The 70,119-nt window shown below is 49.3% G+C and overlaps 2 protein-coding genes across 4 annotated transcripts; one reads left to right on the top strand and one right to left on the bottom strand.

The window, feature by feature from the left end:
* Window positions 1-30,739: 30,739 nt before the first annotated feature.
* On the bottom strand, window positions 30,740-47,576 carry ZIC4 (Zic family member 4). 3 transcript variants are annotated; one of them, XM_032193705.1, is made up of 5 exons: window positions 47,527-47,576; window positions 43,811-43,895; window positions 37,822-38,442; window positions 33,191-33,515; window positions 30,740-30,969 (listed from the first exon to the last, which is right to left on the bottom strand). In XM_032193705.1, coding segments are annotated over exons 1-5 (1,071 nt in total). In that variant the 5' UTR covers window positions 47,566-47,576; the 3' UTR covers window positions 30,740-30,968. The 3 variants fall into 3 exon arrangements, with proteins under 3 accessions (XP_032049596.1, XP_032049595.1, XP_032049593.1); XM_032193704.1 differs by lacking the exons at window positions 43,811-43,895; window positions 47,527-47,576 and adding an exon at window positions 38,551-39,016; XM_032193702.1 differs by lacking the exons at window positions 43,811-43,895; window positions 47,527-47,576 and having other exon boundaries at window positions 37,822-39,016.
* Window positions 47,577-50,876: 3,300 nt separating this feature from the next.
* On the top strand, window positions 50,877-54,040 carry ZIC1 (Zic family member 1). The gene is made up of 3 exons (XM_032193706.1): window positions 50,877-51,852; window positions 53,004-53,167; window positions 53,662-54,040. Exons 1-3 carry the CDS (start codon window positions 50,877-50,879, stop codon window positions 53,857-53,859), a joined length of 1,338 nt encoding a protein of 445 aa, XP_032049597.1. The 3' UTR covers window positions 53,860-54,040.
* Window positions 54,041-70,119: the final 16,079 nt, after the last annotated feature.

The following is a 70,119-nucleotide window of genomic DNA, read 5'->3' as shown; positions in this document are numbered from 1 at the left end:
GTCAGAGCCGGGGGGGGCTGCTTGGGAAGGACCGCGCTGGGCGAGGATGAAACACGAGGAAAAGTGCGTCTTTCTCCTGGCTTAGGAAAAGTTGACATCAACTCAGTTGAAAAGTAGGTTAATTAGTAGTGTCTGACAGAGCTCCCCAGCAGTGACTTACTTCAGGTTCCCGCGCATTACTGCTACGCTGCTGAAAAAGGCTTTGTTTTCACCTAGCTTTGTAGCCTCGAGTGTCTGAATATTGATTAACTCTGGGTATTTGGTTTCTTTGAAATAAACTCGCATTATTCCAATAAACCTCATCCTTTAATGCGGTTATATTTTTAATATGTAATTAAAATATTAACAGCCCTTTGCTACCAGAAGTGTGACCCCTGGCAATGAATTTGGTTCCCCGTTTACAGTCAGGGCTTGCCGATGTCCCTCAGCAAGGGGATGTGACTGGCCGTGGCCAGCAAATTCCCTCTCGGGGACCTACCCCAGGCAGGGGGTGTTTTTCTCATAGGAAAAACTGAAATATTTACATTCCTCAGAGGGTCTTGGCGAGCTCGGCCGAGCCCCAGCCATAGGAAGCCCGAAAACCTTCCCACTTCCGAAGATGTCTGGGAAATCGCCCCGGAGCGCAGCAGCCTCCAGCCTCCCCCTTGGCCCCGCGGGTTGTTGTCGCGCTGATGGGGCCCGACTCATGTCGCGACAGGCATAGTGTCGCGACAGAGTGGCGCGGGGAGCTCTGCGCTGCCCTTCCGCGGGCGCGCACGGCCGCGGCCAGCCCCCAGCCGGGCGAGCAACGTGACACCTTTTGCCTAACGCCAAGCCCGGGATGCGCTCAGCTTTCCAAAGGCCTCTGGTACGGTTTTCTTCCTTACTTTTTTTTTTTTATTAACTGAATGAGGACACGCAGGGGAAGGCATGCAGGGGTAATGGTAATCATGGGATTAAAGGGGGGGAAATAAAGAAGGAGTTGCTGCGCGGTCGTTCCTGCTGCTCAGGCGTCGCTGCCCACAGCTGCCCAACACCGGTGTCCCGCGCAACAAGTTTCCACTTCCTCCTCTGCTTTCTCGGAAAGTCTGCGGACAGCTTTGTGATCCCCAGCAGCCAGATAACCACTGCCCCTCGCCCGTGTTTAGCCTGTCATTTTCTCCCTGAAGGGCTGTGCCAAAGCGTGCTGATTGCTCTCCCCGCGTAACGATCCCTGGCGAGGCGCAGCTCCTCTCGGAGGAAGAAACCTGGCGGCGAGAGCCCCCCGCAGAAGACGGGCTGGCTAGCTCGGGGGCCGGGCGGCCCCGACCCCATACGACAACCCCTGAAGCTCCGCGGGAGAGGCAGGAACAAGGGTCGGGCCCCAGGGGCCAGCCGGGGCCCCAAGGATGAGTTTTTCCTGTGGGTGCGTGGCCCTCTCTCAGCAAGGAGATTCAAAACCCGCCCGGAGATGTCCTCCTCCTGCAGGGCTCAGCCGTACCTGCCTTGCTGCCTGGCGCAAGGCACCGCTCAGGGTGGGGAGAGGGGCGCCTCAGCTGCTCCTTTCTGAAGCCCTGGGCCCCACCTTGTTGCGGTTTTCTCTTCCCAGTAGAAGCAAGCAAAATCAAACCCAGTTGTCTTGATCTGATCCAAAAGATATATCAGATCAACTCCAATCTCAGCAGAATTGTTCTTGTTTCAATTTCCTCCTAAGTCTATTGCTTTTTCTTCTCAGGCAGGCAGCCACGCAGCCACTGTTTTAATGTGCGGGGTGAAATGTAAGGTCATCGGGGTTTTCCTGTGCTCTAGGAAACTTTTTATTTTTTGTTTGCAAGTGGTGAACGAGAGAAGTCCCCGGCCAAGCCCTCTCCCCTTAGAGCATTTGTAATTTAGACGCTGCCTGTTGACTTTACCTAGCTGTGTCTGGGCGGGGTTACGGGAAAGTGCCTCTCAAATATTATAATAACAATAAAAGAAACACAGAAAAACAACAGTTTAAGAAAAGCTCCAGCCCCCAATTCCCACTCCCCCCCTATGAAATCCAAGAACTCCAAGTGGCCAGACTGGGAGGGCTGGGGTCTGCTCTGCTGGAATCACAGGCTTGTCCGCGCTATTTATACTGTACTCTCCAAAGCTTGCAGGCTTCATGGATAAGAAGCAGAGTGTTCCTGGAATCGGTTCAGAACGTGTTCTGATGCACAGATAAACTTCTGGAAAGTATCTGATGACTGTGCCCAAGTGCTCTGACCCACCTCCCCTCGATGGGAATAAAGCGATAGCGTTCGACTTAAAGAAAGCCACAGAACTTAATTATTTCGATGATTTAATGGTTATAGAATCTGCAAAACACTAGTATTAATTTAGACGCTGGCATCTGGTTTCACTGAAATCCATGTCGAAAGCGCACACTACCCCTGCCTTCCCGGCTGCTCCCCGCGCACGAGGGGGGCGCGGGCGCAGCGCCAGGGAAGGTGCCGCGCTCGGAAGTGCAGGAGGTCAGGGCAAGCCCAGGTTGGGTGAGAGCTCGCCCCGGCTCCGTACCCCAAGGACCTGTCACACCTGGGCCTGCCTTTGTCCCCCCGTGGGTTTTCAGCACCATGCGCGCACGCCCCCGGCGCCGTTTCTACGCGCTTCTGAAATCATGCAGCGGCGTGACTCGAGTCAGTTTTTTTTATTATTATTTTTTCCAGTTGTGAAACCTTTGCTTTAAGACAAAGAGTCCCCTTAAATCACGACAATCACAGACTAAATCGCAGAGAAAATTGATAATGTTAATAAATTGAGTTTACTGGGAAGATGGCATTTAGAAAGGGGTGAGCCATCCCAGATTTAATTTTCGCTGGTGAAACAAAACAATTCTAAAAGGCCACATATGAGACGATTTTTATTAAACATTTGTACTATTTTGGAAGCTCAGCCATAACTCATCTGCACTAAAATTTAACGACTTCGATTCATCAGAAAAGTTTGCGCTTGGACTCCACTTCAAAGGCAGAACAACAACTCCAATGACAGGCTATAACGATTTTCCCCTTATGGTTTGCAGTGGGTTGGTGTGTTGTTGTGCCCAGACCGAAGATTCATATTCAAATCGCGAAGTCATAAAATTTAGGCTTTCCCATTTGTCTTTTCCAAACCGAAACTTGACTAAACCAGAGTCCAGGATCAAAAGCGCGCAAGAGCTATCAATTTCTCGGGGGACTGCAGCAGCCACTTACCGCATAGCTACTCTGACAATGTTGCAGGCAATATGGGCAACATTGGGCAACACGTGTTGTCCCTGGGAGCCGCGATGGATTGTTTCTCCTGAGGTCTCACTGTCAGCTCCGGTTTGACAAAAGTTGTGTTTCAAGACTGTTTCTTGGGAAAGGCAAGAGATGCTTAACTTTTGACATCCTTTGCCTACCTTGGGGAGGGGTAGGAGATGAGCAGACTTTGGTCTGCGTTTGGTGTGCGTTTGCTCGACTTGGGGCTTTGGTGCTGCTTCCACCTTGACTTTGTTTTCCCCTTATTTTTTTTTTTTTTACTACGGACTTTCTGAAGTGACCCGGGCAAGGAGGGAGGCGTGCAGAGGGTTCCAGGTGGCGGTGACGGGGCTTTGCTCGAGGTCGAGGGGCGGTATCGCTCCCTCCAGGTGCCTCAGGAAGAGGTGCCCGGGGAAGCGGTGGCTTTTTGCGAGGGGCGCAAACCAGCTGTGAGCCAACGGGGCCGTCCTGGTGCAAGCCCCCAGCCGCAGCCCGGTTGAGTTTTCCCTGACCTGGCACATCACCTCTCCTGCCAGAAGAAAAAGAAAAAAAAAAAAAAAAAAAAAAAAGGCCCTTTTGTGTGCTCTTCCTTCTCTTGCCGTTGCCGGACCCATCCCGTGCCATCGTGCCATTTGCGCCAAGCACGGCTTTGCGCAGAGGGACGGGACCGGCGGCGAACAGCCCGGCCTGGGGCTGGTCTCGGGACTTTAAACGAAAAGACAGCGGCTGATTGCTTCTTGATCTTTTCATTTCCTTTCCCTGACCTGGGAGGAATCCCCCTGCCCGCCTTGCACGCTTTAAGCCATGTCTGCGGGACTCTGACTAACCCTATATCTGTTTTTTAAAACGTATTTAAGCTGCAGAATTTGCTGACACATAAATAAGCCATCAATGCTCTCGGAAGCTCATGAATCTTTGAAGTACGTGTGGGGACTTACACACTTGTTCCACGTCGTGATACTTTAAAAACTTTCACAAAGACGACTCTGGACAAAAAGCACCCCTGTTTAACAAGATAATTCTTGCTTTCAGTTTTATTTCTATTTTCAACTTCCTATTCTTTTGTCCCGTGACATGGCGCTTTTTTCCCCCTCGGGGACTCCTTTCTCTTCTTTCTCCCCTTCTATTCTGAACTGTTTTACAGCCCTGCTTTGTTACTGTCAGGAAAAAAATGTCTGGAGAGCCCTGTCTCCTAAAGAAGGAACAGAAAAGGGAGGACTGGAGCTGCAATGTTGCCTATGCATGCAGAACATCCCAATCTGTTTTTGTGCATTGAGTTGGGGAGAGGGCAGCAGGGAGTGTGCACCCAGCCTCAGCCCGGACAAAAGGAGGCCGGACAGCTGCGCACCCGCCACAAAAGATTCACTCTTCTGTCAACTCTGTTTACTTAGTGTTGTTTCTGACCTCTGTGCTACACTTGTTGCTAATACATATGCTTATCAAACCATTTTAATTGGCTTTCTTCATAACATTAGTCCCAGCACTTTTTTCTGCATGTGTTTCCAAACAACTTAATTGACTTCTCCAATATTCATCTTCTTGAGCTCCAAACAACGGTGCTCTTCCCCCCGCGCTTCCCAGTCCCCGGGAAAAGAAAGAAAATAAGATTTAAAAAAAAAAAAAAAAAGGCGTCTGGGCGGAAAGAGCTGCACCTTTCTGCAGGGGTGGCTTGGCAGGGAGGCGAGCAGGCGGGGGTGACCCTCTCCCCGAGGGGACAGCCGTGTCGCCGCTGTCGCAGCGGATCGGGGCCGTGCGTGGTGCAGTGGCAGAGAGATGCGCGCAGATGAGTGAGCTGGCTCGTCCCACCGGGGGCTCCCTTTTGTTTTTCACCGCTCGGAGGGCCGCTGCCGGCCCGAGGAGACACGGCCTCCCCCCTGTGAGCTGCCTCGCAGCGCCCTGTCTGCCAGCGCCGGGCTCAGCAGGCGCGCAAGGTCCGTGGTCTCGCCCCGTACGCGCACGGAGCCTCCGCGCCCGGCGCAGGTACTGCGCGAAGGTCGCGCTCCCTCCCCGAACCCAAAATGCGGGGCAGGGCTGAGGGTCCTGGGCCCCGCCGAGCTGGGGGGGAGACCTGCTCCCCCAAATTATATCACTCTGAACCCTCCGCCCCCGCAGCCTGCATCATCTGGATCAATCGCTTCGCCTGAGCCTTCCTCCCCACCACCCCCCTTCTTTTGTTTTTACGGTTGGTTTGGTTTTTGGTTTTGGTTTTGGTTTGGTTTGGTTTGTTGTTTTTTTACAATTTCGTAATTAATTATTGCACTCGGGTTTGTAATGGAAACAATCCTGCAAGGCCGGATGGTTGTTATGATTTGCTTTCTTTAGCGTTTCTCCCCCTTCGCGAGCATTGTTTGCGGTGACTGTCTGGGCTCAGATATGATGTTGGGACAGCGCCTCCCTTGAAATGGAAACAGAGGCCTGAATAAAGAAGGGTGGAAAAAAAGTACTTTGTAGTCTGCATCGTCCATCTTTAATTCAGAGACGCATCTATACTCCTGGGAGCGCCGCCTTTGATCTCTTTGATTTTTACACCAGATCTGTTATGGACTAAAATTCCTAGGTTTTCCATAGAAACATCTCCATTCCTTCGGGATATTGATGTTTTCTTCTTCCTAGGGGTTATGATATGGTAAATCAGATTCAGAAAAGCATGGACAATGCCAGCATTCATGGGTCGGGGGGCGGGGTGGGGGGGCGGGAGCCTCTCTCTCTTCTCCCAATGAATCAAAATATTGTTTATTCTGTTGCTCTTTAAGCCCAGTCACTTCAGCTGCTTTTCAGTGCCTTCAGCTCTGGAAGAGGGGCAGCAGCAGCAGCAGCAGCAGGTTGCGTTGCCATGGGGACCCTACTGTATGGCAGCAGCGCCAGCCCCAAAGACAATGCCTCGCAAAGGGGCTTGAAAAGTGAGGTTTCTCCCTTTGCCACGCAGCCACTTCCGATGGAACAAGCATTCTCCTTTCAGGACCCTCGTCTTGTCACTAGAACAATGTCTATCTTCGCCTGCCAATTTTTTTTCTCTATCCTGCCTTTGATCTATAAAAAATCAAAAGAACAAAGTCAGTGAAGAATAGGGGGCTTTTTTTGTTATTGATGCACAGAACAGGCTTTTATAATTTGGGTCTACTTTTGTGCCTGAGGATTGCAGGGGCAGGGAAGGAGGGCAGTTGATTTGTGTGCTGGGTTCTCTCCAGCCCCACTGACCCCAGGCATGGCGTGTGCCAAAGTCCCCCTCCCTCTCTACACCTCCTCCTCAAAGCAGCCAGGAGGATGGATGGGTGCTGCCCAGCATGGCTGTCCCTTGGCCTTCGCACTAAGGGCTCTGCTGCAGCCTGGGACCTTGCCACCTGCCGGGCCCAGGCCACCATTGACCCTGCCCAGGGCCAAATTAGGATAGCTTGAGCCTACTAATTAATGCTGATATCAAGAACAGAGGTCAGTGCAAATAACAGCAAGCCCATCATATATTGTAATGCATGATGCAAAATGAGGCTTTTTTCCAAGTCATTATTTTGTGTGAATATTAGAGGAATCAATGTGACATTAATGTCCTTTTCTTAGAAATCAGACAAATGCGGATAGTGTGAGGCCCTGAAATGCTGAAATCTTTGCTTTACATGCCAGTAAAGCAAAGCAACTGGAGTGTCCATGCAAACATGCAAGTACGTGTTTAACTTCTCTGTTTGTAAGTGGCAACGGGCACTGTCATGTATGTGTAAAACAGGCTGTAAATAATCCTGGAGAAAAAAAATGGACTCAGTCCTGGTTCCATCTATGAGGACAAGTGGCTGGTTGGGCTTACACGTGACACTACACAAGTAACCCTCCTGGAATTAACCCTAATCACATGGCTTGGTTCCTTGCCTAGCTTTGAGCAGTGGGAAGTGTTGATTTCTCCAGAAGGATTGCATTACAGCTACTTCCTCTTCTTTAAAATGCCAGCTAAGGAAACAACAGAAATGACCAGTCTGTGCTGTATCAGTTACGTTTGCCTTGGTGCCCATACATGTTCCCATACGATTCGGTGATTAACTCCAACACAGACTGGTTTCCTACTTTCTTGGAGTCAATTTCTGGGCAATACAATACAACACAACAGGTTGGGGAGGGAGCAGGAATTAGAGGAAGGTTTGTTAAATTCCAGCATCCTTAGTGAGAGCTTGTTCAATCTCTAGCTTCCTTTTATTATTTGTTTTCAAAAGGAACTCCTCAGTTTCCAGACTTCCAGCTAAAGGCAATGTAAAAGTGCTTCTGCCCACACATCTGGCTGTGTGCTCCTGGAGAATGCTCACTCCAGTCTGCAAGTGGAATCAGAGGCAGCCTGGCTGGAGAGCTGGGAGCAGGGTGGGTGCTGGGCTGGCTGAAGAGGGCTCAGATGCCTCACTACTGCCTTTTTGCCAGACAGACATGAAAAAAGGACAACTCTCAGCCTCTTCCCAGCATGGGAGACTCTTGGGTGAGCACAAGGGTCACAACCTGGTTGCTCTTGGCACACCAACCAGCTAAGTCTCCACTGCTGCACCTGCTTGGCATCACCTCACAGTTCCAGGTGTCCCAGCACCTTCCTTAGGCCTGCATGGGGCTTCTGGTCCCCTGGTCCCATGTCCAGCCCACAACACCCCCAGCTCTGAGCCAAGGATCAGACCCTTCATCGTCTGGTCTGTGCCCAGGGAGTGCAGAGAGCACCCAGTTGTAAACACAGTTCCCAAGACAGCAGGTTTATATGGCACTGGGAGGACTCAGGGACCACAGCACCCACTTGCAGGTAATATCTGGGCCTTGGAGAAGGAGAAGAGAAGGGGGTTGGGCTGCTTTTCACCTGTCTGAAGGATAAGCATTGGGAGAAGATGTAGCAGGCCTGGAGCCCAAGATCAGCCCCCCTTTCCTCCTTCTTTTCCCCCCACTTCCACAGGGAACTGTCTCCCACCCTATCTGGTCACATTCTCTTCCCAAGATTAATTGTTGAGTCAGGGCAGATCCACCATTGTGTCTGCCTGCAAGTGCCTTTCTCTTCAGGCTTTTTTTTAAGAGCACCTCAGTCAAACTTCAGGCCCCCTCTCTTCCCTCCTCCCTCCTCATCTTATGGGGCAGGGGCTGCTACCCCGCTCCGACCTTCTGGGCTGCGAGACATCAGCCATGCCTTTTAACTGTACAATTATGCACACTCCCTAAATGTTGTTTTAATAACAGCGTTTGAAAAACGCCGCAGCGGGTTGGTGTTCAGAAAAGCAGGGAGATGCCTGGGGCAGCTCGCTCCCTCCCTCACACACTCACAGACACACCCCGAGCAGCTTTTTTTTGCGGGGAGGGGGCACAGTGGGACCCCCTCCATGTCTCCCTCCAGGTGATGCCGCGGCCAACCGGACCCGGCAGCTGCCCAGGGGAGGGAAAGGGGCGAGGGAGGGGTGTGGGGGGAGAGGGTGCCGGCAGCGGCTGGGCTCGGGGACAAAACCGGTGGGGGTCGGCGGGGGGGAGTCGACATAGAGAGGTGCTGCCCCGGCCGAGCCGAGGGAGAGGGGATGTTGGATCTCCACGCCTGCTGTACTGCAGGGGACGGGACCGCAGCAAAGCACCGGGGCCGGCCGGGCTGGGGGTTCACCTAGCGCTGGGCTCGACCCCTCGAAACTGGAGGAGAGGAAGGAGAAGCGGAAGCAGCCCCCAGTGCCCACCCTGCGGACAGCGCACCTGGGGGCACCCCCCCATCCCCGACACTCTTCCCCGCCCGGCTCCCGCTCCCGCCGTTTTCCTCCCAAAGCCGCCGTGTAAAAGTGTGTTGCGAAGGACATCCAGACACCTTCGTATCTCTATTTTTCTTCTTTGGACAGGAAATGTGTGTGTGGAAGGGGGACGTGGGTCGGGATCGTAAATTTCATTGATTACTTGCAGATTGTACAGAGTATATTCAAGCTTTCATGACAGCTTGTGGAGACATAACGACTGGACAATATTGCCCGAACAGTACAAAGTCTCTTTAACTACTACAAAGAAATCAGCAGGTAATTATAGACTCGACTGTATAAATAATAGGCATCGGAAATCGGAGAATAACTGTATGCAACGATTATCAACCAGAAGAGGAACTGTTGTGCTTCAAACACCCATACAATAGCTCCTCATTGTGCGGGGTGTCTTATTCTAATTAGAGATACCTGCACAGCATAGCAAACATAGGAGACACACACACATCCTTGATCTTCCTGCCAGTAGAACTCATCCTTTAAAAACTGAAGGTATAAAGACAAAGAAAGCCATCCCTGAAACGGACGGTGATGCTGAGCTCTGCCCTGTGCCTCCGGAAAGAGCGCTTTTCTGGGCAGAACGAGCACGCCTCGTTTGGGGGGATTTCTGGCAGCAATGAGGCTGCTGGCAACACAACTTTCTCAAGGTGCCTAAAGAATTACCTTTAGCACAGATAAAGTTAATAAATTTAAACAAGAGCTTAGCCAAAATTAACCGAGATCAACAATGGCTTCGGGAAAATATCAAGCCCTTATTTCATATAGAGTTTATAGTATTTAAAACTATTTTCTTGGCTTAAAGAAAAAAAATAATAAAAAGATAAGCTTGTTCTTCTTTACATAAAGGAATATATATATTTATAATGCCGAGATCGTTCTTTTAAACCAATGTTTCTGTTTTGAAATCCCTCTCCCTGTGCAGCCATCCGTCTCTCTTTTCACCGGCAATTCTTCCAACAGCCCCTAACTCCCAGCAAAACCACGGAAAACCCTCCTAAAAAACTTTCCTGACGTCGATGCCCATTTCAGCTGAGGGATCCCTGGCTTTCCGTTTCCTCCAGGTGCACTTTTCCAACGAGTTACGTGGGGATGAGGCAGTGCGGGGCACGTGCAGATGTGTAGGGCTGCAGCCCCGCAGCGCCCGTCCCCGCCGGGCTGAGCCCTGCTCTCCCCGCCGAAAGGAGCGGGAGCGGGGTGCACACAACTTGCCTTTGAATTCTCATCTGGCCTTACGGCTCACTTCGGTCGTTTTGCCTCTAGGGATAAGTGCTCTGTTATTCCAGGTCACCAGTGACCTACAAGAACAAGCGTCCACATCAAAAAGAGCCACACAGAAGCAAATCATCTAAAGGATCAGTTCAGCCTATAGGGGAGGTTTGGTTCCACCAGCTCAAGTTTGGCTCTGGCAAAAACCAGAGCAGAGCAAAGCTGAAAAGTGCCAAATGCAGGGCTCCTACCCCTCGGCAGAAGCCCCGAGCGGTGTCCGGGAAGAGAAGCCCCTCGCTGCCCTGCCCTTTGCAGGGATTTGGGGTTGTGCTGCAGCCCAGCGCGCTTCTCGGGGTGAGCAGGGCTGGCAGAACTGGACACACGCTTCACGCTTATCTGTGTGAGCAGGGATAAACTCATCAGGGAGCAGTCAGACTCCAAATAAATTAGATTTGGATTCCTTTCATTTACAAATGGATTATTTGCGAAGTCCGATTGCTATTTTTCTAAAGATCATTTACTACATTGTTGTAAACGAGATAGTATAATTGTTAGTAAAAAAAAAAAAAAAAAAAGATAGAAGTAAATTATATAACTGGCAGCTAGTAACAGCTGAATATTTCATTCGGTGCTTTGCAATCCGGCTCTTATAACAGGCGTTTCTTCTAAGCTACGTTGCTGATTTCTACCCATCTATTTGGTTTTAAATGCCATGTTAACGTCAGATCTAAAGCAGGATGTTCATATAAATATGGATCAACTTCTTTTTTATTTTTTTTTTCATTTTTTTTCAACATGCTCCTGACTAAACCATGCCGTGAAAATAAAACAGAGGGAGAGAAGGAGGGGAAGTTGTGTTTCCCAAAATTGAAAGACAGTAAAAAAAGGTCATCAAAAACCTCCAGATGAAGACAGTAAAGGTAAATCAAAGCAGAACAACTGTTTGCAATCCCACTTGTACTCTTCCTGTTGGGCTGCGCAGTATTTTACCGAGTGGGAGTCCCACCAAGATGTGCAGGTATCCGCTTACAATGCAAACTGCACAGGGGATAAACATTCTGTTCCAGAGAACAGCTTTATCACAGGCTTCCAAACAACAAAGTAGCCTTTCAAACAAAAGTCCCACGTCAGGTGGCATTTTGTTTGTGACCGCCGCCCTGCCCGCTCCCTCGGAGCAGCGGCTGTTCCCTTCCCCGTGCCCCCGCTGCCCCCCGGCTCGCACCGGGCGGGGGGCGCCGAGCCCCCGTCGGACAGCTCCGACGGAGCGCCTGCCGCTGGCTCCAGCCCAGCTCCAGGTCCCTTCCGCTCACGCTTTTTTGAGGGGACGAGACTTTCAGTGAGCAAATTCAAGTACAAAACGCTCCCATCGAATGGCAATTTTTTTTTTCCTGAAGTTTTGCGGTCTTTGCCCAATCGCGGCAACGTCGGTTCGTGGGTCAGGTGTAGAGGAGATTGATCTGCCTGCCTCCATCGTATCGCTTGTTTCACCTGGGAATTTCTCAGGTGCGCGGTCGTGTGTCAGCCCGCACATCTCTCTACCGTCAGCCTCTCCGGCCAGCGTCTGAGCTCAGCCCCTCCGCCAGCCGGTCCCAAAGGCATCCCGTCGGGGCGGCTCGTCAAACCACGCTTTGCACGGGACAGAAAAAGAATCTGTTGCTCGCCCTGACCACGACTTTGATTTTCTGCCCTTATATTCTAGTCCGGCTGCTCGCTGGTTTCGGTCCCATTTGGGCTTTTTTAAGCCGACTTTTATTCTACGAGTTAAATGGTCGTCTCTTTAACCAGCAACTAGCAATCATCGGACATTAATTTATACGGCTTTTACAAATACCTAAGCTATTTAAAATGCTGAACTGGGTTGTGTGTGGCAGGGAACATCTATCTATTGAATAGGCAGTGTCACACGGTAGCATGCTCTCTTGTCAAGGGTGATTGTGTTTTAGGCAAACATTTGAGCAAACATAAAGGCAAAGGTCAAGTACTGTTCAGTTGCAGTGTGTGCTAATTCACCTAGCTAACCAATGGGGCAAAAGTTGCATTTTATGCGAGCGCCGCAGACCAAACCTCTGCGAAGGGCATTATTAGCTGTGAGCTGGCTGTGATCGCTTCCAGACAGCTCCCGGGTGGAAGCGCTGGGGGCTCAGAGAGTGCCCGGGGTGCAGCTCCTGCACCATCACGTCCCCTCGCTAACAAGCTACTTCCAATAAGCTGGTGCTTTTTGTACTTTTCTTCTCTCCCCTTCCTTTTTTTTTTTCTTTTTTTTTTTTTTTCTCCTTGTTATTCTTTTATTTTTTCCTTATTAAAAAAGAAAAAATCCTTCATGCTTCCTTCCTCTCCCTCCCTGTCCCCCGGATAGACGAAGTTGTGCTGACTGTCGTTGGCCGACTCAGCGGGCTCCGTGCCTGGAGCAGCGGCGCAGGGAGAAGGGCGGTGTTAGCAAGTCTGGAGGAATTGGGCAAGCGGAGAACAGTGGCAGGAGAGTTCAGTTTGACTCCTCATTGAGAGTGCGTGGGGAGGAGGGGGGAGGAGGAACCGAGTTACTTTATTATCCTCATTCCTCCCCACGTCGTTGCAATAAACTAAAGCCATGTTTTGAATAGGAAAGGCTGGAATTTATCTCTGAGGGTGATCTGCATGCAGAATTTTCCAAGGAAACCTTATTATTTCTCATAGGGAAATTCTTCCTGTCATCCAAAAAAATACAGAAGGATCAAAGGGCTGGGTGGTGGTTGTCACACTCGCAGCTTAGAAGTCTCTCTCTCTCTTTTAAGGAAAAAAAAAAAAAGCCGCCGACACATTCCTTCCTTCTCGGTTCAACCTGGAGGGCTCGCACTTTGAATCAATAGTTATTTTGATTGAACCAATGGCTGTGTTTCCGTCCATCCTATACGTACAGTAGTTTTCATAATAAACCCGGGTTTCACAACTGTGGTCTTAAAACACTCAGGTTTGGCGTTCGCACGTGCAAAATAAATAAATAAATAAATAAATAAATAAATAAATAAATAAATACGTGTAAGCGAGACGTAAAAAAAAAAAAAAAAAAAAAAAAAAAAGACTCCAAATAAAAACGATTATTCTGAACCCAAGCGAAAGCTCGTGAAATTCTTACTTGTTGCCTTATGCTATAGAGGCAGTCGCCTAGCAGTCCTGCACTGTGGGGTCTGACTGCTGCGGGGCTCTGGTGCTGAGACAATCTGGATTTTTATTTTTTTTTTGACAAAATTCCAGGAAGAACATCAACAACTTTAGAGACGTGATTCTAAGCACAAAACTGGTTTATTGCTAAAATAACATTAAAATCACAAGGGCACATTTCTTCGCAGCGCAGACTTTAAATACAAGCATACACACATGAGAAAACACGTTTTAAAAAGTAAACTTACCCCCGCCTGCCAAATCATCACAAATTGTGGCACTCTTCTTTAGCGCTGCAGACAACTTGATCCTTCAAGCCCTGCATTATACACGGTGGATACAGTGAAACAAGACTAAAATATTTTTTTAAAAAAATGTTTTGTCATATATTTCTAAATAGTCTAATCTCCTTCAAATGTCTCGGATTTCTTTACAACCCACTGGCTACGGTCCTACAAACACCACCTGGGCAGTTTCACAAGCTTTAAAGTTTTGTGTGAGTGAGTGTGTGTGTGTGTGTGTGTGTGTGCGTGCGTGTGCGTGTGCGTGTGTGTGCAGTAAATTGTTTAAAAGGCATCGTTACCATTCAGAGGTATAAAAGTAATGCCCTGATCTTTGGCGTGGTGGAGTTTTATTTTTTGGATTTGAGAGGTTTTTCTACATGCACCTCTCACTTTGCTTAACTTTTTAAAGATGGGAAAAGCTGGAAGCTTTAGTTTTCGAAAGACTTTTCTCGTTATTCATCTGTTTGGTCGCCTTAGCTGCACAAAAGCGTATCAGCTGCGTTATGAAAAATGGCCTAAGCCCAGAGAATGTCACAGTGGTCGACTTATTATTTTAGCCCTCCTTTAAAAAAAAAAAAAAAAAATCGGGAAAGTTTGCTTTTGATGAATTCAATAAAAGCAGCACTGCAACGGAAGAGATTTTAAGCTAAAATCATACAGCACGGGCGTAAAAGCTTAAATCAGCCAGATGGTCAAAGGTAGACAGAGTCTGCCCGCTTCAAACCCAGCCACTGAAGCTACAGTCCTCCAGACTATTTGCTTTTTTTCTTTCTTTCTTTTCTTTTTTCCCTGTTTAACGTGTTTTGTTTTTGCCCCATTTTAAATATCTCAACAAACAAATAAACAAAAGTGAACTTTCACGATTCACGTATCACGAATAGTTCTTTCTGCCCGTGGAGAAGGGACAAGGCATCTTTTTTTTGTTTGTTTGTTTTTGGATCTGTTTTTGTTTTTGTTTTTGAAAAGGTGCATCGTCTCGAAGCCCCTGGGCAATGTGTTAGTTTTAATGTACCAGCACCTCATCTCTGGTCCCTGGGAAGGCTGCACGGCCATAACCAGAAAGGACAAGTCGAAAGGACTGCAGGGATTGCAGGCTGTGCTGTGAAACAGCTCCTGTCTTTTGAGTAATAAAGAGATCTAAATAACAACAGCTCCGGATAATAATAATAATAAGTAACCGTGACCAGGGACTCTGTGGAGCAGGGCATGAATTCGGTGTGGTTTTGGTTGTTATTAGGAAACATTCATAAACTGTTCCCAAACCTCGAATAAACTCTATCCTCTCCTGGCGTAAAAATCTTTGCAATTCTTGTGGTCTCAGTGCCAGGGAGAGGCTACAATTACCTTCCAGAAAATTGTCCTGGTTCTAAGAAAGGGCAGAGATTTGGCCCTTTAGCCTTTATCCGGGACTGTGTCTACCTGTTTTGATAGGAGACGGAGTTTCTGATGCCCCTGGTCCGGGGAAGAGTGAGTGCGGCGTGTGTAGAGGGGGCGGTAATAGCTATCTAACCTGCCCGGGTTCTCCTCTCCCCTCTCCCTTTCTCCCACCGCTATCGCTCCGTGCACAACGAGCATCCCCCCATTCGGGGACCGCAGGATCTCGCTCCCCTCCTTCCTCCCTGCCCTGGGGCTGGGCACTGTTCTGCAGGTTTGGGGCGGGTTCATGGCGCTGCGCGGCCGCCGTGCGGTCCCGGCGAGCGGCCGGCGGCAGCGGCACAGCCTGAAGCCATCTGTGTCCCGGCAGCGACAGAGCCCCACCGGCCCCACCTGTGGAGCCGCCGTGCCCACGCGTGGGGGCAGGTGCTGCCGCGGGGGGGTCGAGCTTCGGGTCCTGTCCGTGGCGCAGGTCTCGCTGCGCAGAGCCCTCGGGAGCCGAGAAAAGAAGGGGAAACCGCCGGAGCCGTCTGTTTTCCGGGGATGGGGGGTGAGGTGTTGTGGGTGGGGGGCAGTAAAATGTAATATTGGGCTCGATTTATAAACGATTAAACGAAATAGAAGGAGAACAGCGTGGAAAAAAAAAAAAAAAAAAAAAAAAAAAAAAAAAAAATGAACCATAAGGCAGAAGGAGTGCGTGTTTGCCTGTCTATAGGGGAGTGATCATCGTGCACTGGCGCGGTCAACTTTCAAAGCACAAACTTGCTGCGTGGTTTCCTAACCTTAATGATCTCCGTGTCTGGGACTTGGTCCCCGACAGTCCCTGCCCAGCTGACCATGGTTCTGGTAATGACCGTGGTCAGGACGAGGAGACACTTTGCAGTCGTTTCCATCGCTGGTGCAGCTGTTCACGAGAAGCGCTGAGATGCGCAAGAGTGAAAAGAGCTGGTGAAGAAAACTACGAAAAAAAAGCTTCAGAGCATCCCCCCATTCGTGTGTTTACGGGGCTGAGCCGCGCCGGACAGCGGAGTGGGAGCGGACACGTGTGTCCCACTTGGCACCCCCTACCCTACTGCAGCCCCCACTGCAGCCCTCGCTGCAGCCCAGCGCTCGGGGCTGAGCCCTGCTTCTGCCTGTCCCCGGGGCTGCCCCCGGTGGGTCACCTCGGTGTGGGCAGGAGACATGTCCAGGACAACCCTGGTTACCTTCTGGACGTCTTTTTCGCAAACCCCTTTGGAAATCCGTTAAATCAAAGCCCTTCTCGAGGCTGGCAATTGCCCTTTGCATCCCCAAAAAGCGCAGGCTGAGGGAACTTGGACAGACCTCATCCCGCTGGGAATGGCAGCGCACAACCGAGGGACGTTTGGACAGTTTGGAAGAGGCGGTTAAGTCACGCAGAAAAAGGGTTTTGGGTTTTGGTTGGGGGATATTTGTTCTCCAGAAAACACTATCAATTCTGAGTGGGTTTGTAGAAAAGGGGATAAATGGGGCGGTAGAGGAATGCGCCCCAGCCCCCCACTCTCAGTTGCGTACCTGCGCTTCTCTACACAACCGCGCGGAGAGCAGAGCAGAGCCGCCCCAACAGGCGCTGCCCCCTCCTCCCTTCCCCCCCCCCCCGGCCCTTCCCCCCCTGCTGCGCACCTCTCCCGGCTCCCTCCGGCTCCGCAGCCGGTGCAGGGCGCCCGGAGACTCCGTGCAGACGGAGGTAAAACGGGGGTGTTGCGAGCGCAACCGGCGTTGGCTTCGCCCTTGGGGGTCCCCTCGGGGGAGCGATCCCGGGGCTCTCCCCGCAGCGGAGGCGTCGACGAGGGAAGGAGGGGCCGAGGGGTCGGAAGTTTTGGGGGCTTTATTCGTTGTGCCCCAGATCCGCACCGCTCCCCGGCCCCCAGCAACCAGCTCCGCCGTGAGGATGCTCCGGGGCGGCTCTGCCCCGCTCGGGGCTCGGAGGGCCCGCAGCATCCCCCGCTCGCTGCAGCCTCGTCGTTCCCCTGGGCGAAATGCCGGCATATGGTCACGTTCACGAGCGTACGGGATGCTAGGGGGGCTGCTGGGTCCTCTCAGCTCCACGCTGCCCCCAAAAAGCTGATGTTCCACCCCCCCCCAACCCCGTTATGTCACCCCTTCTCAGACTTGTGGGGAAACTCTGAGTTCCCTTGCTCCAGACTCTCTCTGGGGACCGATCCTGGAGCTCCCGTCCAACACAAAATTCCCATGTCAAGAGGAGCAAGGGGGTTTGTCTCGGAGAGTGTTTTCGAAGGTCAGGACACAGCTAGAAAGCCGAGCATTGCGGAGATCTTTCCCTCCGGCTGGCCAAACTGCCTGCTAAGGACGTGTTTGGGGGCAGGAGGCATGCTCGGAAGTTCTTGCAGTTCTCGGAAGGTTGTGGTTGTGCCTAGTTTCAGTGTTTACTCCCCGCACTGTAAATGTCACCAGAATACAACTTTAGTGCTTTGCGGTTAATTTTTTTTTTTTTTTTTGCCCGAGGTCTATCACTAGCATTAATTGTCCCAATAAATTGAGATATAGTGTGCATAATGCAATGTAACAATATGGTTATATTCCACGTGTATGACTTAATTAAGCTATTTGCAGCCTGATGCTGCAAGTCAACGGGTGTGCAAGTGAATTAACAATGTACTGTTCTCGTATCCTCAGGATGGTGCATAATTACTTTACTGGCGGTACATATCAATTTTTGATGATTGCAGAACACATGCTCACTTTACCAACAAGCGCTTTAATAACTCTCCATTGTGTTTTAAAAAAGCGTTGTTTGGAAATATTTGAAACAACGTTCGAGGTTCTGAGCGCGAGGTTTAGACGCAGTCTCTATTTTAGGAGGCTCCGAAGCAGCTCCCATCGCAGCCGTCGGGGCGGCGCAGGGCAGCGCGGCCGGGCCGGCTGCCGTCGAGCAGGGGGTGCCGGGCGTCGAGGGCCGGCGGCCGGCCTCCGTGAGGCCTCCGGGGAGGGAGGCGTGCGGGGAGGGGCGGGGGGGGGGTGTGGGGAAGGAGCCCCAGCACATGCTCCTGACATTTGCCAGCGGAGTAATGCAATTAGGAAACTCGATTAGAGGGCGAGGCTGGGGGATGTCTTTGTTCCCGGGAAGATGGTGCCGGGGTCTGGCCGGCGCGGTTCATCGTGCGCCTCCCCAGGCAAAGGTGGAGCTGGACGGGAGCCGGCCTCTCTCCAGGGGCAACCTAATTTCTGCAACCCATTCCTGTTCGGGAGGCGGGTACCATCCATCAGAATGAGTTCCCCGCCAGGCTCGGAGTGGGGACAGGCTGCCTGCCCGCCCGGGCATCGCTACGCCCGGCCCGGCGCTCTGGAGCATCAAATCCCTCCGGTCAAAAAATAAACAATAATAATAAAGAGGTGTGTGTGTGTGGGGGGAGGGGGATAAAATAAAGGCTCTAGCATTCTGTCCCTGGCACGCTCTCTCCGTGGCTCCGGATTCCGACTAGGAGTGCCCCGAGAGTCGGGGGGCGCTGGGGCGGGTGGGTGCGCCTATCTGCCTGGGCTGGGTCTCCGGCGTAACCAAACTCACATGGCTTTCTTGGCTCGGGAGGGCATTTAATTACTCCAAGCTACGAGAGCTGGCTGGGGAGCGGGCTGCTAGCCCCTGCTGGGGCGGCGAGCAGGCTGCGGGCGCCGGACGAGGCGAAACCTGCGCGGCCTTGCGCGTCCCCCCGCGCCCCACTGCTCCGCGCCGCTCCCGGGGCTGGCAGCGCCTCCGCTCCGGAGCCTTCCTGGAAGAAGTCGATTTGTTCTTGTACCTGAAGCAGGTGATGTTTATGCAGAGACATATGAATGACAGCAGGAGTGAAGGACAAATCTAATAAAGCCTAATAAACCGTGAGAGTCTAAATGTCATTAAACTTACAAAGATGAGACTCCAAATCACCAAAAAGGTAAATGTCTTCATTAGTCTGATCTCTGAAGACTGTCGAACATTTCATTAATTTATAATTTATGATTGTTTGACAAATATTGAAAAGTATGTAAATATGAGGGGGATAATGTCTTTTCTGCGGGAGATAAGGAAATGACCCAAACTGTACGTGCCTGCTAGATTACACACGAGGTTCCATCTATCTGTTATCAAACTGTGCTTTCCCTTTATACAACATATTGTGCAACTGACAAGTGAAATAGTGCAGATAAACCAATGGTTTAAAACGTAATAAAGACAACAGCCATTTGCATTTTTTACATTTTATTACAAAGGTAATTTACTATGACACATTTCTGAATGTAATTTATGAAAACATTTTAAAGCAATTATATAATGTATACAGCACTTGGAGACACACAAAGTCTGATAAATAATAATCTTATGGATCTTCAGAGACTTTCTATAACGCTGAAAATAGAGACTTTCGCAGGAAAAAGCAACAGCAGTAAAACATAAAATCACAGAAATAAAATGCAGAATGATGAAATAAAGAGGAAATGGGTTTACTTCGAACTGGAATTGCAGCATTAGATATTCTAAGGGACAATCTCATCTATTCATCTATTCCAGAGAACTAGACCATCTAAGAACTTTTTTTTTTTTTCCTTCCTCTGCCTTCTGAAATAGGCTTCTTAAAGAGGGAAAGATTTCTGAGGAAAATATTAGAGGGTTTCTGAGGAACACATCTCGCATTCCGGTCCTTTTTGATGGACCATGAAGTGGACCTTCCAGTGGGGATCCTGAGGAGGAAAGGAGCAGAGTCAGTCTCCCTTCTCCTGTGACAAAGGGGAATTACCAGTTTATTACCCCTCTCCGGTGACGGGAACAGGGAGTAGGAGGCGATGTTGTGCACCTAAGCGCCCCGAGGTGGGAGCGTGAGGCCGGGGCCAGGCGCACAGCAGGTCGGGGTAGGGGTCAGGAGCTTTCTGCCCTCTCCTCCCTGCGGTCAGCACCTGGCAAAACTTTTCACGGCCTCCCTGCTTGGCAGAGAGTGCAAACCTACTGCTGTTACAGTGAATTCCACGCCGAGGCTGCCACTGGTGTGGTGGGTGAGCGGCACGGGGCTGCTTCCCGTCGGGGGCCGTGCGCCCCAGCACACCCGCCCCGTCTGTCTGGGGCTCCACGGCTCTCCGCGGCAGGCCCAAGGGCGCTGCACTGCCGCGGAGAGAAGGGAGAAGCCCAGAAACTGAGAGGGGACAGCATCACCTGGTCAAAGTCTCCAGGTGTCTTCAGCAAGGTAGTTGCTCCCAGAGGAGAGTGACAGAAACCCGTCGTGTGCTACTGCCTGGCTTTTTTTCAAAACCACCCAGTAGACAATAAGCGATGGAACAGAGTTTTGTAAAAGCCCCGCATTCCCCAGAATGGGCTCTGTGTCTTTGTCTTTACATAAAACAGTGTCCTTTGGCCAAATGTGCCTGTAACGAGCTTGTAAAACAAACCAGAAATCTCAGCTCTTCCTCAAGTCCACAAGCAAGTCGCTTTATTCCTAAATCTTGCAAATATGTTAGGAGTGTTAGAAGTGGGACTAAAAAGCCCCCTAGCAGAACTCGTTACCTGCTGTGAGCCTCACTGCCACAGACCCTTTCACCAGACATATTAAATCTCTTACCCTAAGAAAACAGGCACTTGCCACAATTGAAGCCCAACGTACTGGAGCAGCGGGACATAACAGTTTAGGGAACTTTGTATTTTCCTGGGAGGCCCTTCCGAGTGGAGGTCCCTTGCACGCCTCCCCCGAGAGGCCTGAAGGGACCAGAATGCCCTGGTTTGAGCGATTCCAAGGGCCCCATCAGAGATGTCCCTCTCGCCTCTCCTCCCTGCCCAGTGCCAACACCTCGCCCCTGGCCTGGCGCTCCGTTATTTAGGGAGCACAGGAGCTCTCAACGAAGCGGAAGGTGATTCCCCCCAAAAAAACTTTTTTATGCCACTCCCCCACCCCTGCCCCGTCGGTTGTCCCCGACGAAGGTGCCAGCGGCGCGGTGCAGGCATTTCAGGCACGGTGCCCAGTGTTGGAGATCGGTCCCCGACCTCCGGCAGCCAGGGACCGGGGCCGCCAGCCATCCGCCCCCGCCCTCGGAGAGCACGCTGTCATTCTTTCCCAGCTCTGAATTATGCGTTTTATTATAGATTATTTAATTTGATGAGCAACATTCCCACCGCCCTGAGCACAGTCTAAGTGGAAAAAGGTTTACTTGGCATTGCGAACCAATTTAATTTAAAAAAAAAAAAAAAAAAAAGAAAGAAAGAAAAAAGAAAGAGCCGACGACACACACAAGCAAAAAAGATCTCCATGGAGCGGTAGAGGGCTGAGCCGGCTTTCACGGACCTGAGCTGAAAGGTTTTCCACCCAAACGAGCCCTCATCCTTTTTCCACGAAGGAGACAAGAAACAAAAGGTGTCCTGTCCTATCATCCAGGATCTGATGCCAGGGCAGGTCCTCCCCGTCCAGTCCTTACACGGTTTTTGTGAGCATCTTGGCTAATAACTGGTAGTTGTTGAAAACTGGCAAAAACGTCCAGGAGTTTAAGTTCAATTTATGTCAGGCGACGGCAAGACCCTGGCACTTCATTTTTGGGGCATAAATTTATTCCAACACTCGCGGCTTTGTAACCTCCAATGAAAAGGAGGGGGGAGGAAAGGCAGAAGAGGCCAGAGGCTCTGCTCAGAGAAACCCACTGATCCCTTAGTCATAAAAGTGTACAATGGAAAGGCTTTATTGTCTCTCGTTAAGCAGTTCATAAGTGACCCCGTTTATTTCTGAATAGCCATGTTTTGATGACTTATAGTATATGTAAAAACAAACTTTCCCGCAGTGTTTTTTTTTTTTTTTCTCCGTCATGCTTTTCTTTTCAAACAGCCAGATTATTTTAAAAAGAAAAACACCCAGAAATGATAAATCGCGTCGCATAGCTAATGGCTGGAGGGCGCGTTTACCAATTCATAATCATTTATTCTTGGTGATGTATGACCCTTACTCTTAAATCTCAAAAGCTTCTATTTGAAGGTGTAAATAGCTTTCCCCCCCTTGCAGTAAACCTTACTGCATTAGCAGTGATTGATCTCCTGTACAATTCGTCCCAGAGTGCTATTTTAGAGGGGGAACACTGGCTTTTGGAGATTAACTGGGGAGCCTGTTACATATTAATGAACCTAGGAGATATACTAACGTTTTGGTAATTTAGTTATTTGTGTCTATAGCCTTCGCCGTTATTTTCTCTTAGACCCCCGCGGTTGTTATACATCGAATTAAAAAGTGGTCCTTCAGCATCATTTTTTCAGTGGCAACTAAACGCCATTTAATGTGAAAAACAAATGTTGACTTGTCTCTTGAAGGAAGTGTGCTTCTTGGCAAGACATCAAAGTGTTTTAAACTGTATTAGAAGGGTTTGTTAGTTTTCTTACCCGGAGCCTACGGTAATGTAAGAAAATAGCCTCTCGGTTGAGGCAGCCCGTCGGAGGAGGGAGCGGGCGCTGCGCAGTGCTGCGCATAGGTGCACGCTCCAGAGGCGGTTTTAGCTGCGGCAGAAATGCACGGGCACCTCTTCGCCTGGATTACAGCCTTGATTAACGTGCTAATGAATAGGGATGTTCATTCAAGAGTCGTCCGGAAACCCGTCTGGGAGAAGGAGTGAGGAACTCCTAGGTTGGGCTCAGCCTGCAGAGCGACCAGCTTCCCTGAGATGCCATTAACCTACTGCTCCTTAGCAGACACTCGGGCAGAGGGCTTCGCAGATGTCTGAGACGGGGCCGGGGAGGCGGCAGGAGGTGAAAGCCCTGCTGGGAGCCATCCCCAGAGCGGCTGCGGGGCGGGCAGGCTGGGGGCGGCGGGCACCGGTCACCGCGTACCAGGCACCAGGCACCGAGCACCGAGAAGCAGGCACCGGGCACGGCGCACTCCACGTCGGGGCAGCATCGCTCGGCTCCCGGCGACACATCTGGGTCGGGATGCTCTGGGGACTGGGGGAGGCCGGCGAGTTTTTCGCAGGAATGATGCGGGTCCGCTCCCTATTGGCTTTGACGTCCTGCGTGGATTTCTAAATTAGAGTTCATTATCCTCGGAGGTCGTTAAAGTAGGCGGCTCAGCTACGGATTAATGCGCGCAACCCCCTCGCTACAGCTGGCTTCGCCCTGCTCTGCCTGGTGAGCTCAGAAAGCAGGAGGAGGTTGCGGTGGGCAAGGAGAGGGAGTGGTCCCTCCTGCCCTCCTCCACGCCATTTATCGCTGGTGCCTGAAAGGTTGAACCGCAGTTGGCCACCAGCCTGGAGAGAGCAGCGAGAGGATCCTCAAGTCAAATGGATCTGCTCTTATTCCTGAAGGGAACAAGCATGGTTCTCCCCCCGCGTTCCGTCTCAAAGTTAAACGGTTGTTTAGGACATACTCGAGAAGCAACAGTCTTTGCAAGAACCTTGTTTTCCCCTTCTTCCCCTTGTGAATAACAAAGCGATCATAGGCTACTCGGCCAGTTGGCGAGGAGAGAACTTTTGTTTTCTGGGGCGATTTATGTTCTTTATAAATATGTGGTTTGGAAAATAAAGAGACTTGAAAACGTTGTTACAATGAAAAAGGACAAATTAGAAGACATTTTCTGCGATCAAAGGAGGAAGAGAAAGCGAGTAGGGGTATTCAAAAAGCTTGACTTATTCACACAACTCCTTTGGAGCCCAGGGGCAACAAGCGTGTCTTACATTGAAAAGGCGGCTCTATTCAGAGTGCAGGTGCGAAGTGGTGTGGCACATTCTGCCACATTATGTAAAGGTTGTTGGAGATTAGTGTTCAGACTTAATAACTAAAGCGCTTGATTTACATTGGAAAAAAGCCCCCTCATCCGTGAAAGCAAAATAATTTAACGCGTGATCATTTCGAGTGCTGCTGATATCCTAATACTTGCATTGTTCTCGGCCAAGTACTAGAGGAGCACGGACTGATGCTTTTGGGAACCTATCATTTACAGCCACTGAACTCTGCTCAGAACAGGAGGTCTGGAGGGGAGATAAAAGAGGGGCACAAGATAAAAGTTTCACATTAGAAAAAAGAAAACAATATAAATGTGACAATTCCCCTCCTCCCCTCACACATTTTTGCGGTTCCTTGGCGAAGCAGCACCCAGGTCTGCAGAGCCGAAAATTGGGCTGAGGTCTCAGGCACTTTCCTACTCCGCCTTCCCCCGTCAGAGCAGAATTACTTACCTTACTGATTATTCATATTTATGTAAATGTCATTAGTTAATGTAACTTTCTATAAAAAGATAATCAGGCGAGAACGGAGCATAGGTATTACCTTAAGTGCATTGGCTCTGCTTGTTTCATTCATATGTTAATACACGTGATGCAGTAGTGCCAGGCGTGTGGAGGGGGGAGTGGAGGGGAGGGGAGGAAGGCAAGGGAAAGAAATTAAATAATAATTACAAAGCCCACAAAGGCTTTAAGTTTGCATTTGCGGGATCAAGGAGCACGATGCCTTCTGATACACTGAACAAAGGGGGACCAGGCGCCGTCCCAGCCGCTCCGGCTGCCCGGGCATTCCGGCAACTTTGGGTGGCTTTTTTTGTTTGTTTGTTTCCTCTCCTGGAGGAGAATTTTGTGCTTCCAACCGCCTTGATCTATTCAAATTCTCCTGCCGGACCGAGATCCTCCATTTCCGAGCAACCCAAAAGTATCTTTAAACGTGACACGCACCAATTAAAATTGCAATACCTTTTTGCATCCCTCTTTAGTGTAAGCATTTCGGGGCCATTTCCATAAATTCTCTACGAAAATAAAGGCTATAATGGAAACAAGGTGAGAAAGCTGTTAACCATTGTTTCAGCAAGAAAAGGTCGTAAGTCAGGCAATTGGTGTCTGACCTGTCAGGATAAGTTATAAAGGCTTTATTCATGCAGTCGCTCACGATTTTCTCAGCTCTCACAAAAGTGTTTTTATGATTCTGTTTTCTTACCTCGTTCCTTAATTAAAAAGCTGAATGATTAGAATAGCACCTGCATAATGTCTGTACGACGCCTGCATACTAATTCCCGAGTCTTTACATCTAGTAATTATAACATAAAATCAGAGATTGAATAAAACAGAAGGATTTTGCCCCTAAAGCCATGCTAATCCCCTTTTAAAAGAGTCTGCTGAAATAATTCAGAACAATTTCCGGAAGTTGGATTACCGACTCTTTTTTGACTATTTACAATGAAATGATATTTCACACTTAAAGGAGTCTCTATTTCTACAACAGGTTTTAAAAGGTGGCCTGTTTTCCAGACAATAACAATCCAGTGACTCCTTCAGTCTTTTTCTACCGATATTTTTTTCCCTTCCTCCCAGCAAGATCTTCATTTTTACCAAGTATATGTGGGGATTAATCTGTCCTCAGGTAGAGAGAACAAAACCTCCCCCTTGAAACCGCCCGTTGAATTCCCTCTCCAGGACTTCCAGCTCCGCCACCCCCGACCCCTGGAGGACTAAGACTGCAACAAAACAGCCCAGTTGTGCCCAAGTTCAGATGCACCCAGTTTCCCAGCCACTCGCGGGAGGAGGCGGTGGAGCAAGGAGCTCCCATTGCTTCACTATTGCCCCCCCAGGGCAGAAGATAATTTAAGCCAGCAGTGACTAGTCAAAAGTTGGAGAATAATACATATATAATACATACATACATATATATATATATATATATATATATATATGTCTTCCCAAAACAGCAGGTTGTGGAGGAAGGGGGGAGATCTGAGCTTTTGTTTGGCTTTCAGGGAGGGCTCAGGCAGGTATCCCAGGGGCAGCAGAAAGGCAGGGAGCAGAGCAGTGCCGGTGGGGCCTCCCCGGCCAGGCAGTGGAGCAGCCCCCCCCAGCTTGACCCGCGGCCACTCCCTCCCCCGGCACCCCAAGGTGGCTTCCCCAGTCTGCGCATCACCAGCACAGCGACCCGGAGACAGGTTTCGCAGCAGTAAGGAACCGATCCTCTGGGTGACATAGGCTGGATGGGGAAAAAAATAAAAATAAAAATCAGCCGATTCAATGGGGTGTCCTGTTTATTCTAAGAAAAAAAAAAAAATGTTCGTCGTAGCCAGGCATGCTCCAGACCAGCCAGTGGGCTACTGCCACAGTTGAGGAAGAAATCGAGCCTGGTGTGCGGATTTCCAGCGGCGGAGCTGGTGCCCGGTGCCGTGGAATCCCGTCCCCGGGTCCCATTATAACCATGGGAACGACGTGCTCTGTTGGGATCTCAGAAATGGTACATATCCCTTAAGTAGGCGCTCCCCTTGTTTGTTTACCCTAGCTTACTTTCATTTATATCCCAGGAATATTCTTGCACCATGCAACACACGAAAGGACAAAAGGTGTAAATAAACTACCATATGGCCCAGAGGTTTTAGCGGAGCTGGAGCCGCTTAGTGAGTCATGTGGGTGATACTGGGAATCCGACTTTTCTCCTGCCCCCACTCCACATTAAGCTCTGCTTCTCCGTGCTCCCCTTCCACCTTCTCATGACAAGTCGCATTCATGTCACGACTGGCTTGGCAGCTGGCTCTTCCCTCGGGCTGGAAAAATCGAGATACAGAAGGGATGGGGTGGGAAGAGTGCCTGTATGGGTGTCTGAACCTGTACGTGCATGTGCACAGACAACTGGAAAACTGCTGTTGACATAGCAAATGTGTGTGTGAGTGTAAGTGTGAGTGAGTGCATGAGTGTGTGTGAGTGTGTGTGTGACAGCATGTGTGTGTGAATGTGAGTGTGGGAGTGAGTGTGTGCATGAGTGGGAGTAGGTGGGAGTGTGGGGAGCATGTGTATGAGTTTTTGTGTGAGTACAAATGTGTAAGGGCCCACACACAACAACCCCGGCCCATTTCAGGCATTGTTCCTGGGGAGGGGGCTCAGCCTCTGTTGACTGCAGTGGGAGCCCAGACCAGGCCATGCTAGCCCCTCTGAGCAGGCACGGAGGGCTCAGCAGGCCGATGCACACTGAGACAGTTGACAAGAAGCTTTTTCCAGTTGTAATCCATTTCAGGGATTCTGTCCCAAAGAGCTCAGCCCTACTCGGGGCTGGCGAGGTGAAATCCGTGGAGCAGCTCACTGCACCTATCGTCCCTCTGCTTCTCTCAATAACACATTGGAAATGGGCTTTGGTTACTGATTCATATTTCTAATCTTAATTTCCTGAACATAAAATGTTCTTATGTTAAATGAATGGTCTTTAATTAATGCACTTGCACAATGCAGGGGCTTGCATGGGGATCGATGATAGGAAACAACAGGGGATGGTTCCCTCCAAAATGGTTTGTCAGCATTGAGAAAGAAAAGGCAACGTCTATGAAAGGGACACTAATAATGCCCACGCGTCTCTCACCATGTTGTCTGAGGGGACATTCCTTTCCTTGTTGACAGTCAAGTGTAATAAGTACATGTCTTCACTCAGTCATTATAGACTATAGAATTGTATTCTTTAATTAGCATGCACTGTTAGCCCTCCTTTCCTTTATGTGCCAGTTTTTGTCTTTTACACATCAGCAAAAATGTTTTCCTTCCATTTTTTATTTTTCTTGAATTCTTTTCTTTCTTGAATTCTTTTCTTGCTCTCTTTCTCTCCCTCTTTCTTTCTGGAGTCGAATGCATTCTTTATTGACAATATTGCTGCCAGCCAAAGCCAACTTGTTGTCATCTCTGGGTGTTAGGCAACTTCTTCCAAGTTTTCCTCAAAAAAAAAAAAAAAAAAAAGCGGAAAAAAAAAAAAGGCGAAGCGGCAGTGCGCATGCGTCCCGCGAGGGCTGCTGTGTGCCCAGGGCTATAGCCGTCCAAACGGCAACGCCGAGCCTTAAAAAGTCACGCGAAGAAAATATGAGCAAGTTCAGGAGCTGCGAAACCCTGCAACATATTAAACTCGGTCAGTGGAACACGCAAGTCGAAGCGGGATTACCTTTGGGTACTTCAAGCGATGAAAGGATTTCCTCTCCGAAAAAAAAATAAAAATCTCAGCACCTTCACAGAAAGTGTCACTGCGACGGGGACTCCTTTTGGGGGGAATGTCCTTCAAACGAGCAATTTTAGCCCTCGCCCGCCCCGCCGGCACAATGACCCCTGCGGGGGCTCGGGGGAGCTGAGCCCTTCGGGGCAGCCCCAGCAGGCACCTCCCGCCAAGCGCCGCTGACCTCTGACGGGAAGCGTGTGTGAAGGGTTCGGCGGGCACCGGCGGGGGGACCCGGCGACACAACGACAAAAGGACAGGGCTGGACAAGGCAGGAACTCGGCTCACACTGGGCTCCACTTTCGCACGCCGCGCTTCGGCCCATATGGAAAGATTACCTCGTTTGAAGACCCTGCTCTGAAAACCAGGATCTCGGAAATGAAGCCAACGAGGTGCCTGGGTTTGGTTTGGTTATTTCAATGCAAATGCCAACCTAAAACGATTAACATTAGAAGAGGTTAAAGACCAACAAAAACCACGAGTTAGGACTTGATTGTATACCACGTGTAAACCAGTTTGAGAATTTCTTTTTCCAACTACTATAGAAACCAACAGAAAGACAAGGTCGTCTACACAGTGTTTTAGGAATGGCTCGGTATCTCCAGTACAAACACATATTTTTAAAATTGCACATTTGTAAAAATAACCATAGAAATGATAGGTTTATAAATATTTATTGTAAAAAAAATCAAATATTAAAAATAAATAGTATGTTCAAACACACAACAGCACGTTCCTTCATTACCAAATGGGATGAAGGAAAATATGGAATATAAGAAGTCTGAAAAGAGATACAACATATCAACATTGCAAATATTTTTGCAAGCTACATTTTCAGAGACGTTTCTTCTCTGTACAGTTCACATGTGGTAGATTTTCCCATAAATATGACAAGATCCGGGATTAATAATAACAATAATAATAACAACAATAACAATAACAATAATAATAATAATAATAATACCCATTCCACTGCAGTTTGACTCGGTCTTTACTCAGGAAAAGTCCCATTAAATTAATGGGGTTGCTTAGAATGGCAGGATTCAGATCATTCTGTAGCAACTAAAATAGAAGTACACTGATGAGTTACAAGGTCAAGGAATTCGTTTTACAAACAGAGCATTTAATGATCTCCGATGAGAAACTCCTAAATAAGCCCTTAGAAGGGAATGGTTTCAGTCCACACAGTGATGTTTATAAAATGAAGATACAAAAGAGGTGTAGTTCGACTATCTTTACACTTACGGACAATAAAACATGGGAGCATATGGAAGCCATCGCTTTGAATGCGTTAACAACTTCGATACATTGCAGTATATACACGCTTAATAGGTATTCGGACTGTTAAAACGATCAAAGCCTTTACTCTTATGTGTGTGCTGTTGCTTTCATTCTACTGGAAAGAAAACGTTTGTTGGTCACATTCTGGTGGCAATGAAACTCAACAGTTCTTCCTCCCCAAGAGCTGCATTCTGTGCAGCATATGTGTAGGAATAATTTATTAGACAGAAAAGTTCAGAGGATAAAATGCAAAAATGGACATCATTTCAGCTTTTGAGCAGTAAGGTCATACAGACATCTATGGACATCTGTACACAGACAGTTTCACGCAGACACGGACACATATATCCAGATGTATGTCTATACACAGCATTCGATAGTTTAGTATTTTCTGCACCCTCTGGGCCCCTAAAGTTATCTTTAAAAGTTTGATTTTATCTCTTTAGAAACGGTTTAAAGCTAAGGGGCAGGGTGAGTTTGACAGAGAGGAGAACAAATCGCTGACAAAGAACCTTTTACGTTTCATCAGCGTTGTTAGGACGACGAGCAGGAATGTCTCAGATAATAACTCCCACTTCAAAGATTTCTCAGCTCAATAGAAATTGGACCATCCTTTTTATTCAACCACAAGGGCTGGCACTAAAGACGACTCAACTGTTTGAAATTTTTTTCATCGTGTTTATTTTTCCCCTATTCACTGGGGTACTTGGATAAAATAAACAACAAGACAATTACTGGAACATGGACTTCTAACTTTCCCGGGCCCATGGTCCAGTGCCCATGTCCCCGGCCGGCTCGGTGTCAAGTTTCGCGCCCCGCGGAGGCTGCCCGGCTCTCCGGGGGTGCCAGGGCGGCTGCCGAGGCCCGAGGTCTTCGGGGGGTCGGGGGCGGCCCGGAGGGGCTCCGCTTCCTGTCCTACCTCCCTTCGAGAGGACCGGGGCCGAGGGGTGCGGCGCCGGGGGCTCCGGGGCCGGTTTTTTTGGCCGGGGGCTGCCGGCGAGTGAGGTCGGAGGCCGCAGCCTCCCTTCGGCCTGGGCCGGAGGCTGCAGAGCCTGCCTCGGGGTGAGGGCGAAGCCGAGCGGGCCGCATCCCTGCCGAAAGGCCGGGGGTGGAGGAAGGATGTCCGTAGCGAGGGGCAGATTGAGTGTATTAAGCTAGCATGAAACCAAAGGTCAGTGCAAATGTATCTTAATAGACTGTCTCAAATGGAGTGTGCCTCCTTTGAAGGCCGCTTGCTATTGCTCTCCTCATTACCATAGCGATCCTAACGTAGCATGCTGATGCACCATAAAACTCACACTTTCAACCCCAAAATCAGGCCCTTTGAACAACCCGAGCTTGATTAGACCTTTCTCCTTTTCTTTTCCCCCTTAAAAACCATTTCCTTGCCTTTAGAAACTCGCCCTCAAATCCCAAAAGCATTCTCTGATCCCGGCAGAAAGCAGAAACAAAAGTGAGCTGAGACGATGGTTCAAGCAGGCCTTTTCTTCCTGACATTCTTATCCATTTTTATTATGATCTGGAACAAGTGCCCTGTTCGCGTGGGTTTTGTTTACCGGAAATTAAATGAAAATGATTTAGTTCACGTCAAACAAAAATATATACTTGTATACACAAGAAAAAGGGCCTCTTAGACGTAAATATTATGTCCTTAATGAAAAGACTGGACGGGCTCCAGACTTCGCCTTTCACTATTTAAGTATGACTTGCCTATTGCCATAGAAATCCTAACTTACCATGAAGATTCACCGTTGTGAAGAAATACTTCTTTGTGCGAGCTTTCTTTGATGTCTAAGGCATAAGATTCAGGCTTTCAGCTGTGTCTGTCTAGATTACCTTGAGAGCAACGGGGTAGACATCTGTAACAAGCAAATGAAAAATTAAAGGTGATTAGCCCGCACATCCAAACACTTGTGCAAAAAGTGAAATAAAGAAATAAACAGATCTCAGGACAAGACGGAAACATCCTCCCTGCCCGCAGCTGCCTCTCCTACCTTTTCATTTCAACAGCCCAAGTTTCAGGGGCTGCAGGGCCAGAGGGCAGCAATCGCCCCCCAGTTTGGGCTCCTCTCGCATTTCTCTCGACTGGGTGAGTCGCTGCGTGCCCCTCCCGGCACGGACACACCGATGCTACCACTCGAGAGGAATCAACGGGGCGTAAAACCCCCAAAAGTTGAGCACTTCGTGCGCGTGAGGCAGGGGACCCCGAGTTAGTGCGCCGGGAGGAAAATTAAGCTGCAGCAGGGGGGATGAGCTCTCTGCGGGGGTGTTTGTGCCACTGACCGGCTGTTTATTTTCCTCCAGCTTTTACATTTCTGGATGCGAATACGCACATCTGTATATCTGTGTGCACGAGCGCTTGCACACACGGCAGCCCATCACCTGAGCGCAGAGGTGGTGCACAAGGGGAGAGGGGAAGCGGCTCCAGCAGCCTTCTGCCTGCACGGAGCGAGCCGTGGAAACCTCCTCCAGCAGCCCCGGCTATTTATTTGCTTATCTGCTATTCTTAAACGTCATTAAATTAATTAAAACAGCACCATTCGGCAGTTTATAGCTACCCCACCGGAGGGTTTTGTGATTTTTTTCTCCCTTTCTTTCTCTCTCTCGTCCAGAGGAGCCACCCCGGCATGTTTGTGTAGGGTCCTGGGGCACGACAAGCCTGCCAAAGCCGCGGTGCTGCTCGCTACGAGGATCTATCCCTGGCTTTATTTTCGCAGGGCCGTGGAGCAGCGGCCCCAGGCCCCCGCTCTGCCGGGGGTCGCCCGGCCCTAGCCTCCCCCCCCCGCCGTGACGTCACCGGGCCGGCTTGCGGGGGCATTGCTACCCCCGGGCTGCCTCGATTAGCTACTGCCGGCGGGTAAATTATATATATATGTGTGTGTGTGTATATATATATATAGTTCTATGCTGCAAGAGGGAGAAGTGGGGGGATGCTTTACAGAAACGTCCATCGAGCGAGTTAATTAATCAAAAAATTTAATGGATCCATTTTGTACAACTTGGTAACAAATAATAGCTTATTTATATATATTTCTTTAAAAAAACCACACTCACACAGGAAATAGTGGGCAAACAGAACACTCCAGCACGACATACTGTTGACAAGAGGAAGTCTGTACAGTTACAAATGTGTGTGAAACTGCTTTGTTTTTTGGGGGGGGAAGGGGAAGGGGAAGGGGAAGGGGAAGGGGAAGGGGAAGGGGAAGGGGAAGGGGAAGGGGAAGGGGAAGGGGAAGGGGAAGGGGAAGGGAAGGGGAAGGGGAAGGGGAAGGGGAAGGGGAAGGGGAAGGGGAAGGGGAAGGGGAAGGGGAAGGGGAAGGGGAAGGGGAAGGGGAAGGGGAAGGGGAAGGGGAAGGGGAAGGGGAAGGGGAAGGGGAAGGGGAAGGGGAAGGGGAAGGGGAAGGGGAAGGGGAAGGGGAGGGAAGGGAAGGGAAGGGAAGGGAAGGGAAGGGAAGGGAAGGGAAGGGAAGGGAAGGGAAGGGAAGGGAAGGAAGGGAAGGGAAGGGAAGGGAAGGGAAGGGAAGGGAAGGGAAGGGAAGGGAAGGGAAGGGAAGGGAAGGGAAGGGAAGGGAAGGGAAGGGAAGGGAAGGGAAGGGAAGGGAAGGGAAGGGAAGGGAAGGGAAGGGAAGGGAAGGGAAGGGAAGGGAAGGGAAGGGAAGGGAAGGGAAGGGAAGGGAAGGGAAGGGAAGGGAAGGGAAGGGAAGGGAAGGGAAGGGAAGGGAAGGGAAGGGAAGGAACTCTGGGGACTTGTAAACAAACTGGAGCGAGGTGGTCAGAGGCGGGGCTTGTGGGGCGGAGGGGAGAAGGAGGCAGCAGCCCTCCGGGGCACGGAAGCCGGGGCTCAGGTCTCTGCCTCCCCAGGGACGAACTCCCGCCGCGGCTCCTCTCCTCCTCTCCCGCTCGGTCTCCCCGTGCCCCGCAGCCGCGCTCCCTGTTCCCAGCCCGCCGGGACCGCCCTCCGCCGCCTTCCGGCCCTAGCAGCAGGGTCGGGGCTGCCCGTCGGGGCGCGACGGCGGGGGGGCAGCGAAGGGCCCGGGAGGGCCGGGAGGGCCACGGGGCCCCGCGCCCTGACACACGTACCATTCACTCAGGTTGGCGGCGGGCAGCGCGGGCGCGGAGGGCTCTGCGTGGGAACACGAGGCGGGGGGTTCCCGGCCGGAGTCCGAGGAGGGGGACACCAAGGAGGGCGTGGAGGACTCGTAGCCGGAGCTCGGAGGAGGGGATTTGCAGTGCACTTTCATGTGTTTTCTCAGGGAGCTGGGGTGGGTGTAGGACTTGTCACAGCCTCTCACTTTGCAGTTGTAGGGTTTGTCGCTGGTGTGGACGTGCGAGTGCTTCTTCCTGTCACTGCTGTTGGCAAAGCGTCTGTCGCAGCCCTCGAATTCGCATTTGAACGGCTTCTCCCCTGCAGGAGGCAACGGGCGAGCACAGCCGTTAGTAAGGGGGCTGCGGGGCACCCCTGACCCTGCCTTCCCTCTCTCTGGCCCTAGGCACGGCTCCCCCCCGGGGCTGCTCCCCCCCGGCCCATCCCCGCCGAGCTGCCCCGGCCGCCGCCCCCAGCCCTCCCGGGTGCGCCGCTGGCTCCGCCGCGGGAGCTCCCTGCCCGGCCAGCTCCAAGCCACTCCTTCTCCTGCCCTCCGTGTCGACGTGGGGTTTTGTGAAAAAGACAAAGCCCCGAGATAAGGAAAACTTAGAGGCCAAGTGCTCTGTCCAGGTAAACAATGAGCGCCGTCCCTGCGGGCTCTAGTGTCACGCAGAAGGAGCGGTCAGTGACTTATCCCTGGGAACGTTTCTACGTTAAATACATTTCTCACACTCCCGGAGGTGTAGATGGAAACATACATACACCACCTCGCTAGATCGCATCTCCTTCACTCTTCTCTCACACTAATTACAATCCCGGGGAAGACCTGCATCCCCCTGGTCTTCCCCGCTGCCCGACTTGCTGATGCCATGCGTTAAAGCCCCAAATGTTGCTAAAAGACAGCGATGGTAGGGGGCAAAACTGTAGGGATTCGGCTGGAGGATGACTAGGCCAGTGCACGGTTCTGTCGGGGGAGTAGGATGCTCTTTTCATTTGAACCTATTCAGTCATGGAAGGAATTGCAATCGGGATTAATTTGTCAGGTAATATGATAGGTGACGTTAAGCATAATAGAAATATAATCGTGTTGCCAGAGTCGTGTGCGAGTTTAACCTCGGATGGCGTGGACAGGGCATGGTACACGATATAGAGGAGGCTTTCAAGGAAACGTGCCACAGACAGCTTCAGGATGCAGTGATGAGTACGTTATTGTCCCTGATAACAGCAAACTGCAACAGCTTGCTTGCCAAGGAGCACGCAGATCCTGCAGCATCCGAGTGTGAAAATAAACTTCTCATCCATCCAAAGCCCAAAAGTATCGGGGAGCAGAGGACACCACAAAATATACAGCCGAACCTTAAAGGTGAAGAGCAAACAAAGCCACTGTGCTCACCATCATGGCGTATATGGTGGAAAGGTCTTTGAACATGTATAAAAGCTTCGAGTTTTTGTGTTCTAATTTGTTGCCCCCCCTCCCCCACCCCCGATCGTCACGATTAAATTTTGGAGGGACGCAGCCCACCTCTCGCTCGGCTCTGAACACGGACACATAAAGGAAGGCATTCCAAATATTTCACATGAATGCATTTTATGCAAGGTGGGTGGGAAAAAGCTCATGGCTTCGCCTTTAAAGTATGTCCTTTCCACTGTAATAATCAATGCCGATCTCTCACACCGTGCACCGCTAACATTTGCACAGAGGATTGGTAAACACCTGGCATCAGAGAGAAGGGGGGGAGAGGTTAAAAACAAGGTCTCTTAGAAAATGATACGAGTTGTAACCAAATACTGTCCCTATACACTGGTGTATATGCATAGGCACAATCACAAATATAATCTAATTACAGCTCCACGTAAGGAAACAATTTGACCTTCAGCATCTAAGTTGAGACAACAAATCAAGGATATTAGTGTAGTACAAGCAAGCAGTAAGTTAGGAGACCCCAGGGAAAGCCATCCTCATAAGCACTCCGGCTGTGCAAAGTGAGTTGCATTCAGGTAAAAGCGGGCTGCGGCGCGTTCTCCTTTCTCCTGAGTTGAAAAATGTGAAACTTGGCTTAACCCCGTGAGAGAGCCTCTGAAAAGCCCCTCCGTGCGCTCAGATAGCGACGGGGAAGAGGGCAACGTTTTCGCAGCCGCCTGCTCTGCATTCTCGGAACGCCTCGCTAAAGAGGAGCCAGCCGAGCCGTTTGCAAGTACGCGAGAGAGGCTTTTTCAAGTTTCGCGAGAGAGGCTTTTTCTTACGTGGAAATCCCTACCCGCGAGGGAGAGGCCACGTTAAAGCCCGGGCACCGAGGTGCGGCGATGCAGCCACGCAGAAAGTTCCCCGGGCGATGGAAGGAGCGCAGGAGCCCAACCCCGCCATTTTAACCCCACACTTGTAGCTGGTGCCAAAGCGGTCGGTGCAATTCGACTGCGAAACTGGGGCATAATCCCCCGGCTCCGGGAGTGTATTAAGGTATTTACCAACTTCTCCGGGAGGTGGGAGGCCGGCTGTGGCGGCCCCGGGGCTGCGGGCGAGGCGCGGGGGGCGGCCTGGAGGGGGAGGGCTGCGGCCCCCGCCTCGCCCCATTGTTCCCGGCCCCGCTGGAAAGGCGCAAGGGGGGGGGGGGGGGGCGGTCGCGCCCCCCAGCCCGCTGCCGGCTTCGGGGACAGCCCCGAGCGGGGAGAGCTCGGCCGTCGTCTGCAAGTCTTTCGCCTGCTCCCCGGCCTGGGAGAAATCCGAAGTCATGAATATTTGAGGAGGCAATAATTTTCCTGTTGAATCTAGGACTGTCTTCATGAATAATTTGTAGCGAGTTCTATTAGGGTTTCAGAAACATTTCGCTTTTGACAACTTCTGGGTGTTTAATAGAAACGGTGGAACCATAAAGGCCCTGCAGGAGTTTTCACAATACAGCAATTAATCACCGGGAAAGTTAAAGTGAAAAGTACAGACGCACGGAATTATGTTTAATAAACGCAAGGCTCCGATCTCGGGTTTGCCCTGAACCTGCCTCTCCGATGTAGGTCACTTTCCCCAAGAATTTCACCATTTTCTGCTTCAGAGACTTCAAACAGTGAGGCCGTTAAAGAGCAGTAAAAGTTTGTTTACTTAAGAAAAACACTGTCATTAAGGGATGAGCTCTCCCGGTTAACGGCTGTACCTGTTCTGATCCGCCTAGGAGATGGCTCGGATACAAATTATGTGACCCGGGGATACTCCTTTCTTCTCGAAAAGGGAGCCGAGAAGCCAGCAGAGGAACCCAACTTCGCTGTTGCCCCCCCCTCCGCACAGATCAGCTACTCACAGAGCGATGGAAAAATAATTAGGTGACGAGTGATGCTTGTTGTAAAATCTCTGTGCTATGCTTAGACGATAGCGATACGAAATTAGTATATATGTCATGCATATTATACCACGTCGAGTTATAGCATAAAAATGAAACTCCTCGAAGGTCAAACCGCACCGAGCATGGGGGAAGGGGAGTTTTATGAACTGGAGGGCGAAAAAAATCGTTTGGCTGTAAGCAGATCTTACAATAGGATTATGTAGTTCCCCTCGCAGTGCATAAGGCTGTACAGGGGTGGGAGGTGGAAAACCCTACACTGGAACAGATTACATTTTCCAAAAGGGACTTATTTATCTTCTTCCTCAGATTAAAAAAAAAAAAAAAAAAAAAAAAAAGCCAGCGCTACAGACTACAAACACCGTCTGCTAAACTAATTAATACAACTTCACAAGCTGCTTCTGGAAGTGTGAAAACTTTCTACGTGTAATTTCATTATTTCATTAATTATAAATGCTTTCCTGCCCGGAAGAGTTCAAACATAGTTTTGCGAGATCATCCAGCGATTTATTTTATTTTCTCTTAGCTAGACTACCAGACATTTCTGACACATGTCCCAATTTCACTTCACATATCTGCAAATGACATTTCAAAACGTACAGGCCGAAACAATACCGGGTTTTCTTCTACTCTTTTTCCCTCCCGAGAATCAGAACTTGCAACTCTCCGTATCTGCGAATGCACGGAGTCCCCGGCTGGCGATGCTCATTAAAAATGTCAGTGTTATTCAGATCAAACATTTGAAACCTCCTCTGACCAAAACAAAACTGTTGAACGAAAAGGTCGCAGCTGTGTTATTCTCACAATGTTAGAGCAGCAACATCTCAGCGACATCAGTCAAAACTGACTAGACAAGTTGTAACTCCTATTGTTCACATTTAATTTGTGAGCTTACACAATGATTTCATTTTTTTCCCCAACCACTTTAAACTGAAAAAAAAAAATCCTCGCCTGCGTGAAGAAACAGAAATTGTAGCTATATCACTCGGTATTTTCACAGATCTACCCACATACACGGTACAGCACTCTCCGCACAAGCAGCAAAAATATGGACAAGAATTCAATAATTCTGAGATTTGTTCTCGCTCACCTCCCCCCCACCCCACTTTTTTTTTTTTTTTTTTTATTTCTCCTCCCTCCTTCCAAACGGTAAAGAAGCAAACAAATCTGAGAATTTATTTTCCACAAGTACTTGGCATGCATTCAATAACAACGCAAAGGATACATTAAAACAAAATAAAGCAAAACTGTATGCTGAATAACACACAGAGAGAGTAAAGAGAGTTTTACATACTGACCTGTATGAGTTCTTTTGTGTATTTTGAGATTCTCTGATCTGGCAAACACTTTGCCACAGCCTGGGAAAGGGCAGGGGAAAGGTTTTTCACCTGTGTGGACTCTGATGTGATTTACAAGTTTGTATTTGGCCTTGAAAGGCTTCCCTTCTCTTGGACACTCTTCCCAGAAACATATGTGATTGGACTGCTCGGGTCCTCCAACGTGCTCCACGGTGACATGAGTCACCAGCTCGTGCATCGTGCTGAAAGTTTTCGAGCATAATTTTTTGGGAGTATGGTCCAACTCAATCCACTTACAGATGAGTTCTTGTTTGATGGGCTGCCTCATGTAACGAAAGAAGGCCCCCGGGCCGTGGTGTGGAGCCAGGTTCACGTTCAGATTCATGCCACCGTAGCTATGAAGCGAAGAAGCAGCAAAAGGATCTGTCCTGGAGCCTGGTACTTGAGTGAAATGTTCAGACCTGGTGTACATTTCTCCAGGTAACCCCAGTCTTATCTGTCCGTTTAGATGGCCACCTGGAGCTGCATGGGGAGGCTGCTCATGGAGTCCTGTGAACAGAGAGGGATTCCCAGCTTCTGAGTGGTGGTGCTGGTGGTGACCATGGTGTCCGGGATAGCTACCTGTTGTTGAGACAAACAGTCCGTGGTGAGAACTTGCAGCGGGGTGCTGCTCGGTCAGCCCTGGCATGAGTGGGGCCGGCAAGTCTCTGCATATGAAAAAGTCCCTACCTGCTGCCAGACGCTGGGCTGTGTGAGAGATGGGGTAGGGTACTGCTGGTGACTGCGCCGGGCCAAACGCTCCTGTTTGACTAGAGACCACCTGGGCTTGGCCTGCCGGATGATGAGGATGATGATGATGGTGGTGGTGGTGGTGGAGCTGGTGGTGGGGCTGAGGGGCAGGGCCGAGCTTAAAGGCCGCGGGGCGATGCTGTGGAGGAGGCTGAGGAGGAGGATGGTGGCAGTGCCCCATGTGTTCTGGCCCGAGGCGGGACTCGGCGGCGTGCTCCCCCGGCGGCGTGGGCGCCGTGGCGTGGGGGTGCCCGGCGAAGGCCGGGAAGGCCGGCATGCTCGGAGGGGGGCGGTGGTGGTGCTGAGGATGAGGAGCCCCCGCCAAGTCTACTAAGCTCAGCGCCGTGCTCCGCCGGGAGAATGCAGTAGGGTCCATCACTGGGATCCCCAAAGCATCCATGCTCATTAGCTTCTAACGCTAAAAAGTCACCTGATGGCGGGGAGGAGAGAAAGAAAGGGGGGGAAAACATAAAAAAAAAAAAAACAAAAACAAAACAAAACAAAACAAAAAAACTCTTTTTTTTCTCCCCCCCTCAAAAAAAAAAAAAAAAAAAGTTTCCCCGTCCCGCTGCCCCCGCCGGCGGGGCGCACGGGCGGCGGTTTTGCCAGCGGGTGGGCTGCGCTGGGGGGGCGGCGGGGGCTCGGCTTTTGGCGGTGGCGGGACGGGGAGGTCCCCCCGCGGAGCCCGGCCTCCTCTCGGGGCCGGGCAGCCCCACGCGTTGCGGGACGGAACGAGACGGAGAGGAACGGAACGGAACAGGACAGGGCGCGGGCGGCCGCACGCCGCCTCCGGGCCGCCGCGCCAGCCCCGGCGGGCAAACAATCGCCGCGCCCTCCCATTGGCTGCCGCTTGTGTGACGTCACCAATGACAGTCCCGCCGCCGACCGAAAGAGTTAGCGCCCGGCCCGGGATGGGGGGGCTGAGCGGCGGGAAGCGGACTGCGCATGCGTCTCCGCCGGCCTCCCCCCCCCCCCCCCCCCCCGCCCTCCGCCCCGCCCCGCCCTGCCCCGCCCCGCCCCGCCCCTGGCGGCAGCACGGCACGGCACGGGGCCGCAGCCCTGCTCGGGGCTGGGGTCGAAACCGGGGGCTACCTCCGTTCCCCGCCATCGGACATGGGCCCGGTTCCCCCGGGGCTGCCTCCGTCGGGGGAACAAAGCCGCGGCGGCCGGGGGGAGGCCGGGAGGGAGCGCCCCGGCTGCTCCCCATTCGTATCCCGGCCTCCGCCTTTGTTGGCCGGGGGCGCCCTGCCCGTCGGGTCTCTCCCCGGAGGGCCACGGCACTCGCGAACAGGCGGGCGGGGGTCGAGGGCAGGCGGCGAGGGGCAGGCGCGGGACTGCACAAAGGGCTCGGGGACCTCCCGCCGCCGGCTGCTGGCAGGTTGTAGGGTTATTAGCGGGCTGGCTGCCGGGGCGATGCGAGAAACCGGCATGCCCAGGCTGAATCGGAGGGTTTAACCCAGAAGAGGGAGTCTCTCTCCCTTCTCGGCTCGCTCTCTAGCACTTGCAGGGGACTTCCACGTAATATCCCCATCTTTGGCTCGAGGAAAAACCATCGCGATACGTTCGTGAACACCTCGCTGCTGATGCTCCTCACCTGGAGGAGCGAGAGTGGTCTGTGGGATTTGCGTTGTTAATGATGAAAGTGCGGGTAGGGGCTTCAGGCGGCTTCACGGGGAGGCCTTGTAGGTTTAGAAAAGCTTAGGGCTTCCTCCCAGAAGAAAGTTCCTGCTTAAGTTTTTAAGAAGGGGGTTGTGAACATTTAAAAAAAAATAATAATAAAATAAAAATAAAAAAAAATGAAACTTGGGAAAAGACTGAAGAAAGAAGGCTTCCGCTTCGAGAAAGAAAAACAAAACTGTAAATATCTGCCCACAGCATTACCCCAGAGCTTGGGTCCTGACATAGAGGTGACTCCACCAATAAACGCTGGGTGGCACAAAATAGAGCAGCAATTAGTTCTCTAACCGTCGGACAAACTCCCAGCATTTGAGTCCACCACCTTACTGGTACCTTCCCAAGGGATGCTCCCTCTCACACACACCAGGTGAAGCTCCCCGCCCAGAAGTCTGGGTTTCCAGAAAATTTTAACAGTATCGGCGATCGATCGGCTTTATGACAAGTAGCAAAGCAAGAAAACGCCCGGCATTCTCAGCCCACCTACTCTCATAACAGAAGCTACGAGCAAACGATAGGAAATCATAAGATTAAAGCCTAGGACATACATAATCGCACAGGGGACGTTTTATCACAGTTCCTTATACTGTGGCTGGCTGCAGTTAGGTATTTTGTCTCTGGTTGGCTTTCACCCTATTTTTCCTGTAACACAAAGCTAATATTTAGGTAGCTAGCTGTAGATACATCCTCATGTACATCTTTCTGAGTGGAGATGATGAAAAGTGGTAAATGATGCAATTAGCTCTCTATCCTTACATAACATGTTTACGCAGGCATTTTACACCACACACCATCCTCACAATAACTTAACTTTCAAGTCTACTTGCTCTACAGAATGGATTTGACAGTCCTATTCATGACCATCTCAACAGGAGTGCACGGAAGAGACAAACGTTAGTAAATATGAATCTGTTACTTACAAGTGTACTGAGAGTATGCATTCCTAATAAAGCTGCTTTCCTCCTACCTACTTAAAACCCTTCATCTCTACATACTTGTTATCCACCGATTCTGACACTTCCCAGTCAAGGGAGGAAACATCTGGAACAGTTTATAAGTTTTATATATATATATGTTATTACCGCTTTTACCCTGCGCTCCCTGAAAATATTGCAATGCTTTCTCGCCAGACACTAATGGCTCTCGGCTCGTCCCTCATTCCGGGCATCCTCCCACTCCCGTTTGTGGACAGGGAGCGAGCCCCCGGTTCGGGGGGTCCCTCCCCGGCAGATGAAGGTGCTGGGTGCCCTCCTCGGCGGGGGCTCCACGCGTGGGAAGGGGCGCGGGGCGGGCGGGGGCCGCCACTTGGTGGCGGGGAGGCGGGGAGACGGCGAGAGGAGGGGAGCGGGGCCGAAGCCAGCCGGGCTGCAGGCAGCTTAGCTCGCAGGACATTGGGAGAAGTTGCCTGCCTGTTTACGCGGCCCTTTGGCAGCTCCAGCTCGTCCGGCTGCCACTCGAGGAGTGACCGAGGTCTCCCACTTGTTGGCAGCGATCTGAGCCGTATTGGACCAGATAAGCCAGGCTCTCGGTACATTCTCAAATGTGTTAACATCAACCTGTTCAGGGCCAAGATTTTCTTTTTTAAAGTTTCTTTTCCAACCCACCTGCTTACGGTAAGGGCATCCCCTTCGGGACTCCCCTGGGACTCCTGAGCTGGACGAGCTGAACTTTTTCAGGCAGAAAGCAAGAACGCTCAAATAGCAAAGCAAAAACATCCTGAGCTAAAGCTGCTACTCAGACACCAGGGCAGGTCAGGTGCTAGTGTACACTCAGAGGAACCATGGTGCTCTCTTTGCTGCCTGACCCAGGGGAAATCAACGTGTGTAGATGGGCAGCTCGGTGCCCAGTACAATTTTGCTAGTAGCTGTAACCCCGATCGCAGCCCCCGGCCCCAAATCCCGCCTGTGCTGGGGGGTCTGCTTTAGAAAGGTGACAAGTGGCAGGGATGAGCGCCCGGATTTCCTCCTGTAAGATGAGTCTCAGGCACCTTTCCTGCTTTCTCCCCCTTCCCTGCGGGACCCAGGGCTCCGACTGGCCCCAGCCCTGTAGCTCCTGCCCACACCTCGGATCCATCCTGCCCGCACCCCTACCATACAACCTGCACCTGCCGTGGCCTAGGGGACAGAAAAGCAGCCGCACAGCCCCGGGGTTGGGCGCAACCCCAGCTACGCCGAGCTGCTTTACTGACCCACAGCGATTTGCCTTGTGTTTGGTAGACTTCTACCCAAGCAGCAAGGCGCTTACCTATATTTCTACCTTGGCTGGAGACAGAGCTTGCTTCCAGTGGTACAAAAGTCCCAGGAAAGTGGGAGCTGCTTGTGTTTGTGCTCCTTGAATTGGGGCCAAAACCCGCTGAGAGGTGCTCAGCGCAAGGGCCGGATCCTGCCCCAGGAAGCGTGGCCGAGAGCAAAAGCTGACCTCCAGTCCCCTGGCTGTGCCCTCCCAGCCCTGCCTCAGCGAACACTTCCCCTCCCCGATGAGCTGCCGGCAACTTTCCAGCCGGTGCCCCGGGCTGGGAGGGGATACCCTGAGACCTCCATACAGAAGCTTCCAGGGGAGTTCATTAGGTTTCAACTTCCGGACGAGAAGAAGGGAATAATACGAAAATCCTAATAGTTACTACTCAAAGAAAGCACACACAAAAAAAAAAAAAAAAAAAAAAAAAAAAAAAGAGGAAGAGAAAGAGAGGACCGAGCAGTCATCCTGCGCTGTTCCGTAAACATCGAAGTCGCCTTTGAGCGGGAGGCAGCGGCTGGCACAGGGGCCGGGCGCAGGAGCGGAGCCCGAGCCTCTGGCAGCCCCGGCAGAAGGCACTGCTGCCCAGGAGGAGGTGGGTCGGGGAGCCTCTCAGCAAGCTCAGCATCTCCTCGGAGAGAAGGGCACCGACTGGCATGGGATCATCCTCCTCCTTTGTTTCTGTTTCCTCACTCCATCTCTGCTCACGGGGACTTATTTCAGGGTTCCCGACTAAGGGGAATTCAGCCACCAGACAAGCTAGGGGCTGGTGCCTAGGTTTGTCTCTCACTTTTTGTAACCTAGAGCTACCCTACGACAGGCAAATCACATGCTTATTTTAAATAGAATATTTCATTCAGTACCTCAAGATTAAGGTATTCCTGTCAGAGAAGCTGTCAGTCACTAACTACTTAGAAACCACATTGGAGAAGCCTGGTATCCCTGGTAAAGATGATACATATCATGTAAACCCCATCAACAAGATCAAAGTCTTCTTCTTTAATAGGATCCAATACATGTCAAACCTCATTCCAATCAAATCGTCCGTAAATGAATTCAAGATGAATATGTCATAGAATAATGTGACAGTGCAATCACATGGGGTCAGGGGTTGTTGTTTCAATGAGAGAGTCGTCAAATATTAATTCTAGAACCTCCAAATGAGTAGGCATTGAGCAGGATTAGGCAGCTGCTGGTGGGGCGTTGTGTCGCTGATTTGTGTTTATGCAAGTACTAAACTGAAAAAAATATTGTCTCCTTTGAACTGAAAAAAGGACATATTTTAACTTACTTGACTTTTCCAGGATGTTTCTGTAATGTCGTTTTCTTTTCCTCATTACAACGGGAGTCTTGTGCCTCATTTCCTGACTTTGTTCCTGTTTGGGAAGAGGGGTGGAAAGTTAAGAGCAAAAACATTTGTGTGTGTGATGTAAAAAGAGGACGGTGCTATATGGCTCGGGCATCGTTGGTTCGAAAGGAAAAGAAAAGAAAAGAAAAGAAAAGAAAAGAAAAGAAAAGAAAAGAAAAGAAAAGAAAAGAAAAGAAAAGAAAAGAAAAGAAAAGAAAAGAAAAGAAAAGAAAAGAAAAGAAAAGAAAAGAAAAGAAAAGAAAAGAAAAGAAAAGAAAAGAAAAAAGAAAAGAAAAGAAAAGAAAAGAAAAGAAAAGAAAAGAAAAGAAAAGAAAAGAAAAGAAAAGAAAGGAAAAGAAAGGAAAAGAAAGGAAAAGAAAGGAAAAGAAAGGAAAAGAAAGGAAAAGAAATGAAAAGAAAGGAAAAGAAAAGAAAAGAAAAGAAAGGAAAAGAAAGGAAAAGAAAGGAAAAGAAAAGAAAGGAAAAGAAAGGAAAGGAAAAGAAAGGAAAGGAAAAGAAAGGAAAAGAAAGGAAAAGAAAGGAAAGGAAAAGAAAGGAAAAGAAAAGAAAAGAAAAGAAAAGAAAAGAAAAGAAAAGAAAAGAAAAGAAAAGAAAAGAAAAGAAAAGAAAAGAAAAGAAAAGAAAAGAAAAGAAAAGAAAAGAAAAGAAAAGAAAAGAAAAGAAAAGAAAAGAAAAGAAAAAAAGAAAAGAATCCAACTGTTAAGCAGCGAGGGTGGGGGAGAGACAGGCTTGCTCCGAGAGGAAACTGAAGGCTGACTCCTCAGCAAACCAGCACATGTTTTACGGAGTCATGAAGCTTCCATGGCTGATTAAGGGAAAAAAAATTATGAAAGGACATATTTTCAATTTCTCCTTTGATCTGACATTCACCTTCTGGCAGGCTGTTGTGAGGCGGGTTTTTATCAACTCGACTATATTGTTTACAGATCCTTCCTTCTAGAAATTAAATTTTGGACTCTCTGCGAGCCTCCAGCACAAGTTGTTGTCTCAGCAAGGATTAGTACAGTACCACCCTAGCACTTCTCCCTGCCTATAATTTTCAGCTTGCTCTTTGCACTCTGCAAGGCAGAGCACTGACACTGCTGCAGGCAAAACTTGGCGCATCTCTCTTTGAGCGGCAGCAATATCCCCGAATGCAGATCGGGGGGTTGATACAATGTCCGAGTCCGAATTTTTGCAGATACCATTGAAATTCTCAGGTATTTTGCACCACAGAAAAGCAGACGAGAATCTGATACTTTTTTTTTTTTTTCCTAAGGACGTTATTACTACTATTGCAGTTGCTACTATTATTATTGTGACTCCAGGGCTGGGAAATAAAAATCTATACTAACACAAATAATTGATGAGATTAATTATGAAACTTCATCAGAGTATCACAGGCATACTCCATCACAAATAATTTGATGCCCTCAATATTTTCACCGCTGTGATGAAAATTACTGCCGAAATAAAAAGAACTATAGGAAGCCCTTAGGAATTATTTTTACTAGTCGACTTCCATTCATGCTCACAAGTTTATGAAGCCAGAGCAGCAAACAGTGTCCTGCTAGCGAGAGTTTTGCAGGACTTGTGCTTTATTGGCTAGGATGGAAGGCTGGAGGAGTTAGGAGTGCTCAGCTCCTAAGCGTTCGCCAAAAACTTGTTGAAACTGGACAAAAAAAAAAAAAAAAAAAAAAAAAAAAAAAAAGGTGCATTTAATATTTCAAATGGCTACCAGATGACAAAAAAGAAGGCAAAATTGTTGTGAATTTGAGAGTAAATATTGGCTAGAACTCTGCCTCGACCTTGCAGCCTCTGTGATCTGCGGAGTGCCTCTGGTGTAGCAGGGGCGCGGAGGGTGCCCAGCGCCCGGGCAGGATGGCCCCGTCCTGCTCCGCAGGCTCCCGGCCGGGCCGAGCCCGGGGACTCTGGTGCGGGGTGCGGGACCCCCGCAGGGCCCAAGCTGGTACCGGCGGGCTCGGGGCTCCCGTGGAGCAGCCTTTGGTCGGGTGCAGGCGAGACCCGGCCCCCCTTCCCCAGACTAGCGGCCAGAGGTGCGCGGCCCCCCGGCTGCGCGGGGCCGGGAGCGCGCAGCCCCCGGGGCAGCCCCGGTACCCGGCTCGGCGGCGCTGCCTCGGGGTGCACGACTTGGGCGGAGCGGGCGGCAGGCAGGTGGCGTGTGCCCGGCTGGGCAAGCAACCTGTGCTGCTCGGGGTGACGGGCAGGAGGGAGACCTCGGTGCACAAATTAAATTCCTCGGCACCGGGTGGAGAAAGCCCTGACCCCTTCCCAACGATCGGGCTCCCGGAGAGGGGACAGCAGCACTGCTCGCCTCCGGCCGCGCTGCCTGGTGCTGGGGGCCGTGCCTGATGAAGCGAGGAGACCCCCGGTGCATGGGGCTGGCACGCAAAGCCGGGCTTGGGTCAGAGGTCACCCTGGGTGGCGATGTGGGGGCTTCTCCCCTACCCCAGGCAGCCCTTGGAGCCAGGGTCCCAGCCCCTCCGAGGGCACTGAGGGAAGCTGGCAGCAGCGCCTAGCTCCTTGGCAGCTCCCCCGGCCCTGCCCGCGAAGGGTGGGAAGGTAGGGGGGGTTGGAGGGGGCCGGCCGGGCTCAGTCCCTCCTGCAGCCGCCTATATAGAAGGGAGAGCGGGGCCGGAGCGCCGGCTCCCCCGGCGTGTCCCCGTGGCACCGGGCACAGCGGTGGGCGAGGCACTGGGCGGGGTGCGCATCCCCCGGGACGCCTCCCCATGGGGATCGCTATTGTCAGCACCCCGGACTCCACCGGTCCCTCCTGGGTGGCCGCAGAACCCTGCTGGCCCCGCCGCCTGCCCTTCGCCACCGAGCCACCCGCCGTCGGGGCTGCCGAGACCCCGCTTGGGGCCGGGAGCACCCCCGTCCCGCTCCGCGGCCCCCCGCCGCCCGTCGTTGCGCAGTGTGCCGGGCCGGGCCGCCCCCTCGGGGCCGGGGGGGGAGCGGGAGGGAGGGCGTGCAGCCGCCGGAGGGTGCCGATGCCCCCTTCTACGGCTCCAGGGGGCTTCTCCTTCCGCCCGCCCCCGGGGGACGGCCCCACGTGGGCGAGAGGGCGCCGAGGCACTGCCCCTCGGCACCGCGGGGCTGCTGTCCTCCTCTCCCGGGGTGACCGAACCTCCTCCTGCCCGTGTCCCGCCCCCCCTTCCTCCACCCCCCGGGGGCAGGAAGCTATCGCCCAAGGTGTCGGGGAAGGCGCTGCGGAAAGCCTTGTGCCCGGGCTGCCAAGGTTCCCCCTCCTCCCAGGCACTTACCCCTTCGACCTGTTGAAGGTTTCTCCTCATTTCTGAACAGGCAAATATTAAATTTGGGACGGAGGCGGGGGGGAGAGGGAGAAGAAAGAAAGAAAGAAAGAAAGAAAGAAAGAAAGAAAGAAAGAAAGAAAGAAAGAAAGAAAGAAAGAAAGAAAGAAAGAAAGAAAGAAAGAAAGAAAGAAAGAAAGAAAGAAAGAAAGAAAGGAAGGAAGGAAGGAAGGAAGGAAGGAAGGAAGGAAGGAAGGAAGGAAGGAAGGAAGGAAGGAAGGAAGGAAGGAAGGAAGGAAGGAAGGAAGGAAGGAAGGAAGGAAGGAAGGAAGGAAGGAAGGAAGGAAGGAAAAAACAATACCCTCCCCCCCCACCGTAAGAACCCACCACCTCTTTGGCTCTTCCATCGAGGCGGTCATCCTTCATTTCTTCTTTTCTTGCTTTCTGGAAGCAGTTAGAGAATGTATGATGAAGCAGAAATGAGCCGTCAGGATGATATTTTAATGGCTTATATGTCACGTTGGTGCATGTGGCTTTGAACTGGAGCAGCTTTCGTTTCCTGCAGAGAGCGCGCCGCAAATCCCACTTGATAACTTCTACAACCCACAACATTTTTTTTTTTTTTTACATTCACTCTTACACTGTATATTTAGATACGCTTCCTAAAAGTACCTTCTCGCCTGCCTTCTCCTATATTTTGTACGGACCTGGAATGATCACTGGGTCCCTCACTGCACTTGGAGGCAGCCTAGCACTGGACTGCCTAACTTTCAGGATCTCCTAATGCAATCACCCTGAAGATTTCACATTTATGCTGCCTACTTTGTCCTTTGCCCAGCTTAATTTTAGAAACATATACAGAGAATAATGTAACGTCCGCCTAAAGACCACAGCCCCACTGAGGCGCGTACGTAGAGCAGGTATACCTGTTGCTATAAACTACTGCAATTCCTCCGAGTGGATTTTGCAGAATAAATGCGAACGTGTAGATTCAGCCCATCATTATCCTGAAAAGCTGTAAAGCCTCCCAAGATCCAAGGGAAATTACAGAATGCATCTGCTTTGAAAGCGAGCTGCATGCACTGAGCACAGGCAAACTGCATCTGCAGATAAAGTGCAGTGAAGCATTCCTTCAAAGCACATCCAAGTTTATTTGTTGTAGTTTGCTTGTTTGTTTGTTTTCTAGGCAATGGCCATTTTAATGGCTCCTGAAATTATGCAATTCTCAAGCGAGAAGTGCTCGCGCAGTGTCGCTGCTTATCTGATCGCCCAGTACCTGGAAGCTGCGGATTGCTTCCCAGCGCCTTTCAGCTCACAGGATGAGTTTAAAGTTTCTTTGTTTGCCACCCTGAATTTGAGGGACTCAGATTTAGTTGCGAATAAACCAAGTGAAGGGCTGAACAAAGTCGAAATTGAAGGATTTCGACTCTTAGCGAGCTTTTTTGTGTTTTTGTTACTATAAAATAATTAGACCTAATGAATATGCAGGCGACCGAGTAAATAAATAATTCGCCGGTTTTATATAGGCGTGCACATACATAAGTGTATGTATACATACGTATGCAAACAAGTATATATTTTAAAGTTTTGTGAGACCTTTTTTGTCGGTGCCTAAACATCGTTTAAAACATGGTACAAATATTGCTTAGCTTAATTGATTAAGTCACAGAGGTTTTCTGCTTATAAATACCATACTTCTACCTTTCAACAATCATTTTAATATATAGTCAATGGCTCTTTGTGGCGAGAACAAAAAAGAACTATCCGCAGCTTTTCAATAGACTTTGAGCTGGGAAAAGACAGGTTAATCGAGGGTTGCATCTAGAAAACAACCAAGTGTTGTATGTTTGCACTGAATCCAAATGTCTGCATTTTTCTAACTAAATCAAAGGGAGTGTTATTTCTTTTTCTGCTCACTCATCTGAAGGTAAGTAAATTTTCTCTGGCGATCAAAAGCCTGGTCAGCAACAAAGACACCGCCTGCTTTTTCCACTGTCCTGGTGTGGCAAGTTGAGGAATTTCAGTATCTGTGACAAGGATGACTGATTTGTGAACTAGAAAAGGTTTGAATGTCAGAAAATTTACTTTGCTCTTATCAAGGATTTTAAATATATATATATATATTTTTTAAAATAAAAAAATAAATAATAATAATAATAAAAAACTATCTGGGACTTTCATGCAACAGGAAGAGACACAATGTAGGTTTGGAAAATTTACAGTTTTACCTGAATGAAAAAGTTCCCGTAAAAAGAGAGAGCGAGAGAAAGGCAGAACGAGGGAGAAAGGAGAAAGAAAATAACAAAAAAAGAGGCGAAACAACAACAACAAAAGTAGAAAGTTAAGAGTTCTCACCCACCTGCGTTTTGATGGGTGCAGAAAACAAGATTTATTTCAGAAAACTGATGGAAGGACAGAGTCAGCTACCCCGAGAAATCACGCCTGGCGTTTAAAAATCAAATCAAGTGCACCCAACTCTTGGAGAGCTGCAGTTTTAAGCAAGAGGAAAACAACAACATCAAAAGGAGCGAGCCACGACAGGACTCCCCTTTTCAAAGCCTACAAAGTTGCTCAGCGATCTTAGAAATCCTGCCCAGCCGCGACATCCCCTTCACCACCACTACCAGGGACAGAGGGACGGGGATGAAGAGGAACCGGGACAACGATGGAAGATTTTTTTTTTTTTTTGCCTTGCACATATACACACAAAAAGATGCGTTGCAAATATTTTCGTAAAAAAAAAAAAAAGAAAAAGGTTTTTTTTTTTTTTTTTTAAAGTTGCTACTCCTGGAAGCCCTGCTCGTCCCCGGGGCTGTCAGGGCGCTCACAATACCTGCGATTGATGAGGCGCGGGGGCCAATGGGCGGCGGGAGGCGGCCGTGCGCGCCCCTCGTTGGCGGGGCCGGGGGGAGTTACGCGAGGAAGGGGGAGCCGGCGGCGGCCAATGAGCGGCCACGTAGCCCCGCACGTCGCCCCGCCCCCGGCTCCCATTCATCAAGGGGGGGGGGGCCGGTGTCGTCTTTTCAATTCATTTATCTGCAGGAATGATTGCCGCTATCAGTCTCGCGTTCACCGCCCGGCTGAGGAGGTGAAAGTTTCTCCCCAGGAAGATAAACCGCAAAAGACAATATTGTGCATGATTTGCGCCTTTTTTTTTTTTTTTTTTTTTTTTTCAGAGTGAGAAAAAAAAAAGGCCCCCAAAAGAAAAAAATCGGGGAGAGTGTGGGGAAGCTCGAAGAGGAGAGAGAAACAATCTCTCAGCCACTTCGCAGCATTCCTATAGCCAAAAAAATCACTGAAGGAAGTTTTTTTTTTTTTTTTTTTTTTTTTTTTTTTTTTTTTCCTGCCCGCGTTGATTTCTCTCCGTTATTGTTATTTGCGGCCAGTTTATTTTTGAGCCCACCCGACCCCCCCTCCCCACTTAAACCTCCCTGAAAAGTCAAAGCAGAGACAGGGAATATTTTTGGGGGCACATTTTTATTATTTGCTACTACGAAGATCTCTTTCCTCCTTTCCCACCAGCCTCTGATTTTTTTTTTCCCCTTCTCCCCCCCCCCCCCCTTTTTTTCCCCCTTCGCTGATGCCGAAGGGGGTGTTTTTGATGTGGTTGCTTTGGTGGTGATCGTCGCTGACTTTCCAAAGAGGGTGTTTTCGCCGCTGCTGCTGCTGCTGCTTCTCTCCGCGTTGTGTGTGTGCGCGCGTGCTTTTTTTTTGGTTGCTGCATCAACGCTGGGAAGATGCTTCTGGATGCTGGACCGCAGTATCCCGCCATAGGAGTCACTACCTTCGGATCGTCTCGCCACCACTCCACGGCCGATGTCACGGACAGAGAAGTGGGGCTGGGGATCAACCCCTTCGCCGACGGCATGGGCGCCTTCAAAATCAACCCCAGCACCCACGAGCTGGCCTCGGCCGGCCAAACCGCCTTCACCTCGCAGGCTCCCGGCTACGCGGCGGCGGCCCTGGGGCACCACCACCACCCGACCCACGTCAGCTCCTACTCCAGCGCAGCGTTCAACTCCACCCGGGACTTTCTGTTCCGCAACCGCGGCTTCGGGGAGGCGGCGGCCGCCAGCGCCCAGCACAGCCTCTTCGCCTCCGCCGCCGGCAGCTTCGCCGGCCCCCACGGACACAGCGATGCCGCGGGACATATACTTTTCCCCGGGCTGCACGAGCAAGCCGCCAGCCACGCTTCGCCCAACGTGGTGAACGGGCAGATGCGCCTGGGCTTCTCCGGAGACATGTACGGCAGACCCGACCAGTACGGCCAGGTCACCAGCCCCCGCTCCGAGCACTATGCCTCGACCCAGCTGCACGGCTACGGCCACATGAACATGAACATGGCAGCCCACCACGGAGCAGGGGCCTTCTTTCGTTACATGAGGCAGCCCATCAAACAGGAACTCATCTGTAAGTGGATTGAACCCGAGCAATTGTCAAACCCTAAAAAGTCCTGCAACAAAACTTTCAGCACGATGCACGAGCTGGTGACTCATGTCACCGTGGAGCACGTTGGAGGACCCGAGCAGTCCAATCACATATGTTTCTGGGAAGAGTGTCCAAGAGAAGGGAAGCCTTTCAAGGCCAAATACAAACTTGTAAATCACATCAGAGTCCACACAGGTGAAAAACCTTTCCCCTGCCCTTTCCCAGGCTGTGGCAAAGTGTTTGCCAGATCAGAGAATCTCAAAATACACAAAAGAACTCATACAGGTACGGTAATCTTCTCTGTAGCTTTTCTGCCTGCGAGTGGAAGCGCCGAGTGCCGGGGCCGGAGCGGGACGCGGGGCCGGGCTGGAGGGGCCGGGGCGCTGCTTTGCTGCGGGTCGGGGCTAGGGGTGCTCCGGGGACACTCCGGGTTTTTCCCGGAGAGGCAGACTTCGCCGCGAAGCGAACTCGGTCACAGCCACGCCGGCAACAGCAACAAAAAGCGAATTATCCCTGACAAGGCGGAGGGTTAGAAAGGCGATTTGCTGGTGGGATCGGGAGGGCAGGGGAAAAAGAAAAAAAATCGCAGCGACCTGTCCTGGTAAATTTATATGTTTTAATTAATAGTTCTTCGGCGGTTTGGACCAGGGCGCGATGAGAAATCGTGCAAAAATATTCCAGGCAGCTTATCCGTCTCCCCTCTGCGATCCGGGGAGCTGATAAATATTTAATTCCGAGGACGATTGGAAATACACCGAGGCCAGCGCTGTAGCGTGGCATTGTTTTGCGGGAGGCGGGCAGCGGGCGGCGGGATCCCGGCGAACTTTTCCCAGCCGCGGGAGGTGGCGACGCTGCCCTCGGCTCGCAGAGCCCCGCTCCCACCCCCGAGCGCCGAAAGCCAGCATCGCTTTCCCGAGTGGGTTCGCTGAGGGTTTGTGGGGCTGCACTTGCATTGTATTCCCCGGCCGGATAATTTTCGAAATTGAGAGAAAATAGGGAGGAGTGGGCTAGGGTGGGTGGGAGCGTAAAATATCACGAGAATGGGCTATAAAAACGGAAACTAGACGCTGAGGATGGTGTGGAAATGCCAGCATGCCTGCTCTGCGAGCCTTGCAAGGAGGCAGACGTGCCCGGGACTTGGGGCTGCGAATGAAACTCGCCCCTCCGGCCAGAGAGAGAGAGGAAAAGTTGTTTGCCCCCTCCAGGTCCCCGCCCCTGCGGAAAGGGCGCTGAGAGGGGTCAGGAGCGCGGATGGGACAGGGAAGAGAGGAAGGGTTTTGAGCTCCGAGCCTTGTTGAACTTAGAAAGTTGCAAGTGTTTGAAATGGAGCCCTGGGCTCCCGTCCGGCGGGGCGATGGGGACAATGAGGGAGCCGGCCGGCCCTGCTTAATCAGATCCGTTTTCCCCCTCCTCCCCTCCCCTTCCCTCTGCAATAGGTGAAAAACCATTTAAGTGTGAATTTGAGGGCTGTGACAGGCGCTTTGCAAACAGCAGCGACCGCAAAAAGCACATGCATGTGCACACTTCCGACAAGCCCTATCTCTGCAAAATGTGTGACAAGTCCTACACGCACCCCAGCTCCCTCAGAAAGCACATGAAGGTAAATGGAGGGAGGGCGCTGCGTGGAAACGTGCGGTGCTCTGGCCCCGCAGGGGCTCGGAACCCCTTCGGGCCTGGCGGGGGCGGCGGGCAGTGGGCACGGCCGCCGGGGGCACCGGGAGCTGCCGGGCCCTGGAGGCACAGCGCGGCCCCGGAGCCCGGCCGACGGCGGGGGGGGGGACCCGGCCTGGAGCCCCGCCCGATAGCTCAAGGCTAGGCCGGGCCTTGTAGCCCCCAGCTCTTGGGGCAGCGTCTTTCGTGGGGAGGGAGGAGGGAGATGCGCGAAACTCCCCCGAGAGCTGCCCGTGAGGCCGGGGGGAGCCCCCGAGGAGCCCCCGAAGGGGTGCCTGGGCCCCGGAGCCGTTGCTGGGCGCACAGCCACTGCCGCCGGGGCCTCGGGCAGCCTCCGCTCCTGATTTCTGCCCGATTTTATTTATTTATTTATTTATTATTTTTAATGTGTTTTTTTTTTTTTTTTTTTTTTTCCTTTTGCAGGTCCATGAATCGTCCTCGCAGGGGTCCCAGCCTTCTCCCGCCGCCAGCTCAGGCTACGAGTCCTCCACCCCTCCAACCATCGTGTCGCCATCCACAGAAAACCAGACCACCAGTTCCTTATCCCCTTCCTCGTCCGCAGTCCACCACACGTCCAGCCACAGCACGCTTACATCAAATTTTAACGAATGGTACGTTTAAAACGCTAAAGCGAAAAAATAAGAAATCTCTAACCGAAACAAAACAAAACAAAACAAAAAAAGCCCCAAGCGAGCAAACCAGTACTCTATTTAAAAGACTCCAAAAATAATGAACACTTTGAAATCAGATTTTTTTTTTTTAAAAAGGCAAACAAAAATAAAATGCTGCCAGTAGACCCAGGACTGAGTAAAATAAAGACTCTTTTTGTTTGTTTGTTTGTTTTCCTTTCTTTTTTTTTTTAATTGTCTTTTGTCTTTATTTTTTCTTTCCTTTTTTTTTTTTTTTTTTTTTTTTTTTTTTTCCCCACTTTCGGACTGTTCCGCTGTGCTCTGAGGCTTGGTAGGCGAAAGGGGTTAGTAGAATGCCTAAAGAAGACAAGGTTACCAGGGCAAATGCCAACCGTTTAAGGCTTTACTGGAAACCACTGATTAGAGCTCTCCAACTGCATGTCTGCTCGGGCAGCGGCCTTCCCCGTCCCCTTGTACATACAGAATTATTAGCTTCGGAAAAAAAAAAAAAAAAAAAAAAAGGAAACAAAACCCATAAAAAAAGAAAACAGAAATGTACTGTTTGATTTTGTACATAGTTATATCGCCAGTTGACTACGGGGATGTGTGGAGTTGTGGTCTTTGCATATATGTGGGGGGAGGGGAGGGCGGGCGGGAGCGGCGGCGGGTGGGGCGGAGGTGGGGGGGGCCGAGGGAAAAGGTAGAAATTCAACTATTTGTACTGAATGGCAAGAATGTTCTAGTAAATGTGTACCAAAATGTGAATTACTTTGTATTATTACAGTCTAAACGTCGCTCTAACAGAATATTATTGATATTAATGTGCTTTTTTGTATAAAGTGCAACATTTCGTCCCAAAGTCCAGTCTAAGTAGTGCAGTAAAATGTTGTTACACGTCCTGTCAAGAAATTCGTATAGTGAAATCCTGGATCTGCGTGTCAAACTGTTACATTTGTTTATGTAAAATGATATTAAAAAAAAAAAAAAAAAAAAAAAAAAAAAAGATATAAACTATATCTGTCCGTTGCTTTTGGCAAATACAAGAACATAATGTATATAAATCCTAATTTCCATATTTATCCGCATGTAAAGGTCCGGTTATACATGTTACAAGATATTCAATATTTATGGCTAGAAGAATTGGTATGTAAAATTTAGTTTACAGAACTGTTTGGTAACATTTCGTACCTTATTAAAGATTCTTAAATCCCATGATTTGTGGTAGGAATTCTTATTCGCTCAGTCAACCTGCTGCAACTCCAACTAGCTTTAGGATATTAGAATAAAACTGTCCCACTTTTTCACTGCTTTCCATTATGTCATCACTAAAACAGCGAAGGTGATATAAATGTGATAAATGAAAGGATCCCTGCTGGCATTACTATAGTGTGTAATTAGTATTTATATCAAAATTTATGAAACAAATTTTCGGCCGCAGTATAATTTAAATGACCTTTGCAGACATAGAATAACAACCATAAAAATAACAGAAATAGATTGCATATGCTACATAAATATTAATGTGGGGAATTGTTACACGAGAAGTGCTTCACTCCACTCCATGCACTGCCCATGAATCTGCATAGATCGGGTCTCTAAATTAAATTAATTCGGCTAACATATATTAGGAGATTTAAAACAGAGGAGATTTTGGTTGCTATTTTAATTTAAAGCATTTATGACCATAACTAATTCTCAGGCAGTGGATTCATGACTTTCCCTGAGCCCTTTACTCCAAAAAGTACAGCACTGTTTCACGAAGGCCGTTGTTGTTTTTGGGTATATATTTTTTTCCTTTTATTTTTATTATTTTTTTCTTTCTTTTGCTGATATTCCTTAAAACGTGATGTTAATTTAAATCAATTACTTCTTATGTTATGTTATTATTATTACTATAATCTTGCCAGTGTTAATAGCTTTCTAAAAAATAAATCTAGGGGATAAGAATTATTTTATGTAATTTGATTATCGTTCTATCTCTTTTATTTATTTCTCATTTACTTAAGAAATTCGTTCCATTGGCTGGCGTTGATACAGTAAATTTGTAAATGAGAAGACAATATAAAAAATCTAAATTACTTGTGCTTAATGACTGTAGCAGAACGCCTTTTCTCTAAATCAGATTGTCTTTCTTGCAGTTTAGTTTGATAGATTTGCAAGCTGTACTGCTTCCACTAACTTAGCTACGGTTGTTGGAACTGTTGGGCTTTGTTCCTGGTTGTAGCTTGCATGATCGCCCCATTAAGCAGACAACATATCAACAGACAACACAAATCATGAGGTTGGCTAAAGCTGCGAGTGCTTGTGATATGTCATAGAGTGAATTGCACGGACTGACCTTCCAGTAGACCAAGATGACACTTTAACAGCTTCTTTAAAGAAATATTATGTGTACAGCGAGTCAATAGGCATATTAACCGCTAGTGAGGGGGAGGGGGTGGCGGAGGAAGCGGGGCTGTGTTCATATTCATGCAGCCGCTTCCTAGCTCTGTCTGTAAACCAGACAGAGTGTAGCCCGGCTGTCTTACAGCAAAATCATGCAAGTATTTTGCTTCGTCTGGAACATTTTCGGCCGTCCCTTGGCGATTTTTCGCCGCCCCAAAGCCCCCCTCCGCCGCCCCCCCCCCCAAAAAAAAACAAAAAAACAAAACAAACAAAAAAAAACTTAGTGCTGCTGGGACGAGCCCTTCTGCTGTCCCCTCGGCATCGCCGTCTGCTCTTTGCAGCACCCGGGGGAAGGCTTAGGTTTAACTTTACTTTCTGCAAAATATTATTATAAGCCCAACATCAGTTTTCAATGAAAAGAGCGCCACCTTGCAGGGTTTGGCGAGACAGGAAAAGTTCGAGACCGGTGGGACCTAGGCAGAAAGTGCTGGTGCTCGAGGAAATGTAAGCCAGTGGGTTTAAAAAGGGCAGGAAAAATTGTCTAACGCGCCGAAAACGTTGCTCTTTGCAAAGCTCTCGGGTAAAAAGTCCCTCCTGCGAGACCAGGCAGAAGTTCTTGAAAAATGACCTGAGTTTTGCTAAAAAATAATAATAATAAAAAAAATCTTAGAGATAGTGAGAACCATCCCACTGTAAAATAAACCAGGAGAGACGTGGTGTGGGCGATGTATTTTAAAGATGCGTTTTGCAGGTTTCTTTGAACTTGTGTAGGGTCCCTAGTGGTCGCTTAGCACAGATTTGTACTTGTGTGTATCTGAGCACTTGGGTAATGAGCATTCTTTTAAACTTTTGGTCTGAGGTTTGCTTGAGCGTCCTACAGCATGAAGGAGCCTTTTACTGTTTTTGCTGCTGCTGCTGTTTTTTTTTTTTTTTTTTTTTTTTTTTTTTTTTAGGTGGGGGGACGGTCGGAGGGGGCAATGATGGTTGCTCGCCGTCCCATATATGTTCTGAATTACCGAGGATCGCTGGGGCTGCAGTTGCTGATGCAGAATTCGAGTCCACGCCAGGCTTGTGCTGCACACTTGGCTCTGGAGAGTGGAGCAGTGCTTTGAAATCCCCGGCAGAGAGAGGGGTATTTTGCAGGCAGAGAGGTTGCGAGGCGCCTGGCGTCTGTTTCTGCACTACTTCGCTCGCCAGAGCCAACTTTCCTTCAGCAGTTCACTCACCCTGTGCGGATTTCCTCGCGAAGGCTTGCGGGGAGATACATAATCCCCAGCTCTCCAGCCTCGAAGGGCTTCGTTATTTCATTTCTGCCTTTAAAGCCTGGCTCTTGAGATGATGTCGGGGTGCTCTCCTCCTCCGTGGCTCGGTGGCTTTAGAGGCAGGAGAGCTCTCCCCGCGGCAGGCCGTGCCGGCAGCCGGCCCCTCTCCGCGCAGACTGCCGAGGCCCGACGTGCGGAGGCTCCCGCACCCGTGGAAGCTCCCAGCGCCGAGGGGAGCTCCCGGATCGAGGCAGAGCAGCGCAGCAGAAACTCCCGGAAGGGAGCAGGAGGCTTTGTTTGGGGTGCTTGGAGTGTGTTTGCCTTGTCCCCACTCGGGTGAGGTGCCCGAGGAGCACGCACGGCAGCCCCTGGCCGTGCTTGCGCCGTTCGCCCGCCGAAGGTTAAATGCAAAACAAGGATCGGGCGCTTCCATTCCCCCCCCCCCCCCCCCCCCCGAAAGAGTCGCCTTTCAGGTCGCTTTAATGGCTTGTGAATGATCACTTGAATTTTTCAAAAGGCGAGCCCGGCATTCATAACACAAAGTTAGCTTCTTTAAAGCAGACCCTGTGTGAAATGGGGACCCACGCTTTGCGCTGGCCTCGACTGCTTATCTCCCTTTATTTTTATTTTTTTTTTAGCTGTAAGGAAGTGGCAGCCCCTGGACTGCCGCACGAAACGCTGGGACTTTTATTTACTGCTTTCCTGGCCGTGCTGCTAAACGGCTTCGACTTTGTAAGTTTTCCCAGGGCTCTTGGTCCTTCGCGAGCAAGTTGGGAGAGGTGCAAACTGCGAGCACGGCCTCGGCCCAGGGCCTCCTGGAGCGCAGGGAGCCCGGAGCGCGCCCCGCTCGGCTGCAGCCCCGGCGCGGAGCCGGAGCCCCGGAGCGGAGCCCACTTCCAGCAGGCAGGAGGGGACTGAAAGACCCCCCTCCGGTTCATGCTGCTGGTATGAGGCAGAGTATTTCGAGTGACCTGCTGGCTGGAAGAGTCGGTGTGCGTTTTACCGCTAGAGCTCTGAAGGAAAAAAAGATTTTGCGAGCGCTCTTCCCACGGACAGGGGCACTCCGTTTTATTGGACGTGTTACGTGGCACGGTTACAAAACGTCCATGTGCGTGTGCACACACGGGCACACCGCTCACACCCGCACCGCGGCTCTGCACCCGTGCACACGTGCACGCTGCGCAGCTCCAAATCAGCCAGCGGTTCCCGCGGCGCGGCGCCCCGAGCGCGGCGTTTCCGTGGGAAACCCTTGCGATTTTGTCCAAACGGGGCCATTCTCCCCCAAGAGGGGGGTTGCTGCCGGCGAGAGGCCGGGCGGCACCGGGAGGCCCGGGCCGAGGAGCGGGAGAGAGCGGGCGGTCCACAGACAGGCCCCGCAGCGTCCAGCTCCGCGGCACGGCGCAGCCCCCAGTCAGGCACACGGTGCGGGCACGACCCACGGGTGATGCCCAGTGTGCTGTGGGCACGACCCACGGGCGATGCACAGTCTGCTTTTGGCACAACCCACAGGACACGCGGGCAGTGCTGCAGATGCACACCCGCTCCCCGGGACCACCGTTCGCGGTCCTGCTTGGATTACAAATATACCTCAAGAAATAGGCACCGCTGGTCACCTCTCTGCATTTGTACCGAGGGAAACGGCGGTGTTTCTAGAAAGACACGGGTTCGTGTGTTTACGCGGAGGTGTAGTTTTGAAGGCTTCAAGGGAAGGTTCTATTATTTCAGGCGAACGTCTATGTGTAATGGATCGTGTTCCTAACAAAATGGGCATATTCTCCAAACCCATCCGGGGAGATTAATAATCGAGATTCTTATTTTGAGCTAGGCGCAGGATAGATTTCTTACACTTGCTGGGCGTATTAAGGTGGGTTCAGCACAACCAGGCTGTGATTTAGGGTTCATTGTATCTTAAATATAGCCAAGGTTTTTATTTTATACCAAAATATGTATTTTTTTCGCTGCTAACCTCTATGGGTCAGGTTTGGTTCATCTTCGATAACAAGAAACACGATCCTGTGAAGTGAAAGGGCTATTTTTATCATGCAGCTGGAAGCTGTCATCAATTCGCAACATTTATTTCGGCTTTAGAACGATAGTATAAAATAGCATGAAGTTTCCAGATGACGCCCGTAATGCAGACAGGATTTTTCAAGTATAATAAATCAAATTAATTACGTTTTAGATATATACGATCATACTACCTCTCTATGAAACTGCTATTAAAAAAATGCTCCGTGTGTGCATGTGTGATCGTGCATGTGTTTACATCTTGGGACTGAAACACAGCATTAGCTGTCTGGGGTAGCTGGAGCCAGGCAGAACACACAAGCAGCGATGCTCACTCAAGCCCACGTCCACTCTTCCCCGTTCGCCACCCGTGAGCAGGGCTTTCCTCAAAGAAATCGGGAAGTTGGCTTTTGGCCTGGGTCAGGACTACCAGATGCTTTCCTATCATTCTCCCTTCCCAAATCCCATGAAGAACATAGCAGAAGGCTGAAGAACAAAAAATAGTAGTAGTAGTAGTAGTAATAATAATAATAATAATAATAATAAAGACATCAGCCAGACCCTCCCTCCCCAAAGTGCCCGGACACGTGTTTGAGACTGCCCCTTTCGGAGGAGTCCTGGGGGCAGAGGCCGGCTGCGGGATCGGGGCCGAGGCCGGGGCCGGTTCCTAGAAATCGCGGCCGTGTGCGGGGGCTGTGCATGTGCGCGCAATGGCGGGGTGTGCGCGCACCCCGGCGGCAAGCCCGGAGACGCATGCGCGGCCCCGCGGCCAGGCTCCACGTGCTGTTGAATATTTATGACCCTCCCCGCAGCAGCGCTGCCCGCGGAAGGTAATCGCGCCCGCGCAAGGGAGCGGAGCCGCCGCACTGCTGCGCATTCCGGCCCGGCTGGAGCTGCTCCTGCCCTGCTCTCTCCTCCCCCTGCCCGCACTGGGGTGCCCAGGAAGGCGCTCACCCCTTCTTTCCCCTCCCAGGCACGCAGGGTGAGGGCGACCCCCGTAATTTGAGGGACACTTTAAGGAGACCACCGCCCTCACCCCCCCGGCAGCTCTGCGCTCCGGTGGCCGCGGGCCGAGCTGCTGCCTTCCGTGGGAAACCCTAAGTGGCGCGTTCGCCAGAAAAGTAGGGGCTCGTGGGAAGGGAGAGAGGTTATTGTGATGGATTCCTTTTTGCCTCTTTCCTCTTGGTAATATCTCATTATCCCGTCCGGCCCATCATATTTTATTGCTGATATATCGACATCACATGATAGATCCGAGTAACAAACACACGGGCTTGGCGTTTATTCCGTTTGCAGGCTGCGGGTTTTTTTAAAGAAATAGTAATAATTCCCAGCAGTCATTGTTCGGCGGCGCAAAGTGATTGTAAAACCCTTTGTACGGTGGCGAAATTACATCCCGTGTTATCAGAAATGTGATTCTCAGTCTTGCTAACGAGGTGGGTTTTGCTTTGTCCCCCCAGAGCCGGGCATAGGGGGCACCTGGGCACGGCCGCGGCCACGCAGCCCGCCTGAAACTGCGCGCCCGACGGTGGGTGCCCGGCGAGCGTCTCGGAGCAACACCTGGAGCGCCTCTGCCCCCCTGCCTGCCGGCCGAGGCTCGCCGCTTGCCCCAGCCAACTACAAGAGGACAAGAAAGCCGAAGTCCGTCATGTCGCCTGCTCATTTCAAAGAAGGCGCTTCCTGACCTCAGTTCCCCCAAGTGGAAGCTTGCTTCGGGCTAGCACTGCGGCCACCGCTTACTCCAACCTTTACACAGATGCGTATGAACGCATAGAGACACGATTTGTTCTTCTCTCTCTCTCTCTCTCTCTCTTCCTTCCTTTCTCTTTCTCTCTCTCTCTCTCTTTCTCTCTAAGCCTTTTTCTTTCTTCCATTTTCTCCCCTTTGGCCAAGAAGGAAGCTCCCCGGTATCTGCAGGGGCCGCGAAGGGCGTTCAAGGAGACAGTGGCACACACCTGAGCCACATGGGAACCCATCCATCCTTTAACTCCCCAGAAAACTGTTGATCTCCTCGAAGTGCCAGGCTGAACCTTTGCACTCAGTGCTCGTGGCTGCGACGCTCCCTCCACAACCCCCCCGTCCCTCTTCCCGAATTCGTCCCGATTTTGTATTTCCAGAGCTCCCCAGGTTCCCCCGGGTCTCGGGCGGGTGCAGGGCTGCTGTCTGGACAGAACGGGAGCGTTTGGTGCCGAGGCAGGGGAGGAGGCAGCGCCGGTACTTTTTAGCCAACTGGACCAAGATGGGCTCTATTCCCATTGTTGTTGTTGTTTTTATTATTAATAATCCAAATTAAATTTATCCCGTTGTAACTTCCAAAGCACCAGTGAATTTACCTTAAACCTGCTTTCTGTCCTAGCCAATGGTGGCAGGAGCCGGCTAGCCTGTCCCTCTGGAGCATTAACCCTTGTCGCTAGCTGGAGTGAGTGAGAAGCTGAGGTTTGGCCCTGAGGAGCTGTATGCATAGATCTGGCACAGCTTTGCTCCCTTAACTCCTGGATCTTTGTTTTGGCGGCGACCAGGGAGAGCAGGGAGCGCTGTGCTCGCATTTCCCTCTGGCTTACACACACACACACACGCACACACACAAATCCCCTTTCCAACTTTCTGCCTTTTGCACTTCCCTTCCAGTTTTTCACTTCTCAGACCTACTGGCAGCATTTGCCGAGATCTAGATCCCCGCCGTGGTAAGTGATGCTTTTCTCCATTGCAAAACTCGCTCAGCTCTCGGCTCGCTGTCCCAGGGATGGGTGTAGAAGTTGTATTTGTTTGGAACAGAATTGCCCAACCACAGTGGTTTCACGTCAAGCAGCACGGAGTAAAACTGTTGTCGTGTATTAACTCTGAATGGGAGCAAACAGACCAAATAATCATTGCTGGCTCAGACAGTAGCATGGCATAAAAGTCATTCTTTTTAAGTTCGCAAAGCAACCTTTTTTTTTTTTTTTTTTTTTTTTTTAATTGTTATTGGGAGAATGAGCCTGTGTTTTGGGTCTGATCTTTATATTTACATTACACACCAGACCATAACAAACTATACAGAGAATGCTGCTGCCATATGTGTTTTGTGAACATACAGTTACGATTGGGGGTTCGTGCATTCAGCGTAAGTGTTGCAGACACACTGATACCACTCCGCGAGGTTTGTGCAATACCTGAAAATTCACTCCATCTTTGAGGGGAGGAGTTGGAGAGATGTTGTATTTTCAGAACCTCTATATTAAAAAAAAAAATAAAGAATCAACTACAATGAATGCCTCCTGGACATTTATTTTTAATGTATAGTCTGCAACTCTAACTGGATCAAATTCACGATTATTCAGATGAGGTTGAATTTGAATAACTTGCTGGTTTCTCTCCCCCGCCCTCCCTCATCACCCTCCCCCTCTTTTTTTTTTTTTAATTAAGAAAATGAAGAGGACCGCAGAGTCCGGCTGACCTTTGGCTGACATAATTTAGCAGGAGACCTCTCGCAAACGAGGACCGGATCCATTAGCCCCTTTAGTTCTCCGGGCGAACCGAGACTCGGTGGCCGGCTCCCCCCGCAAGGAGCCAGCCGGGGGCTGCTCCGCAGCCGAGGCGGCGGCGAGAGGCCGCTGGAGGGGCTCGGGGCGGGAGGGCACCGCCAAGTTCAAGGCGCGCCCCCGGGAACGCGGCCCGACGACCGTACCCCGACGCCCCACACCCCCGGTATCCCCGCGCCGCTCAAGGGTCCGCGGGCGCGCAGGGGTGGCGGGGCCGGAGCTGCGCGGCCGCAGGGAGAGGGGAGGCGGGGGCGCTCCGCGGCTCCTCCGCCTGCGCGGGTCCGGGAGCAGGGCTCGGCTCCGCGGGCCCCCGGGATGCCGGGGCAGGGAGTTTGGCGGAGTTGGTGGTGTAAAGTTGGGCAGGACGTTACTCACATGACAAGGAGGCATGGTAAACTCTGGAGAGGGCTTGATCCCCAGAAGTTGCTGTAAGAGGAAAAAAAAAAAAAAAAAAAAAAAGAAACCGAGTTTCGGGCTTTAACCGATCATTTGTTGAGCATCTGCGGACACTGCTGCTCTGCTCACGCAGGCTTACCAGGGTATTGCTTTTTTAGAGACAACGGAGCGTTTTCCAAGTGCAGGCTAAAGTACTTTTTTCCCCGCTGGAAGAGGTGAGAGCCATTCCCTCCCTGCAGCGGGGGCGGAAAGGGGAAGGGGAGCGGCGGAGGGGCTGATCCCGAGCTGCTTAGGCAAAACTTCCCTCTGAAGCAGGAGTGAGTTCCAGCCGACAGCAATCTCCCCCTCTAATGAGTCGCCTCTGCTAATAAATGATGCCTCTGCTCAGGTTCCTCAGCGGTCTGCAGCTGAGTCCGAGAGAATCCGATCCTTTATTTGAAGATGTGTTTTAATAAAACTGCTGTAACGCTGGCATTTTATTAGGAGCTTATTGTTTCTAAATTAATACTTAATCTATGAAAAATGTGTTTCCTACCAAACTAGATTCACCTCCGTGCACCCCTTTCTTCATTTAAATGCATTTTACAACTAAGAACCTAGCTCGACATTTCCCTGAATCATCAGACCATTAATTTGCTGGGAAGCTAGCTGTTTCACACACATGGATATAATTCTGAATAAACGCAGAAGAAATGCAAAAGCATATGCTTTTCTGTCATTTTTCCTGCCCCCCACCCTCTTTTTTTTTTTCCTCCTCTGTCGGTCTGTGTCGAGCAATGCTTTCAGAATCTTCATTATCTAAAAGAGAAGCTAGAGGGCAGGGACTTTGGGAATACTTCCTTTTTATATTGAAACTTTCTAAACTTAGAGCAAAGCTGAACATGTCCTTAAATCTGCACCTTCCAGGAGCAAATGAATGACGTGCCAGACACTTTGCTTCTATTCAAAAAATACAAAACCGAATGCTGTAAGCTTCCAAATTCCTTCTCGGGCCTTTTTTTTTTTTTTTTTTTTGGTAAATAGTTTACAGTCAGAATGTAAAATGGTCACCTCAGAAATTGATAAAAAGCCCACATAGATCCCGCTTTATATTTCTTCCTCCATTTTATTTCTAGTAGATTTTGCTAAAAATTCACAGAAATTAAAAAAAAAAAAAAAAAGGAACAGCTACCCTGATAAGATATCTTAGCAGGTTGCAGGCCAAGAGAGATCAAGAAACTCAAATGTTAGAAATAAACTTGGACTAGATGTAATATTTCTGAAACTTTTTTTTTTTTTTTCTGCAAATGCATATTATTTTTCATTTAAAATTTCATCTTTCCTTGATGCTTGAATGGTGAGGATTTACACCGAAGTCAGCATGAAGCATTGTAATGAAGGGTGGTTACAGTGAAATTTTAGGTTTTAAAGTACTGTACATCAGAAAAATATCTGAACAGAGCAAGTGTAGTTTTTACTTACTATCTAAAAGAACTATTATCTCGAAAATACTCAGAAAATATTCACCTGGTAGGTAATGCAAGTGCCAATTAGAAACGTACTTCCACCGACTCTGCAATATAAATCAGGAAACACAGTAAATATCATGTTATTGATAAATCAGTAATTTGTAAATATCATGTCACAACACTTAAGATATTTTTTCATATTTATAAATATGTCTGTTTAATTATTCCAGTTTGCCTTGTGACTTTTTGCTTTACTGAAAGCTGTTGAACCCTTCCACTTTTAATTACTAGCATGTTTGGTTTAAGAAGTGGGTTTACAATACAATTACACAGCTAATGCAAGTGTCTCTGTTTAAATCAAAATCATTATCTTTCATGCAGGTGAGTGAAGCAGGTTATTAGTGTTTGGCAATTTTAGTATCAGTCAGGTTTTTTCATCCAAGTAAATTCAGTTATTTATTTTTATTTACCATTACCACTTGCAGTAGGACTTTCACTGAAGTGAATATACCTAACATGATCACTTACAATTGCCTGATTAGTTTGTTTAAGGTGCTTGGGATATTTTTAAAAACTAAAAGGAAAATATTTTTCTATGCTGGATTAGTTTTCTGCTGCGGTGTTTGTAGGAGTTGCTCAGTCTGTATGTTTGATCAATATACAACATGGTTCGTGCATCCCCATTTTTATCATACAGCAAATTGTTAAATGTTCCTGTAAGAAGCAGGGGAGAGAGGCTACCAGGAGGTGTAACTACATTAAGCTGGTGGAACACAGGAGATCTGAAATAAGGGACTGAACCAAAACACATTGAAATCAATGGGAGACTCCTGTTGAGTTGGAACAGGCTTCAGGCTCAGTATAAATGACTGTACAGGTACAGCACTTTTCATCTCTTTCTAGTTTTGCTTTGGTTTCCTGCACATTATTAGCAGGTAATATTCTTGATCTGACTTAAAATTTATTGATTCATCTCTGGGGTAAAAAGACCTGTGTTTGGATGTAAGTACCCATAGTAAGGTCAGATTGGTATTGCAGTTGGTGGAAATTGCACACAAGATTCACCTTGTCTTGATTCCTTTCAGAGTATTTCATAAACTCCTGTTCTTTTATATGAAGGTGTACTTTTGTATAAATGCAGCAGCTTCCTAAGAGAACTGGTCTGGTCCTCTCCAGTAAATCCCTTATTTCAGACACATGGCTACAAGTTAAAATTTGACCAGATTACCAGCTCTGTCATCTTGTTTGCCAAGGAGTAACAGAAATGAAGGAGCAATCCTGCCCTCTCCCCCCCCCCCCCCCCCCCCCCCCCCCATTCTGCAAATATAATGTAATAATTAATTCCCTGCTGATATTGGAACTCGATCGTGAAAATGCTGTTTTCTGCTAGGAGAATTCAGTTGCAGTAAGCACTGCTATAGCAAATGGAATGTTTCTATTGGGATATGCTATAAATGGTGTTTAGTCTGCTCCCACTGGAGCCATAAGTTTAGAATCAGACCTGCTTAATATCGTATTTCTCCTTCTCATGATATTTATTGACTGTAGCAAAAAGGCCAGCTATTCAAAAAAACCCACCCCTTTAAGAAATACATGAACTTGCTTATCTAGCAAGGCTCACTATCAGTGGAATTTTTAATTTTCTCCCCTCAGTCACCAAGTCCTTCCAGACTCCTTTACAAACTTTGCTTCATATTTAGATGCTTTCAAGTTCTATTGTGTACTGAAGAACAACACATTTAATTAAAAAATCATAACAACACAAAAGTATGCAGTGCTGTCAGAAGTCACAGAGAAAGGGCCAAATTCTTCTTTTCTTAATCTGGCAAAATTCTCATTGACATCAGCACTATGTTCTTTATGAAGCTTGGACACGTACTTTAAGGCCACACTGATTACAAGGAAGTTGTTTTACTATTAGTGCAGTGTTTCCATGCAGGTTGACAGTAACAGTCTGAAAGCTGCCTTCTCATAGTTTTTAATGGTCATAAATTGGGAAATATTCATATGAAATCCAAAGCATTTCAAAAGCTGTAAACAACTCACTTCTGATATGAAAGATATGCAAGAGCCATTTGACTGTCCTCCTCCAAGCAGGACTTAAACTGTAGGGAAAGTTCTGCTCTTTTAACTTTTCCCCAGCCATAGCTGTCATTAGTTGCAATTTTATTTTTACCTGTAGAAGGATGATGAAAGGGTTTTACAGTTCAGATCTGTTTATATTCTGTAGGTCTAGTAAAGAAACAAAATTTCCCCTCTGACATGCCCAAATAAACAATGAGCCTATTTCAAGTTCCGCTCAATAAGTGTGCTAAATGCATAAAGTATTTTGAGTAAATGCCATGCAGCTGTTTGGTAGCTTGGAATTACTGTGGTATTGTGTCTGCCTGCATTTTGTGTACTGCTATAAATCCTGCAAGTGGACACTGCTATTTCTGACACATCATGTTGGATTTCATGTAAGTCTATAGGTTTTGTTCCAAGTAGATGAAAATAATGAAACTTTATAAATATTAGATAGTCTTGCTCCAATGTGTGGTGCTGTAAATCTCTAGAGATTTGCAAAAAGACAGTGACAACATGAAGGCAATTACATGATATTATTTTATGAGATAATTCTATAAAGCATAATCTCAGCTCTGCAGTGACAATAATTTTTCACGGCAACTTTCTGAATGTCCCATGGAACATTTTAATACATTAATTGTTTGCTCATCCCCAAATAAAATTTGCACATATATAGAAATTAAACAAAGGGCCCAATGCTGCTTCAGGAGGAGTTTTGCCTGAGAAGGAACTCAGAAACTCAGCATTAAAATGCTGAAATACAGCTATGGAGACAGGACAGGAGCCATGCTCTGGCTGTGCACTGCATACATCCATGCCCTGGAAAGCCTTTTCACTGCCCTCCAGGCTGCACAGGTTCTGGGATGGTGAAGATATTTCTTCTTTGAACCTTAGTTCAACAGGTGACTTTGAAATGACCTATGAATTCTTCCACTTTTGTTGAGCTGAAATCAATAGCTAGTGTGGTTCTAGGAAAATACGTGCAGCTATTTTCTCATGACATGCTAATGAAAAAAAAAAAAAAAAAAAGACCTGGAAAAACATTTATTGTGTTAGAAGATTCAAAGACTTCTCAGAAAAAGAAAAAAAGAATCCAACTCTGGGATTATTATAGCAGCTGTTGTAATCTATCATGTAAATCATCCAGGAATTAAAACAAAATATTTTATAAGATAGTTTTTGTCAAATACTAAATATGTTATTATTTAGACAATGTTTTCCCAGAGGTGTTACTGTTATCTGATGAAAGTGAAACCTTAGAATACTCCATATTTTGATTGAAGAGGATTTAACATTTATTTATTGCAGTGCCAATGATAACAAACATGCAGGAGAACATGTTTCTCAAAATTGGGTGTTGGAACTTATGCTATTAATCCATACTGAGTTATATTTATCCTCTGGATGGCACCTAGATATTTTCACCAGTTTTAATCGGAGGTAACAGAAGATAAAATATGTGAAAAAAACAAAACAAAACAACAACAACAACCTAGAAGTGTCTTTGGTCATTATTATTTTCTTTGATGGTCACTTGTATCACCATACTACAGTAAAGGCCTCTCTGCGGCAGTGGTTACCCTTCATTGCCTAAGTGCAAACTGGCTTTTATAAAAAGAGAAATCAGGCCCTCTAATTTGTTTATTCTCTTCTAGGAGGGGCACTGACTGCTGGTGCAACATGTCAGTTCATCAGCCTGTTGACTAAAGTACAGTATGATTTCACTAATGACTGGGATGCATATTGCAGATTACCACATTTTGCAAATTAGTGAGTAATCAAACACCATAAAAATCAAGGATACTGCATAATGAAATATACTTTATTCATTTATTTTTACAACCATATATTAGATTTAATTATTTATGTTAGTAATTCATTGGCTGCTAGCACATGGAGCTATGGAACGTGGTTTTCAAAAAGTTTTATTAACCAAAGACCCCATTGTAGCACTCAGAGATGCAATCCTTTGTGAGAAGATGAGGGAGTGCTTCTTCCTTGAGTGAGTGACCTCATTTCAGAGATAATCCCTAAGAACATCCCAGAGTCCCCAGAGGCCAGCCCAGTCCAGGCTGGTGTAGAGGCTGGGGCGGGGTTTGCAGCTCCTTGAGAAGGTTGTCGCAGCCAGGCGGCTGTTGTGTTGTATTCTTCCTCAGCACTTTAGATGATGAAGAGACAGAAACTCATCCTGGCAGGTCGGAGAAGGACCTTGACTTGGTTTCTTTCAAACACTTGCCAAAGAAAACCTCTCTTCTCCTCTTTCTCTCCCCTTTTTCCTCCTTCCCCAGTCCATGGAGCAAGCCCAGTCAGACCAGAGCACTAAATGCATTGACACAAATAAAACCAGTGTCTTTTACTCATTTTGTTTCAGGTGAAAAGCCTAGTAACGAGTCAGGGAGTAAGAGTTTCTTTACTAGGAAGGCAGTGGATCCCCCCAAAATGTCCATCACTGGCATCAGGCACTGCTTGCCACCCAGCAGTAATCATGCATTTCATGTCCACGGGATGGACTTTGTCTCTCCTGAGCTCAGCTTGGACTCTTGACTTGGAGGAGAACATCCCCTCAGGCTCTTCATTTCTTGGCATTCCTTAAAAAAGTGCAATTTTTTTTTTTTTTTTTTTAAGTGCTCAGGTAAATATTTTGTGTATATATAAAACTGATGTACAATGCACTTTTTTTTTTCTTTTTCTTTTTTTTTTTTTTTTTTTAATTTCTCACTGTATGTTTGGTTTTCTTTTCTACAAGTTCATCTGTTATTTGGTAGTTCCATAAACTTTCAATCTTTAAAACCATTTCTCTTTTTTTCTTTATATTTTAAGTTTGAGACATGAATGGTCTGTTAAGAGTTTTATATTATTGTGAGCTGAAGTCTGGATGTTAGCAGGGACAGGCTGCTAACCATAATTGTGTTGCTGTTACCACTGTAACAAATTTGTTTCATTTAGCTATTATTTTTTTTAATCTTGGGAAGTGCATAAAGGGTAATGTAATATTGATAAATATTTATTATACTGTTGTGGGATCTAGATTTAATCATGTTTACATCAGTTCTGCAAAACTGTCCTTCAAATTTAGCAGAGTGAATTATAACTGAATATGGGAGACAACAGTTAAAAAGCTTGCTGGAAAAAAATATTTATGATTGAGAAAGATATTTATGTATAG

The sequence above is a fragment of the Aythya fuligula genome, chromosome 9, assembly GCF_009819795.1.
Source record: "Aythya fuligula isolate bAytFul2 chromosome 9, bAytFul2.pri, whole genome shotgun sequence".
Taxonomy (NCBI): domain Eukaryota; kingdom Metazoa; phylum Chordata; class Aves; order Anseriformes; family Anatidae; genus Aythya; species Aythya fuligula.
This window is presented reverse-complemented; position numbering and strand designations above follow the sequence as displayed.

Excerpts from the sequence above, each read along its gene's own strand:
- ZIC1 (XM_032193706.1), top strand. The coding sequence starts at position 50,877 with ATGCTTCTGGATGCTGGACCGCAGTATCCCGCCATAGGAGTCACTACC. Across the intron at positions 51,853-53,003 it reads ACACAAAAGAACTCATACAG|GTGAAAAACCATTTAAGTGT; the intron begins GTACGGTAATCT and ends CCTCTGCAATAG. Across the intron at positions 53,168-53,661 it reads CCCTCAGAAAGCACATGAAG|GTCCATGAATCGTCCTCGCA; the intron begins GTAAATGGAGGG and ends TTCCTTTTGCAG.
- ZIC4 (XM_032193702.1), bottom strand. The coding sequence starts at position 39,016 with ATGAGCATGGATGCTTTGGGGATCCCAGTGATGGACCCTACTGCATTC. Across the intron at positions 33,516-37,821 it reads ACACAAAAGAACTCATACAG|GGGAGAAGCCGTTCAAATGC; the intron begins GTCAGTATGTAA and ends TGCCTCCTGCAG.